The sequence below is a fragment of the Ursus arctos genome, unplaced genomic scaffold, assembly GCF_023065955.2.
Source record: "Ursus arctos isolate Adak ecotype North America unplaced genomic scaffold, UrsArc2.0 scaffold_30, whole genome shotgun sequence".
Lineage (NCBI taxonomy): Eukaryota > Metazoa > Chordata > Mammalia > Carnivora > Ursidae > Ursus > Ursus arctos.
In genome coordinates this window covers 14343563-14414996 of record NW_026622986.1, presented here as the reverse complement: position 1 = coordinate 14414996, position 71434 = coordinate 14343563, and the positions used below count along the sequence as shown (strand labels likewise).

At 50.7% G+C, this 71434-nt stretch overlaps 1 protein-coding gene and 1 long non-coding RNA gene across 2 annotated transcripts; both read right to left on the bottom strand.

Annotated features, from left to right (window-relative positions):
* Window positions 1-40374: 40374 nt before the first annotated feature.
* LOC130542153 (copine-1-like) lies at window positions 40375-44089 on the bottom strand. The gene is made up of 3 exons (XM_057304648.1): window positions 44078-44089; window positions 43644-43773; window positions 40375-42905 (listed from the first exon to the last, which is right to left on the bottom strand). The coding sequence occupies exons 1-3, from the start codon at window positions 44087-44089 to the stop codon at window positions 42193-42195; spliced, it is 855 nt and encodes a 284-aa protein (XP_057160631.1). The 3' UTR covers window positions 40375-42192.
* Window positions 44090-58841: 14752 nt separating this feature from the next.
* On the bottom strand, window positions 58842-70118 carry LOC130542188 (uncharacterized). The gene is made up of 2 exons (XR_008956550.1): window positions 69792-70118; window positions 58842-68656 (listed from the first exon to the last, which is right to left on the bottom strand). It is a non-coding gene; the product is annotated as an uncharacterized LOC130542188 (long non-coding RNA).
* Between the last annotated feature and the right edge of the window lie 1316 nt (window positions 70119-71434).

Sequence of the window (71434 nt, the reverse complement as noted above, 5' to 3'; positions counted from 1 at the left end):
CCTTACTGTTTATGACAGCCCGGATGGGCCCGGAGGGCATGACGCCCAGTGGAGTAAGTCAGGCTGAGAAAGACAACTACTGTGTGATCTCACTTGTATATGGAGCTAAACCAAAAATCCACAGACAAGTCTGCAGGTAACAGACAAATAATTCCTGCGGACATAACACACAACGTGCTGAGCGCACGTGATGCCGCGGTAGCTCAGAAGCGGATGCGTGAAGGGAGTAGGTCACGAGTTCTCATTACAAGGGAATTTTTTTCCTTTTCTTTCTTCTTCCCTTTTTTTCTCTGTATTGTGTCTGTAGGAGGAGACGGGCGTTCGCTGGACGTGGGGTGGTGATCGGGAGGATGGGGACGAAGCCTGCTCCTGTCCCTTCTACGTCGTGCTGGGGATCCTAGGCTGTTCTGTAAGGAAGCAACCGTGAGGACAGGGGTAAGAATCACTCCAGCCACTTGCAGACGACGTAACTCTACTCAGGAGATATGGAGGGAGTAGAGCTAATACAACGTGTGAGACGTCTACAGAGAAAACATCCAAATGGCGCGGAGGTCAAGAGAGCCAAACAATCGCAGGTGTGGCGGGAGTCTCGCGTCACGGACCACGGGACAGGGTCCCAGAGATGACCCCTGGGCTCTGGCTCTGCACAGCCGCGGGAAAGGGGGCGCTCTGTCCTGTGCTGCTGCACAACAAAGCACCCCGAAACTGAGGGCTGAAAGCGGGAGCAATCTGGTCTGCCTTCCTGGAGACGGCTCCGCTGCGCAAGGCCCGGCCCCACGGGAAGAAGCAAGGTGGCCCAGTGCGGGGCGTTGACGCGGGGTTGCTCACGGCCTGCAGAGGAGCGAGAGCCCTCCACGTGGGACAGCAGACGCCACTCTGCTCTCAGGGAGCACCTCAGATCACCGGCTGTCCCCGAGCACCGTTCTGCGGGTGGGAGCCAGTGATCCGGCCGCGTGTGTTGAACACTTCTGTGCAAGTCCGGTGGAAATAACTTAAGCAGCAAAGTTTTTAAAAAGATTTTTATGTATTTATTTGAGAGCAAGCAAGAGAGCGCATGAGGCGGGGAGGGGCAAGGGAGAAGCAGGCTCCCCGCTGAGCAAGGAGCCTGACGTGGGGCTGATCCCAGGACCCCGAGATCATGACCTGAGCCCAAGGCAGACGCTTCACCGACTGAGCCACCCACTCGCCCTGCAACAAAGTTTGTTGTGGTTATTTACCAATCTTTGATTTCTTTGTCTTTTGAGGTTAAGAAGGACTTTCTAGTAATATAATACCATGTTAACTGTACTGGAATGAAATAACAAAATAAAATAAAATAAATAAAATAAAAATCATTCAATCTCCTCAAGCCTTGGTTTCTCCATCATTAAAATACAGATAATTGTACACCGAGAAAGAGAGAGAGAGAGGGAGAGAATGAGGGAGGCCTTTCCACCCCTGACAACCAAAACCCCAGTCATTTATTTTCATTCATTAGTTTTAGAATTGTTCTCACAACACTCAATTTCTCACCTGAAAATTACTTTTGCAAATAATGCAAATTGGGATCTTCCCCCCCCCAAAATAAATGATTGTCCCAATACCATTTATTAAGTAATCTACAATTTCCCTCACTAACAGATCTGAAGCTGGGGTCTCCATTCTGCGTCATTACAATGTGTTGTGACTTCCGATTCACATAACCTCGTACTGCGTTTGGATGTCTCATGGGGTCAGGTTTCCCACTTAGTTTCTTTTCTTGGGAATTCTTGCCATGTCAGGGCACCTTGTTAGTCTCCGGTTTTGGTGATCTTAAACTTGTATTCCGCAATAACACAATACAGCAGCTTCCCACCATGATGACCTCCCTACAGTTGACATAGAGCAGTTCCTGGGAAGGGTTTTAGCGTCCACGACCTTGCTGACTGTTCACAGGCCGGGCGTCATTACAGTCCCCGTCTACAAGGGGCAAGACACGCAGAGAGGCTGCCCAGATTGCCTACGGACGGAGAAGCAAGACCGTCCGCTGGGAGAGGAAAACAAGAACTAGGGGCTGTGGCCGCCGGCCGTGCTCAGGCCACTCCAGCCCCCCCCCCCCATCGGCCCGTGCTGGGCCACGTGACTGAGCTCTGCCTCTGCGGCCCTTTATCTGAGAACCGTAGTTTACTGAGGGTTCGGCTGTTCTCCGCTGGGGGTGGCCTAGAGCAGACTCGAGGCCCCAAGCCCTCGTTGTCACCTGCGCGGCTCCGTGAGGGACGGTCCAGGGCTGTGAACGGAGCGAGGCGAGCCCCCGGCAGCCTTTTCCCAGAGCCCCACGTAGCAGAGACGCTGTGCGCGCAGCTTCCCCGGCCGCCAGGGCCTATCTGTTCGCGGCGCTGGGGACTGAGCCAAAAGTTGCTCCACCGTGAAAATCTGTCTGTCTCCATAGGAAATGCAAAGAGAAAATCCAGGATGATTGGCGGAGCAAATTGGGGCCCTGCTTGGCAATTCTCTTCTCATTTGCAAATATATTAGTGAAAAGCCCGAGGCAGGCTGGGCCCCTTTCGTGAACCCAGCCTTGCGAAGACAGACCCTCATCTTAGAGCAGAAATGGGAGATTCCAGATTTCACAGCTGCTTGTTTGGCTAGAATTCACCATGAGTTCAAAAAAAATGTCACCCCGGGCTGAGGAAAGGTGATTTTACAGGACAACTTTCCAGTTATGAGGAGAAGGGGCTTCTTTGGCCTGATGATGTCAAACACCCAGATACTGTTCGAGGCTAACAGAGCTTGGCCTGGGGCGGGGCCTAGTTAGGGTGGCGGGACTGAAAACTACCCTCGGATCTTCTGTAAGTCTGTGGTGTTGGGAGCCTTCAAGTATCAATACTGACGCCCAGAACGCGTGTTTAAATGGGGCCGGGCTATCAATCAGCACAGAGCCCGAGTCGGCGGCCATGCGGGGATGACATTCGGAAGTTCCCGCAGGCTGCATTCCGGCCCTGGCGGCAGGATGTGGGGAGGCCCGGAGAGGCCGACACGGACGCAGAAAGGACCCCTCCCCTTCCTATCTCTGCCTCACTGTCCTGTTTCAAAGACGCAGGGACGCAGAAAACATTCAAAGATGTTGCTTGTAAAGTTCATGTGCGTAATAAACAGCCACGAGCTCCAGTCGCCGTGGACGCTGCCGTGGCCCTGGAGACACAGCGCCTCCAGTGTGGGAGGGAGCTGACGATCGCCAAGACGGCAGCGGGGCAGGTGCCCCATCCTCAGACCCCGCGCCCTCCCGCGGGCCCCCTCGCGGACACTCTGCTTCCCCCCGGGCTCACTGCCCATCCTTACCCTTCATGCAGCCCTTGGGACCATCAGAGATCTCAGGTGGGTCACTAGCCCGGTCTCTTCATGGGCATCGCCCCACAGACACACTTCCTAGCTGGACCATCCTCACCCGCCCCGAGTCATCTCAGATCGCACAGGGCAGGGTTGCGCGTCGCCTCCCTGACCCCCCCATGATCCCCTCCCATGCACACAGCTGGAACCAGAAACCTGGGACTCACTCTCCCCTCTCTCCGACCCCAGCAGCCTCGATTCTGTCATTCTATATCCTAATACAATCCTGGCTCACTCCCTCCCCTTCCTCCCACAGCCACCTGCCCGGAGACAATCCACCATCTTCCTTGTGCCACCTGGGCCGCCTGTCACCTGCAAGGCCAGCCTCCCGGATGTGGTCCCCAGCAGGAAACCCGGGTGCGCACAGTCCCTCCACGGGTTGGCAACTCGCGGGACACTCTCCTGGGCACGAGCTGCAGGTGCACAGACCAGATGGCTGGGCGGGAGGGCAGTGTGCGCTCAAGAGATCCCCTGGGCCTCCGACCCCAGTGCAGCCCCCTCGGACCTCAGAGAGGCTGATGCTGATTAAGGAAGTGTTCGCCAGCCTGGAGCTTCTGACCCCCCTCTTGCTGATTCCCTCTGTGGACCCCCACCCCTCTCCCAGTGTTTGGACAAGTGTGGGGCTTCTGACCAAACAGTTGATTTAAACAATGGCCTAAATTCATTCCTGGGAGACGATTTTCCACCTTTCTGAACTCCGTTGTGCCCTGGGATCCGGGTTAGGCACTGTGCCACTTCCTGCAGGAACGTGCCATCCCCCGGAGGGAGAGGTTCCAGGCCAGGCAGGACCATAAGCCACAGCAAACCTGACTTCTCGGTGCCCCGAGCCTGAACTCCCCACACCCCTGGGCCATTTGGGGTTAATGACAGCCTTTTCAAAGACTGCTTCCCAGCCAGCCTCTGACTGCAAAGGCTTCTCCCCCCCACCCGACCCCCCCCCCCCAGCACAACTCCGATCCCCGGGGACATGAACCAAGTGGGTACGAAGGGTGCGCCCGGGAGCCCTCACAGCAGTCTGGGGGACCGGGGCTCCGTGTGCAGCTGGGATAGGATGAAGGCGGTCCTCCTGGGACCTGAACTACAGTGAGCCCTGCACACGCCCTGGCTGCTGGGCTGGGAGGGGCCCCAGCACAGGGGTTCCCAGCCACCCACCGTCGTCGGAGGGAGGCTGGGGGTCTCCCGTGAAGCAGCCCCTGACCTGGATCCCAGGGAGAGGGGCAGGACCAGACCTCCCACCAGCAGCGGCTCTGTGTGCATGCAAACAATTCCAAAGTTGGTCCTTGTGTGGTCAGGTCATTTATGCCTGACTGAGCCTTTCATAAGTGCCTACTGTATACCAGTCACTGTGGTAAGTGCCAGACACCGAGGGGTAAAGAGAAAGTTCTCCCTGAGGGAGTTTATTTAGCTGGAGCTAAGAGTGAGTTTCAGGTCAGTGCAGGGGGTAACATGCGGGCCCCAGGGCACAGGAGGGCTCTGTCCCCAGGGCAGACACCTTCTGTTCACCGGGCACCTCCGACCTTCTCCACTGGGCACATGTCCTTGAGAAGCTGGCAACATTACATGTCCCCATTTTACAGATGAGGACGTGAAGCCTGGAGAGTTTCCATGATTCCCAGTGAGAGGGACCCCAGGGGGTGCTCAGAGTCCTGCCACAGGGAGCTTGCCCCCACCCCAGCCCACCACCTCCCCTGCCATCTGGGGTCCCCAAGGGATAGTGGGAAACAGCAGGAAGCCCCACAGGCCCAGCTCTGAGATGGCAGCTCTGCTTGTCCCAAGGGGCACCCCACCCCCACCATCTTCCCTGAACCTCGAGTTAACCGGCCTGCCTGGGGGATGTATTTCATGCCCTTTCCCCTTTGTGGTCACACACAGTCCTGGAATCCATGTCTGTTCGCTACGATACTCAGGACACCTCTTCCTTGACCCTGAAAGTTTTGCCCATGATGGAGGTACCCTGTGACCCTGCCGTGGGGACGGACGGACAGGCTGCAGTGACCTGGATCCTGATGTGGCTTTGCGGGCTCCGAAGCCTGCATAACAAGGCCGCGCACTCTTGCGGTGCTAACGATTGTTCCTGTACCAGGGGGGTCAGCCAGGCTCGAGGCTGAGCCAGCGTTCGTCCCTCCCGCCTCGGCCTCCTGACGCTCTTCAGAAAGCCGCGCTCTGCAGTTGTAAGAGCCATTTCTGTTTACGGTGCTGCTCCACGTGCTTCACGGAAAGACCTGAACCCCCATCTCAGCAAAAGGACAGACGTTTCCAGAAGAGCTTGCCAGTGATTAGAAAACTCTCACCAAGATATCCCTTCCCAGCTAAACGACCTTTCAACTTTCACGGTGCAAAAAAAAAAAAAAAAGAAAAAGCCACACTGTGGATACCGTCTTCTCTTCCAACACGGGTGACCCCAGCGTTGAGTGAGCTCCTGGACACCACGGCCTCACTGAGCACTGCCCCGTCCGCGAGGCAGGAAACACAGAAGGACCCACCACGTTCCAGACGCTCACGACGGTCCCTGTGCCTCTTCGCAGCGGTTGAGGGATGCAAATGCTTCTCTGTGCTGAGGGAAAGCGGCGGAGCCGCAGAGGGCTGAGCTCTCTGCCCAACCGGAGCGCAAGGTCCTGGCACAAGCCACAGGTTCCCAGATGCCGGGCTCCGCCTGGAGCCTGTGCCTCGCCCCCGCTCAGGCCTTCCCTACGATTCTCGAGGACCCGCCGTGAGTGTGAGGAGCACGCTCCCGTGGAGAGGAGCTAGTGCGCAGTCTGTCAGCCGCGAAGAGACTGTTCCCCGGGCAGGCGCTCCCCAGGCGGGGGCTGGTGCAGGACTGCCGTCCTCCCTGACTCCACGTGCACACTCCCTGGAACGGACAGAGGACTGTCCGGAGAGAGGGAGGCTCAGAGGGTCAGCAGCCCCGCTACTGATCCCCGCCTGCAGCCCTGGCCGGACCCTGCAGCCCAGCCCGGCCCCCACAATCCCACCCGTGATCCCACCCACTGCCACCACGGCTGTCTGCCCAGTGCTGTCCCATGAAGTCTATGCAGAGAGTGCCGCTTCCGTCCTGGGCGGGGGCACCGCGTTCCACACACAATGGAAACAGGGAGAGGCCCCCCAGGCCTCCCGCAGGACAGGATGCCAAGCAGCAAGACTGGCAGTGCGGAAACACAGTCAGAGCTGTCTCCACCCGCAGCTGGAGGGCCTCTGTGGGGACCTCCTGTCCTCCCTGCGGCCTGTGGCCGGCCACCTGCCCTGCGCCTGTGCCCGCACTGACCGCTCCCTAAGGAAAGCGTGCACAACCTCAGAGCGGGACAGAAAGGGAGTTGGCCTCTGCTTCCTTGGGCCCCGGCAGTGCTCCCCGCGGACACGGAGTCAGCCCAGCACCCTCATGTCTCAGCAGCCCCCCTGCTTTGAGCCTCCCACCCTGCTCCCTCCTGCGTCCCGCAGTCCTTAGTGAGCCACACCAGCCGGTGAGGGCTGAAAACCGCCCCTGCGGGGGCACACAGACTCCCTCCCACCTACCTTTCTGGGAAGGACACCAAGCCGTAGTTAAAATCTGTCTTGCAAGACTGTAATCAGTCGCACGGGGAATTTCGTTCTGCTCTACGTTAAATGGAAGAGTGCCGACACGGTGTGCACGATGTAATCAGAATTTTTAGGGGAAGCTCTGTGCCTTGTAAAGGGTCTAGAAACTCCTACAGTGGCAGCTGGGCTGTCTCAGGGCTCAGGGACCCCTCCAGGTGCTCACTTTCGTCTCTGAGTTTCCTTCAACGATGATTGTGTGCCCTTCAAAGACTGGAGAAGGTCTATGAAACGAGAGGGAGACTTCACTGTCTGGCCGTCTGTCAGGACGTGCTTTGGAATGTGGGCCACATCTTCACACCCTGGGGTCCGTGGGCCCAACATGTGCTGCCCCAGGACAGCTTCCAAATGTGTCCGCGAAATAGGAACAGAGGGGGGGGTCTCAACCCAGTTAACACCGGAGGAAAGCCTGGTTCCAAAATCCTTGCCCAAAGTCACAGGGAGCAGAGCTAGCAGGTTCCAGAGCCTGGGCCCAGGGTCCCTCCCCGACGGGACAGGTGAGCCACTCAAGGGGGAGGGAGGGTCAGTGCAAGGAGGGGCAGGAGCTAAAGCACAAACGCGTTTTCTCTCTTTGTGCGCATAAATGAAACACTGGCCTTCTATGCTCGGTGTGTGTTCACACGGTCTTGCCCCCACATGCACACAAAGCACGACCTGGAGCACGACCTCCGTCCCCCTGGAGAGTTCCCTTCTGCGCCTTTCTGACCAAATGCCCGATTCTATCCCTGCAGACCAGCGTTGCTTGTTCGGACCTGGCGCCCGGGGATCAACAGGCCGCAGTCCTCCACGTTTGGCTTCTTAACCGCTGTGCTCCAGACGCCGAGGTGCTGTGGCGGGAGTCGTCGCTCTGAGCAGCGTCCTGGTGGGTGCGCGCATCTCTGTTTCTCAGCTACAGGAACTTGGGTTCCGGTTTGAGCTGTTTTGCTCACCCAACAAAGTCTTTTGAGAGACACATATTCTCATTCACTTGGGTAAATGCCCAGATCATAGGAAAGATGTGTTTAACTCACGCGGAAACTGCAAAGGGTTTTCAACGCGGCTGTCCCAGCTCCCACGGCCGCGATACACCATCCGTGCCAGTGGGTGTGAAGCGCATTCCACCGCGTTTGATTGGACTCTCTGTGAGGATTCATGATGTGGACATTTCCATGCTCACTACCGATGTGCCCAGTTCAAGTCTTGTGTTCATTTTACATTGGTTTATTCATCTTTTACTCTTGATTCATTGGAGAGCTTTATATATTCTGCATATAAGCTCTCTATCAGCTACATGGGCCACAAATGTTTTCTCCCAGTTTCTGACTTGCCCATCCTTTTTCTTAAAGGTATTTTTTGATGAACAGAAAATTTTAATTTTCCTGAAGTTCAATCTGTCATGTTTTTCTTTCTAGTTAGTGCTTTTAGCCTCTTGTGTAAGAAATCTTTGCTTTCCTCAGAATCATGTGGATTTTCTCCTGTATTTCCTTCTAGAAGCCTTATGGTTCTGAAACTTATATTTAGGTCTGTGCTCCATTTAAATTAATTTATGTGTATACAGAAAGAAAGAGGTCAAGGTTCTTTTTTATTTCCATACAGATGTGGAGTTGTTCCAACAACATTTGTTTAAAGGGATTTTGCTTTCTCCATTTGATTCATTTGGCACTAGTTGAAAATCAATCCACCGCATAATGTATGGATTTATTTCTGCACTTTATTTTGTTGCATGATCTGCATGTCCATCTTTTTGCCAATATCAAACTGTCTTGACAACTGTAGCTCTGTAGTAAGTCATGATTCAGGCAGTGTAAATCTTCCAAATGTGTTCTTTTTCAAAATTGTTTTGGCTATTCTGGGTCCTTGGAGTCTTCAAATAACATATAGAATCATGCTGCTAATTACTACATTAAAAAAAAAAACAAACCCTGCTGGAACATTGATAGAGATTGCGTTGAATCTCTTTCAGTTTGGGGAAATTAACATCTGAACGATACCGAGTATCCCAATCCATGAACGTGGTACATCTCTCCTTTATTTAGACCTTTTTTGATGTCTGTCAGCAATATATTCTATTCTTCAGTGGGAAGGACTTACATATATTCCACTAGATTTATCCCTAGGCATTTCATGTTTTTGATGCTATTCTCAATAGTAGGATTGGTTTTTTTCGTTAATTTTCCAATTGCTCATTGCTAGTTTAAGGAAATGCAATTGATTCTCATTATTCACCTTATATCTTGTGACTTTCTAAATTCATCTATTCTCGAAATGCTTTTTGTATATTCGGTAGGGTTTTCTATATGTGCCATCAGTGTCATTTGTGAATAACAAGTTTTATTTCACTTTTGGCTTTATGTCATTTGCTGTTTATTGCCTTATTGAGCTATCTGAAACCTCTAACAAAATGTTGAATAGTAGTGATAAGGACATCTTTGTTCCCTATCTCAAGAGAGAATAACTATTATTTTACAAGAAACAGGATGTTTGTTATAGATTTTTCATTTATTCTCTTTATCAACTTGAGGACATTCTCTACTATTCCAAGATGACCAAACATTTTTATCATGAAGTTTGTCGAGTGCTTTTCCACATCTATGAGATCATATGGTTTGTCTCTTTTCTTTGTTAATGTATTTTCTTTATTCCAAGGAGAAATGTATCATTCTGGTTCTCAAGGAGCCAAGATAAGTTTTGGGAAACTTCTCAAATCTAAAGTTCTTGTCATGTTCCTTAAGGAGAAAGGCTAACACACGCCTCCAGTGAAATATTATCATCATCATGCTCTGGCTTGCCCTCCACTGGTGACCGCATTGTCTTCCAAATGGAAGCAACTTGAGGCATGGCTAAGTGCAGGTGGAGATCAAAGTTTCTAATCCTTTCGCTGTAAGCTCTGGGGATCAGGAGCTTAGGAGTTACTTCCTTAAAATGCACTTGATTGCAAACTCTCTGAGGGCAAAAATATTCATATTGTCTTCACAGGGGCATGCCCTGCACCTAGAACCAAGCTTGGCACATTGTTTTATTCAATAAATGTTTATTGAATAAATGAATGAGTAAATGAATGAATGTATGGGTGAATGAGTAAGTGAATAAGTGAATGAAATATTAAGTGAGTGAAATGCAAATGACCCAGTTGGGATACAGACACTTCACTGAATAGATTTGAGTGCCATATGTATATGTGGCTGGAAATAGGATGGAGCCGCTCTCACTGTTCAATACAGAAGGAAGAAAGCAGACATCCAAAGGACTCTGGTTACTTTTTTTGGTTTTGGAATGCCCACGTATTTACTATTTTTGGTAAATTCTGTCTGTTTCTTGCCTTCAAAAGAAAAGTTCAAATGTGTTTATCTTCATCAACAGCAAGAAAAAGAGGAAATTGCCCTATTTCACACCCTAGCGACCCACTGCCAAATGTTTGCTTTCCATCCCCACACTTTTAGGGTCTACTAGTCTAGAGGTCTTAGTTCCAGAGGGAGGAATGCTTCCACCAGGAGACACAACAATGGTTTCATTGAACTGGAAGTTTAAGCCGCCATCCGGCCACTTTGAGCCCCTCCTGCCTTGACTCCACAGGCATAGAGGGGGGTCCTGTCTTGCTGGGGTAAGTGATCCTGACCACTAAGGGATACTGAGCCACCACTTCAAATGGGGGTGAGGAGGGATGTGTCTAGAATGCAAGAGATACCTAAAGGTGTCTCTTGGGACTACCATGTCCTGAAAATCATACCTTCAGATGGGTGGCAAACCACAACAACTCAATTCGAGGAGGACTAGGAATGGCCAAGACCCTTCAGGAATGAACCAGGTAAGAACCACCACCAGCTGAGATGCTTGCCAGGAGTGAAGGGAGTGCTTATGGGTAGAGGAAGAAGGCAGTTGCAAGCACCAGCTACGACTTGGCGACTGGCTGCAGAAGAGGACTGTAATTGTTGTATTTGTTCCGTATTTTGTTATGAATATGTTTGTATATATATTGACCAGATATTTTTGTGTTCTTGCTTACTTCCTCTTTTACCATCTGACACAGATGAACTGATCATAACTAACTTTCTGTCACAGTATAAATACAGGGTATCAACAGAAGCGTAAACATCACACGAGGACTTTCCCTCCGCTTCTGGAGAAAGGGTGAGTACGCAGGAGAGCTGTGTCATGTTAGGCATTTGGAGATTAACTACGGGCTAAGGAGACTAGATGGGTCCAAGCTCATGAAGGATGGACTGGGATGGTCAGTTTCATTGTCAAGCAGGCTAAGCTACAGTCGTCAGTGACTCAAACATCCATCTAGGTGTCGCTGAGAATGTAAATGTGATCAAGGTCCCCAAGCTTGTGTGACTCTGCATAAGGAATGTAACTTCGAGTCAGGAAGATCGTCCTAAGTAATCTGGGGGGGCCTGACCCAACCTGTTGAAAATCCGGAAGAGAAGAGCTAAGGCCTCCCAGACAAGGAAGAAACCCCCTGTAGACAAGGCCTCAGGCTGTGCCGAGGGTCCCTCTCCCCCACCACCAATGGCCTGCCCCAGATTCAAACTTTCCTCCTCCCGCAACCACACAGGCCATCTCCTTTGCACTGAATCTTCCATGTTTCCCACTGACCTGTTTCTCTGCACCCTGACTGACACAGATCTCAGAACCAGAAGTGTGGCGAAACACACACTGACCAGAAAGCTGAGAACCGGGACAGAGAAGAGAGGGCGCTCCATCGCACATCCGAGAAATATCTGGGACCCTAGAGCAGAAGGGGCAGTGAGGTTCTCCCGTCGCAGAATGATTTTATAATAATTGTACATACACCTGTTTTTGAGTAGTGTGTGGTCAACAGCTTTGGCATCAGGTGGGTCTGAGGACTGAGGACACCGTTAATGGTGGTTGTCACGGTCACTGTCATTGCTGTTCTTCTGTACTTCTGTAAACGGGGGCCCCCGCAGACCAGGATTTCAGAACGTATGCCAGTCCAAGGACAGTGGCAGGAAGATCTCCAGCCGGCCTGTCAATTGGCCATAATTACACCCACATCTCCAGGAGAAGAGGTTTGCTGAGCACACACAACTTCTCAGTAACCTCCCCCTCTGCCCTGCTCCCCAGGCAGCCTCCCAGCGGCTCTGACACCTCCTACTTAGGAAGACATTCCAAAGCCACCCATACCCGGGGAGGGTTTCCCCAAGTCCACGAAACCTCCGGGTTTGAATGCAGAATTTAGTATGTAAATGCATATGTGCCTTTTTCTGGGGACAGGTTAGACAGCTTCTACCAACTCCTCAAACCAGTCTATCAAGGTGCTCCTGCCCTCAGAGGAAAAAAAAAGTTCAGAACCATTGTTGTTGTTTGTTCTTAGAGGAAACATGATTCACACGACCTCTCCGTCAGACTGTGAGCACTCCACACGAGAACATGGTTGCCACTTTAGGACACCGAAGTTTCCAGGCAGGTTCAGAGCTTCGTGGGCATTGCAACATCCCCAATCCTATGCACCCTGATTCCTGTGTTAGATCATAGACTGACTCCGCAAGCGGGTTCTTACTTGGGGCAAGCACTGTGTTCAACAAAATACCTTTGGGGGGTGTGGGGAGTCCATGGGAAGCATGGCCACGTCATCTCAATGAATCGTAAGTGACGTGGCTCACAGACAAGAAAATCAAAGCCCAGAAAAGTCACAGAATGTTCACAAGGTCACATGGCAGGCCGTGGGTCTGGGATTGGAAAAGACTAGAGAAAGAACAGCCCAGCCTTCCTATTTTAGAAATAAGAAAAGCTGAGGGCCAGAGCTGCCTTGGCCACGGACAGCCACGCAGAATGACAGCCCCCAGGCTAGCGCGCCCCCCTACCTAGGCTGCCTCCCCACCGGGCAGGTCTGAGCCTTTGGATAGCACAGGCTCAGCGGACAGCGAATTCGAGGCATTCTGCGGGATTCCACTGACCTCCTTATCAGAGGGTGTGTGAGTTTACCTTATCTCTTTGAGAAGTATCAGTGAGAGAAGTCTTCCATCACCCCTGCTTTAAACCGTTTGGAAGGAATCCCATGAACATCTGGTGACATCTTCAAGGAGAGGGTGGAAGGGACCAGAACCTCTGGGGTACTCCTGTCCCCTCACACAGCCAGGTGTAAGGCAGTATAATATTTGTGTGTGCGTGTGAATATATATTTTGTCACATATATAAAAACCCATACTTAAATACCCTTTATATTTAAGCTTTAAGGCAATGGGCATTGGGGGCGGGGCTCTGGCAATGCCGTGGGCTGGTCAGTTAGCAACTCCCCTCCCAGGATCTTGTGTCTCCACAGGCAGAGAGAATCCCGGGCTAATCACCGGGACATTGGCATTCTGACCCCAGCCCCCCATCACTAACAGCCTGCGGGACCTTGAGCAGGTCATTCCACTGCCTGTGGCCTGGGGCTGGCATCTGTGAGATGAGCGCTGGGCTCCAGGTGCAAGCTAGGAATTCTATCCCACAGGCCTACTGGCTCCACAGTACCTTAAAAATAGGATATTTCATTGTAAAACTTAAATATCTGACTTCTCTTAAAAAAAAAAAAAACGAAGAAGGTGCTTTGGCACATAAGTGCTTCCTTCCTGCTCCGTGGGCTGTGGAGCCCAGCCCCCAACACCCTCCCGGGCCCCACATTTGTACCCTCCCTGGGGGCTCCTGCAGGCAGCACAGGCCTGGACACGTGCCCGGGCGGTGTCCCTGACCGCGGCCAGAGCTGCCGTCTGGCGACTCTTGATTCCCAACCAGACTGCATGGGCCCCACGCAACGTTGACCCTCTGCTGAAGAAAATGTGCCCTTGGCTTTGGGGAAGCAGAGCTGCTCAGATCCAGCCCAAAGGAGAAAGTCCACTTTCAGAGAAAATATGTGTCCTATCTGTTCCTCAAGGAATTCAACCATCAGAACGTCTGGCTGTGCCACTAACACCATGGGAACGAAACCAGGAATTTCTCACACGGCCCGGCCAGGAGGGCTATCACGGACGAGCTCGGCACGCCTCCAGGCCTTTCGCTGCCAGACACCCCCATCCCGATATCTCCTCGTGGGGCTTCGGGGTGCGCCCGGAGCCCTGATGTCTGCTGCACGAGGCCGCCCGGCGTCCCGGACGCGGTGGCCTGCTGGGGCGGTGGCTCTGCTGAGCACGCTCTGGGCTCCGGGCCGCCGTCCCCCACGGGCCCCGACGGCTGGGGTCGGAAAGATGACACAGCTGTTTGAACCCGACACTGCGAAGGGACTCTTGGTTGTTTAGAATATGTTCACGATTGCATTTTCCAGGACTCGTGCGCTGGGGCTTTTTTATTGAAGAACAACAATTTGAAGCTGAACGTTCGAAACCTCCATATGGAAAGAAAAGAGCGAGCTCTGGGAGTGCATGACTCTTCCATCCGCTTGCCACCCAGTTGGGCTGGTGTGCTTTCTCCTCCAGTAGAATTCCCTGAGAGCACATGATAATATATTCATCCAGAGAAGATCGTAATCCCTTTTGAGATGGCTCTGCTAGCTTGAAACCTTCAAGAGCTGAGTCTTTGATGTGTCTTGTTTACCGCGGATGGGGCCTGTGGGACACGGGGAACCCTCGGGGAGCCACGGCTGTTGTGGGGGGGTCGCGGGGAGTGCTGTGTTGGTTCCATGCAGCGACTGACCTGCCCTCATGTCTCGGGGTGGGTTCTGGGAGCATCCTGATTGCCCAGCGTAGGGTAGAGGAAGGTGAGTGTAAGTGGGTTTTGGTGCCTGGCGTAAAGTGAAATAATGTTCCCCAGTTGCATGCATTATTGATGGCATGTTCTAAATTTTTAAACAAAATAAATAATGTATTTAGAACAGTGTCGTATTATGACTGTTTACCAGTTGGATGGTTTAAAGGTACCAGAACAATGTGAAAGTACTTTTTTTTAGAAATTAGCATTCTAAAGAGACAACAGCATTTTGACTTTTAAACCCCTCTCGCTGTGTCTGGTGACCTGTGTCCTAGCTCTGGAGGAAGGGGTGGGGAGGGAGGAGACGGGACCTCCTGCACTTCGTGTCCACATCTGACTTGGTGGGGATGTGTGTGTGCTTGTGCACGTGTTGGGAGGAACGGGACGTGGGCATGAAAGAGGGGGCACGTGATCCCGTCCCCCGGAAGGCGCCCATCCACGGCAACCCCGCGCCCATGCCTGCTCGGGAAAGACCCCGACGCCAGGAGGGTCGATCTTCTCTGCCTAGTTTCATCCTCTGCATCCAGAGCCCCACCAATGAAGCTGGACTCACAGCACACATTTCACAAGGTCTCAGAATCATTTTCCAGACTTGCTGATGTCATTTGATTTGATTCGGCTCACTGACCATCGACTATGTAGGCAGCAGGACGCTGGGCTCTGGGGATACAGGACGCCAGACAGGAGGTCTCCTGCTCCAGGGTAGAGGGCCGGGCAGTGGAGAAGACAGCTGTGCACTTCAAACCACATCAGCTCGGGGGTCCCCGTGGAGTCCCCAGGCTGGGCTGGAGGCTGGGATGGCAATGAGAAGGGTGCCCTGGCATTTCTGACCCAAAGTCCCCCTGCATTCAGAGGCCTCGGACCTGGCAGATTGCCCCGGCATGAGGATGCAGTCAGATCCCCACGTTCTGGACACAGAATGGTGCCCTAAGCCACTGCGTCACCACTGACTGTGCCCAACTGCAGTCGATTCCCATGTCCTGGGGCAAATGCCTTCTCTCTGTCCTCATTTCAGAGCATCAGTCACCCAGAAAACGCGGGTGCAGAGCAAGGGCACCACTGGAGCTTTGGCACTGAGGGGACAGAGGTGGGCCTCCACCAGGCCCCCAGGGTGTGGGTGCTGCAGCCAACTGTGGCCGATCGCCCCCCAGGACAGTCCTTCCTGCACCCAGAGAGAGAGACGCTTATAGGGCCGCGGAGAAGGAAGTGCTGGGGGAGGCTGGGCTCCAGCCCCAGGAAGGTCAGACCCTGTAGAAGACTTGATAAATGGGACGCAGACACCTGTTAAGAGAAGGGGTCTTGGATGGCTTCCAAAGTTTACTATTCACCTCCTGAAATTTTATGCAAAATTATGTGTTTTTGTGTTTGTGTGTGTGTGTTTCTGGGGAAAGGATCTGTGGCTTTTCATATTTTCAAAGAGCTTTGCTATCCCACAGTTATGGGATATTTTCTTACACTTTATACAACGGGGACCATTTTAGAAATGTACAAGATTTCTGCTCTTCATCCTAAAATCACTTCCATGGGCCCTTCTAACACGTGTCCAGAGCAAGAGTGAGCCCAGCAGAGAGCTTCTGGGAAGCAGAGGGTTATTTTTAAAAATTGGTCCCATCTTCTAAGATTTGAAGGGAAAAGCTCACATTTTAATTGTCTTTAAAGGAAAAAAAAAGAATCAGTGGTATCGATGACCAAGTGGTTTAATTTTTACCACCTTGGGATACCAAATTCATTAAAAGTTTCTATTTAGAACCGTGATCCCGTCCGTCTTACAAATCACAGCAGCTCCCCAGTTTCCAGACACCCACAAATCAGCTCCCTTGTAGATAATTTGTACATTTCGTGACATTTAAGTGAAATGCCATTTGGATGACCTGCAAAGTCTATCTTAGTGCCGTTTCTATTAGGGATGCCACATGATCCAGATACACACATCACACCACCTGGGGACCCACGGCTTCACCTCATAGGTGTGTCTCCCTGCACGCGTGCCAAGAGTGGGGGGTGCTATCTGCCCCAGGCGTGGTTTTGAGACTAGATTTGGTGAGGTCAGTGCAGGTGCGTAACACAGGGCCCAGGACTGCCAGGTTTTCTTCGTGGTTCTGGTTGTCTGCAGCTGCTCTTCAGGCTCTGAGACCGCAAACCGCCAGCCAGCCTCACGTTTCCGTCTGGCGCCTGCGGGAGTTGCAAACTCCCATGTTTGAGTAGCCCCGTATGAAGGACCAGGCCCCTGTGGCCTCTTGCTCTTGGTTTCCCGGCTGGGGAGACGCTCAGGGCAGGGAGCCGGTCCTGCCACCCAGCACGGGGGCGTGGGGCCCCAGGGTGCTCCCCGACTGGCTCTCCTGGAAGCGCTTGGACAGAAAGGTCACACCTCCTTCATTGAGTGTTGAGTTCACCAAATCCCGTGGAAATGCTGCCTAACCTGTGTGTCCGCCTCCGGGCTGTGCTGTGGGGAGGCAGGGATGTGTGTTATTTCAGGAGCAAGTCACATAAGCCCGAGGCTGGTTGGAGCTGTGCAGTCCCTCCAGCACCCCAGATGCATTCTGGGACCTTAGCCCCCCAACTTTGGGGAGGATCTGTGAATCCTTCACGGGAAGGGAAGACACAAAGATTTGCTGCAAAGTGCGCAGACACCCGCTGCATGAGCGAGGTGCTCCCCACAGGGCAGAACCCGCGGCATGTCATCTGCATCCTCGGTGGCCAGAGCCCCCTCCACGCGCTCGTCCCCTCCTCGAGTGTCCCATCCTGAACACCACTGCTGCCCAGTCTGCCCTCTCCCCTCCAGGGCACCTCCATGAAGAGCCTCACAGCCGGCTCGAGCGTGCGTGATGGAAATGAGCTCGATGGGGCACATCCAGTGTCCCTGGCGGACCCTCCAGTTTCAGATCTGAGCTGCTGTGCCGTGCTCCTGGAGCACCGCTGTGCTGAGGACAGCTCCTTCCCCTGGGAAGGAAGCTTGGAGAGTCCGTTCAGAGTCTGAAATCAGACAGGATGCTCAGAATCATGTGTTTCCATGGTTTCTGCGCGTTCCTGCTTCCCAGAGTTCTCCTCTGCGGTTCTGATAAAAGCTGGATGGGTACTCCCCAGGGAGAGGAGCCACAGATGCCCAGGCCCAGCCCCTCCTCGGGCTCACGGACCCCACAAGGTGTGTGGCCCCCTGCGGACGGGGCAGGCACGGGAAGGTGTGAGCGCCTCGTGGGGCCGGCATCTCTCTGTCATCAGCCAGGCGGTGACCTCGGGCCTGCCCCTTTCCGGGACCTGTGCCTCATCCTTAAACAGGGGAAGGTCGCAGCCGTCTCCAGCTGCGTGTGAGAGGCCCTGCAGGGGGGGCAAGGTTGGGACACCGCCAGGCCCAGGCTTATGGATGTGAGGACTGAAGGCATGACCTCCCCCTCCCCCTCCTCAACCCAGTGAGCTCTCCTCCGATGTAAACAGAGATTTGCACGTTCCAGGCAGTTATTACAAAACTTTCCAAACTTTTCAGGTCACGTTAAGACAGTAGTAGGTAAACTCAATGAACACAATCATCAAAAAGCAAGGTTTGAAAGCATCCGTTGTTTCTGAAGCGAAAGATTAAAAAACCAGCCTGGATTCAAACACCTGATCGTGGCTTCCATGAATGCAAAGGTCCGGTGCCCCACGGAGACTGTGACACACGCTCTCGACCCCGAGACGCTGCCCGTACCCACCCCCAGCCCCGGGAGAGCGCCCTGAAGCTCAGGAGTCAGACGGGCCAGGGGCGTGGTTCGACTCTCCGCACCTCAGCCAGTTCCTCGGCCTTGCTCTCGGTGTGCGGCCACCCTGCCTGTGTCCTAGTCACCAGACTGCTGGCCCCACTGAAGCTCAGGCTGACCCACAGCCCCACAGCAGACCCTACATCCAATCCCAGGGAGCTTTGTCAAATGCCAAGCCCCAGGTCCACGGTAGCACGCTCCTCGGGCACAGCCCACCCTCGGCCCAGCCGGCCCAAGCGTCTGGGTTTATTTCCACTTCCCCCAAAGCCGTGCTGCTGAATAAACAATAGACTTCCCTCTAAATCGTGATTGAGGGAAAGTACAAATAAGATCCAAACCCATCTCAAGAACTCATTAACAAAAGGAGAATACCGAGGGGCCAGGGCTGGAGCTCGGGCTGGGCGTCGGCCACCGTCCAAGGAGAAGCACCCCGCCAGCAACTATGCAGCAGATAAACCGCCCAGCCTGGCTTCGCCGGCCCCAGAACCTCAAAGAGAGCATGAATCATACAACTTCAAGGCCTGGGAAGAGACCTCAGAAATTGAGACCCTATCTCAGAGCAGGACCTCTCAACAGCAGAGTGCCGGGCCCAGGGGACCGCGAGGTCGCCGAGTCCGAGTCCGCGGGTGAGGCCTGAGACTACGCGTCCCCAACCAGAAGCCCGTGATGCTGGCGCCGAGCTCCTGAGAACAGCAACACGCTTGGGAACAGTGTGGCCCGAGTGTGGGCTGGCGGTTCCCACCCTGGGACGGGAAGGTGTGGGAACTCAGGGGGCTGTGCCTTCCGGAGGCCCAGGACACGCTGCACGCGGCTTGAGTTGTCACAGAGAGCTTCCACCCCGGGCAGGCATCAGCCCTGCAAACTCTCGGACTCATGGTGGTCGAAAGTGTTGAGTTTTTAAAAATGACTTTAGGGTTTTTATTTACTATTATTATTATTTTACAACTTTAGAGCAAAACTCAGGTGTGTAATCAGAAGTGGTTTTTCTCCCTCTGAAAAATGTTAACAAAAGGCTTCGGATAAATAAAACATTTCGTTGGGGTCAGCCCACTAGTGGAAGAGACTTGTGGTCTGTCCACATAGGCGCTGGGTGGCCTTGGGCCAAGTAGCACCCTTTCTGTGTGTCATGTGCTCACCTGCGAGCTGCAGGTGGCAGTGGGGTCTTCTGGAAGGACTCGGTGAGTCATACACACTGTCACACACTTAGTGTGTGTAACGCCCAGAAAGCTCTCATCAAACATTAGTTGATAATATTCCTGTTATTATTTCCTCCTTCATTGGCGCCTGGGTGGGGAGATTTATACAAACGTGCTGAAATCCTCAGCACGGATTATAGACTTGTGAGGTTGGAAACTAGGTTGTTCCCTTAACTGGAATGCTGGTGAGTTCAAGATGCGTGGCAGACAAGGAGAAACGGAGCTTACACGACACCTAAGTGTTAGAAAACGCCCCTCCGCTCAAGCCGCTGTGACTTCTCGGCTCCATGGGCCCCCAACCTTGGCCCCCACGCGTGAAGGGCACCATGCTAGGACCTAGAAAACCCCTTCCTGCTTTGGAAGATCAGAATTTCATGACGCATTGGGGGCAAAGTTGTTACCACTAAAGCTGCCTTCAATCTCACCTGCAACGGACTGGTTTTATGGGACCACACCTCCCCACTTATGGGGCCGAGGAGACAGGAAGGTGACCTCAAGCTTGGGATCTCAGGATGAAAAGCAGAGTCGGAAGGCTGAGTAACACTCCTGCAAGGTCACGGCATCTTCTAGAAATAGCACTTAGCACAAGCCACCCCTGGGATTAACCCTTCCATTCCCAGCAGGCCTGGGCTCCTCCGCCGAAGGGCCTGCCCCTTGGCCCCTCAGCATCTGTCGTAGGAAGGCCTCAGTGCTCCCGGGCGCAGGAGACATTCATCAAGTTCATCCAGTTTCGATCGAGTCAAGTATCTCATTAATTATTATTATCACTGCTTATTTTCACTGGTGGAACATTACTTTTTCTTTCATTGGTGAGGCTGTCCTATTGTTTGGCGTCGTGCAGACACACCCGTGCGGGCTGACAAAACGAGCGCAGGAAGGGGCTTTGCCTTCGAGCTGGGCAACAGCCCTGCCTTCCCCTGACGGCGGACGCGGCTGATGCAGGGAGCCGGGCCCGTCCACGGCTCCCTGAGCTTGCGCAGCACGTGGCTGGGGGAGGCCTGGGGCTTTCCATGGCCTTCCGTGGTCAACCTGGAGGCTGGCGTTTGCTCCCACACCCCAGTCCCTCCGAGGGAGACCCTCACCACCAACCACGTCTCAGAACCACCCGACGGAGGCGTGAGCCTTCCTGGGGATCCCCTGAAGCACCCTGTCATCAGCTAACTCTGTGCGACGTGCTGTGATGAGTAACACACGGCTCCCTCCCTCCGGAGAGACATCATTCCGGGGAGACAGGCAGGTTAATTACTAACTGACACAAGGCCGAGTAAAACGAGCGCTTTAACAACCATGTGGATGGCGCGCTCTGGAGATGCCGGGCGCAGCGATCTAACCTGAGTGGCGGCGTCGGGGCTGAGCTGGCGTGCCAGTGGCTCAAAGGGCACCGTGGGCACTGACGGCCACAGGAGCGTGACCCAGATTGGGAGTGGCGCTCAGTCTCCCAGTTTCTGTTCAGGCGGACGACCGCTGACGTCACTCAAACGCTAAAGTGAGATGCGGGGATGCGTGCGCAGCGAGTCGGCCGCCAACGCCCCCTCGATCCGGCCCCTGGCCCCTCACGACACGTTTGCGCCCGGTGTGTGCTCTGTCTGAGTGTCTGTGAATGGAAGCAAACGCTCACGTGTGTTCTGATCCCCTCTGCAGACCCGGTTCTGCACGGCAGCGTGTTCTGAAGATCCTTCTGTCCCGGTACCTGGAGACCTTCCTCGTCCTCCGGGTCCTGTCCAACCTTCTGCTCTCTCGAACCGCCGCGATGAGCGACACTGTGCGTGAGTCACGTCGCAGGTGTGCTGGCACTGATCAGATTGATAGAGTTGGCTCCTGGCCAAGCTCCGTGCGTCTGTAACTTTGGCAGACAGTACGGATTCCCATCCGCAGGTGTCACGCCGTTGTGTGTGGCCACGGGCGGCACGTGGCGCGGGACAGCACCTGCTTCCACAGCCCTGCGGCGAAGTGTGCTCTCCAGCCTTCGCCTCCTGGCCGGCCCACGCGGAGAGAAAGGGAGTCTCCATTCAGCATTCCTGGTATCGGAAATGATGAATAGCCATTTCGGGGCTTGTTCTTAGTAGAAAGATCATTCGTTCTGTCCACATGCATCTAAATATCCAGTATCAACGTTAGAAAGTCAGAAGGGAGACCAGCTTCACACATCCCATCCTGCGGCACTAGCTCATTTCCTCTCGGATACAAATGAAACTGGCGAGCGTGAGAAGCGCCGCTCTGAGGCCGCGGGGCTCAGTCTACGGTGCAGTTGACATTTAGCACAGAGAAGCAGGAGGGCCTTGCCAATGCTACCGTGAGCTACAGTCAGCCGCTAGCGAAGACTTTCGGCCGAAGCCTGCTGGGAACGGAAGGCTTAATCCCAGGGGTGGTTTGTGCTAGGTGCTGTTTCTAGAAGCAAAAAAGCAAAACATAGAGGACAGTGTGGGAGCCTGTCGTGGCACAGCAGGGCCTCGGGATCTCTCTCCTCTGAGGCCGGGGCCCTCGTAGGCGTCTGGGCCCCCAGTCGTGTGCGGCTGCCAGTGCCTGTGAGGAAAGGACCCCTCTCGCCCCATGTATGGACCCCGAAGCCTCAGCCCTCTGTGCTCAGGATGCCTCCACTGCAGACAGAGGCTCAGGCCTCAGGCCTCCTCAGGTCTGACCCATGGCGAGGGAAGGAAGAGCCAGAGGCTGTCTCCGATGCAGGAGCCCGTGGCTGGGTTGGAAGTCCACCATTATTTTTAATTGAATCAAAATAGTGCAATGGAACGTGGCGGTGGGGACTTGACCTCAGGTAAAGCATGGTCTGGTGGCGGGCCACATGCCAGGCCGGCCACGGAATTCCTGCACTGGCCTTGGCAGTTGGCCCGTGACTGTCTACTGCCTCTGACATGGCCAAGTGAGTCCGGTGAGGAGCTGAGGTCATGGCTGAGTCCCCAGGCCAAGGCCACAGCCTGCCCCGGACCCCAGCGCCCACCTGCCCAGGGGGACACCCCAAGGGCAGAGCACATGGCAGGGTTCCGCAGAGACTGATTACTTAATTACACACCCGGTGAGGGAGCCCACAGCAGGATCCCAGGAGTCCCTGGCTTCACTGGCCGCCTCTCTCCCATTTCCCCTTCCTGCCGTTCCAGAACATTCCTCCTAGCCTGGGACAAAATGCTCCCCAGAAAAGTAACATTTGGCTTGAATGAGTGGGCAAGCTAGTCTCCCTCCGAGCTGCTGCCCCGCTCTGGAACCAAGCAGCCGACCAGGGGAGCGATTCCACCTGCGACGGGGGTCCCTACCACAGTCTCTGCACCCCCACTCACACAGACGCTGGGCTTGGGATGCATCACCGTGAAACAGCCCTTCTTCCCATCTCCCTGTCTGAGCCATCAGGAGGCTGGACACACCATGCCTCAAGCACGGGCTGCCACTTACTGGCCCCCGACCTTGGCCCAGTTAGGCCTCCCCAGCCTCTTACTTCATCTGTAAAATTGAGGAAATATCCCCAGGATCTTGCAAAGATTAAATGCAATCATCACTACAGAGACTGGCCTTCGGATGGGCTGTGAAGTAAGCTGAGCATTCGGGTGGACTTGGGGTGGAAGCAGAGTGTGCAGGCCGAGCGCCCCTCACCCCCCGAGAGGCAGGTTTAGGGGAGCGGTTCTCAGCCCAGGTCTAAGCGGAGAGGCCCGGGAGGCAGGTGAGAGTCTGGGGTTTGGCAGAGGGGGCTGCATGGAGCTGGGCACCAAGCTGATGGTGCTGGGAGAGGTCAGTGCAGGGATGAGGAGCAGAGACTGAGCTCAGCCCTCCGACGGTAAGAGGTCAGGGAAGGAGCCAGAAGGGGAGGCCAGAGGGAGCAGCCCAGGGAGGCGGCAGGGAAGCAGGAGAGGGCTCTGGAGGAAGGGCAAGGAGCTGGGCCGAGGGCCTGCGGTTTGAAGAGAGACCGAGGCAGCAGCAGGAGTGCAGGCAGACCGAGCAGTCAGGTCTAAGTCTAAGGAGGACCAGAGAGAGGCAGCTCGTCAAGTTTGCTGCAGGGGTGAAGGAAAGCAGCGTTCCCACAGGGTAAAGCATGTGCTCTCCGGAGATGCTCACAGCCATCCCCTCCCGGCCCGGCCCTGCCCTGCAGCAAGACACCGACAGTCGGGACTGTGGGGCGGCCAGGAGGTAGCTGGGCCTTGAGGGCGCTCGGAGGACAGTGTGTGTGGGGATGCTGTTCCAGGCTCAGGTAGCGAAGGAGCAGACGCGGGGCCGCTGGGCACTGAGACCGCGTAGAAGCTGTCGTCACCACTCATTACACACAAGGCTCTGCTCTGTTCATTAAGTACAATTTTATAGATTATTTTCCATTTTAATGTGCAATTTATCTTTCCTATGCCCAAGCCTGTGGGAATATTTCACTGTTGTCCCCGTGGACCCCTCTCCACCTTTACTGCTCTCATCTGCTCTGGGGAGAGAAATCACATCAGGCACCACCGAGAAACAAAGCTCTCCAGGTCAAGAAGGCCCTCCCCGTGGAGAGAGCCTGCCGCTCTGCTCGAGACCCTTGCAGGGTCACGCCTGTAGCAAGAGCTCCAGCAGAGACGCTGAGTGGCGCAAACAAGCCCACGCCGCTCACTCCTGTGTCCCACGGCCCACTGACAACTAAAAGAGCAGGAGAGCCCCCTCCCTGACTCTCACCCCTGTTCACTGGGGCCTCAGTGGGACGTCGAGTCTCCCTTCTGGAACCTTATCTGTCCCATATCCCTCCTTACATCCTGCAGAGGAGAGTTCACCCAGATCTGGGCTTAAGGGGCCCCCGGTGCAGGGGAAGAAACCGAGACTCCGTTTGAGGAAGAAAGGAGAAGGAGGGAAAGAGACCCACCTCCCACCCGCTTCTGGCAGGAGAGGCTTTCAGACTCACACCTGCCAACCCAACCCTGAGCCCCTGGCAGGCATCAAAACCACAGAGTGCAGGGCAGGAAGAGGAGGACTTTATGGAAAAAGTCCTGATGCTTGGAGGGGGTGGAGGGCAGGTGAAGGCGAGAGACCCCGAACTGCACACTTGCACACAGTAGGCACTTAACAAACATCTGGGAGTGGCCTGGATGGACAAAGGGAGGAACTAAGCAGGAACCAAGTGAGCAGAATCGGACTCTGCTGACCTGAAACCTCAGGCCCTGGTGGAATGGAGCCACAGGTGTCCGCTGTGGATAGGGCCGCTGGAGCGTCTCTCCAAGACTCACTCGGGCTCCACCAAGAGCACAGCGCTGCAGGCTTCCCGTTGGCCTGGAAGGGCCGAGGTCGAAGGTGAGGATGATTTTGAAACTATGGGAGGTTTTGGCCCCGTCCCTGGTTTCTCAAGCCTCTGTCCAGATCCGTGTGATTTGTACCCTGAACGGGGCTTGCGGCAGCTGCCTCCAGCCCAGCCGGGGCAAGGGAGCCAAGGAGCTGGGAAACTCTGCCCCTTGGTTAATCACGGCAATCCTGATATCATAAATAAACAAGCAGCAGACACTGTTCCAAGCACTTTCCATGTGCTAACCGGTCGATCCTCACAACGGCCTTGTTTTCAGCCACATTTTACAGTTGAGAAGACCGGGCAGTTACCGAGCCCCCAAGGCCATGGGCGAATCGAGGCCTGGGCTGCAGCCCCGGGGAGCGTGACCGCACAGACAGCTCGCGGCCAGCACGCTACACCACCTCTCCCAGCCTAGGGCGTGAGGTCGCAGCCACCCACTCCTGTCTAGCCGTCCGTCCATCCGTCTGCCCATCCCTCCCGCCATCTGTCCTTCCACCTGACTGTAGATCTGTCACCGACAAACTTAGCAGCCCAAACAACTGGCAAGAGATAGAAGACCCGCATTACTGCACGTGTGACGCACGTACGCGTGTCAGCCAGCCTCAAGTCGGGCTGACATCCCTCTCCTGTCCGTGTGTCAGGTTGAGCTCACTATCGACCCCTCCTCTGGCCGTCCTGGTCCTCACCCTACCGGCCATCCCCATGCCGCACACCACCCTTTCATTCCCCCAGGAAAGCCTTTCTTCTCTTCCCCCAACTTCACCTGATTCCAGCAATGCTGCATTTCGCCAAGGCACCAACTTCACTACGGAAGGAAACTAACTGGATTTTCTGTGATGAATTACCCAAACCAGAGTGACGTAAGGAGAGGATTGTATTGATTCGTGAAATGATAACCCAGCACGTCCAGTCTTCCACCGCGTGGCAGCCGACCCTGTGGCCAGTGACACACCCCTGGCTCTAGTGTGAATACAGGATGAGCTAGGAGCTCTTGCTCGCTTGTGTTACACCGGCGTAAATTCAAATGTCAGCACGCAAACTACCGCCGGGAGATAGTGTGAGCGCCAGTCCGTAATGGAGTCTTTGTGTTTCCATCTGGAGCGAAGAAAGGAAAACGGCTTTGATCGATAGGTAATGTGCACGGTTGCTGGGGTTTTCAAATACATAAACACAACCTTTAAATGGAGTTCTGTAGAGCTACACTCACCGCTGCTTTCTTCTTACTGGACTCCGTCTACTTCAAGCTTCTGTAAGGTTACTACCATAGGACAGGGTTGCAGACCAAAAATAGAATGAAGGGAATAAAGAGTCATCTTGGTTTCCATCCAGATTTTTAAATAACGACACCACTGACGGCATCTGTGTGACGTTTCACGCCTCATCATCTTCCTTCCCATTCTGGGCGAGCGCCGGCTCCGCCGCGTGTCCCGCGGAAGACTGGCAGCCGATGTTTACGAAGTGTGTGATGGCGATGCGTGCTGCTCGCGGACATCCGCGGTCTTCTCGTCGCCTTCTAGCACCTGGGAGACTGGCCTTCCTGTCTCCTCAAGGTGGTGGTGGCGGCCACAGGGCAGGATCGGGGCCGTGGGTGTGTGTACAGTCTGTACGGGGCATCGAGTGGCCCGTGTGGGTGCTGCCAGGCCTCGGCTTTCCCTCGGCTCCGGGATTTGCCAGTCCTGGATTCAGAGGAGACCGATCCAGAGGACCCACTGTCGATGCCCAGTGGACACGCAGACAGCACCCTAATAGAAGTGTCTTCGATGTGCTGGACAGGGTTCAAAACCTTCAGCTGAAGCAACCCACGCTGCACCCAGAGCAATGGTTTGAGGTTGGTCTCCCTTCCTCCTGGGCGACAGACGTAGAAACGGGCGCACAAGGAGAGTAACACCAAATGGAACCAAAGTTTAGGATGCCCTACACCGTGATGCTTTTATTGACTAAGTCATTTTATGGAGATCAGGTTATGGTTTTATGGCCAGAAATATTCAGTTTTGTATTCACAGTTGTGGAGAACAGCAGCAAGATGACCTCCCCTGCTTCTTGGTCGCGCAGGGATGTGGCGCTTGAAGAAAGGCTACAGACCAGGCAGGCTCACCGGTAGGGGTGGTAAACCGCGTGTGCGCGGAGTAGGCAGAGACGGTCGGCAGGTCACTCCTCGCCGTTGTGGGCTTACAGCGGCGTCGTCCCCATGCACCAGGTTCGGAAGGTGCTGTGCACAGAGCGCGTCTCCGCTCTCCCCACCCACAGCCGCCAGCTTGCTACGAACCAGGGCGTCCGGCTGTGCTTCTGGAAGTCCAAGGGTTCCACGGGGGGAAACACAAAGGAAGAAAAGCGGGGGGCGTGCTCCAAACCCAGCTCCCCAGAGCACCCGTGTTTCCTGAATTCAGGGACTGGATTTCTTTTCTCTGTCTGGTTTGAAGAAACATTTGCACGGCCTTGGGAAGGCTGGAAGCTGCAGGTGTAAATGGAGCCCGAGCCTTCGAATCACCCCAAGCAGGGCTGTGTTCCCACTTCACTCTCCCACCCTGCGCGACGGAATTCTGAAGACTGGTCCGTAGGTAGCTCACATCACCTTTCCGTGTGCAAAGGAAGCAAATACGAGTGGCTTTCTGTGTCACATCACTAGAAAAGACTTGCCCGCTTAACGTCTCCTGTTTTTCTCACTCAGCTTCGGGCAGAGCGGCCGGGAGTGTGCTACTGACACACGGATTTCTAGTACGATACACTTTCCATCTGGCAGAAGTCCTGGTTGGTTTTTTGCTGCATCCCAATGGACTTCGAATTCTGTATTAGTTACCTCAAATGTAGTCATCTTCAAAGAAATTCACCGGCCCCCGATATCTGAATTAATCATAAACTCAGTCTCTCGGAGAAAGTCTCGTGTCCCGGGCTCTCCCTCCAGGCTCCAAACCACTGTAGGAGCACCTGGGACCGAAAACAAGATCTAAAAATACGCCTTGGCTTCAATTAAGAAGAACAGCTCATGCAAGGAAACCGAGCCAAACGGGATCGGGAGCTCCTGCTGGCCTTTTCACGGGGGCAGCAGGGTCCGCACCGGACAGGGCTTGGGGACAAATAGGGTTCCGAGAGTAACGAGCTGCTCGGGTCAGAGCTTCGAGCCTTCCAGAACTCAGCCCGGGGCTCCATCGCTTTGGACGGGCCAGTGAGAGCGGGTTCATTTCTCACCAAAGCAGAAGGGGAGCGTCGGGAGCAGCAAGAACCCTAAGACGCACAGTGAGGGGTTCTGTTGCCCCTCAGCCCTCCCCCAGCCACGGTGGCCGGGGGCGCAGCTCAGAACGTGCTCCCGTGTCCCGTCACCCAAAGGCAGAGCCGGTCAGAAACCAGACAAGCTACTCCACAAAGCAGCCTGAAATCCCCCCGAATCTGACCCAAATCGTGTCACTCACTCCTCCCTGGGCCTGGGCCCGGCTGCAGGGCACAAGCTCCCAGGCGCGTGCAGGCGCCACCCACCGCGGAATGGGCTGGTGGGAGTCGACTTTTCACCGATGTAACCGAGTCGTTCCTGGAGACCTGGGCCCGTTTCTCCAGCAGCGGACCCACCTGACAGCCCACAGACCAGGATCCGCCAGTCCCTCTGCAGGAGCTCTCCCTGCGCCGCCACCGCTGACCTCCACCCGCCGCGATGCATGGGTTTAGACCCGAACACGCCGCTCGCTTTCCCGCGAGGCCCGTGTCAAGGTCATTGCGCCCACACCCTGAGAGCTGGGCAGCCTGTTCTTTGAAGTCAGGGGACCAACCTGCAGCAGCGGCGTGAGCCCCCGGGACCTCAAGCCTTCACCCTCGAACTGTGAACTGGAAACAGCACCCCCCTCCGTACAGTGTTGTGACCATGTTTCCATGTGAAGTGGCATGTGCTACCCGTAGGCATTGTATTTATTACTACTACTTGGATTTTTCTGACTGATGGACCAGCATTTTTCCCACATGTATTTCGGAGGATCTGTAAGGCTGCAGGTGTGCGACGGGCCCCGATTGTTGGTACCCAGCGGTTATCGTGATGGTCGGTGGGAACGGAAGGCAGCTCAGGAAGCCTGTCCTGCCTGTTGGTCTCCCTGCCAGGGCTGGGGTGCGCCCCGGGCCATGGAGAGACCAGCACACGCGGGACTAGCCTGCAGGAGAGGGGTCCATTCCCTCTAGGGGCTAGTGCTCCGTGTTCCCAGACCAGATCCGATTGGGTCATTTTGTCACTAGCCAGCTCAGTTCCCAGCATGTCACCCAAGACAGACGGCCTCCCCGGGCCACTCTAACCCTCTTCAACATTCAACAGAGCATGTGGGGCTGGGGGAGGGCTGGATGGAACCGTCCTGGGGGTGCTTTGCCCTGCCCCACGCACACAGCCCGCACCTGATGGATGTGGCTTCATTCCGTTCCTGTACCCGGAGTCCCACCTCGTGACCAGGTCCTGACCTGCTCCTGCAGCGCCTGCTCCCGCCTACCTAGTGGGTTAAAACGGCTGAAAAGGCACCTACTGTTTTTCCCGATTCCTTTCTTCTCCTCCTCAGGTTAAGTTATGACTCAATGGTGAGTACTTGGGCGTATTTGAAATGATCCTAGGGAGATTCCGTTGCTCTCCTTTTCTGTAAAATAGTCCTGCTTCTCAAGAGATAACATCTCTCTGTACTCCACACCCTCTATGAAATTAAAAATAACATGCCAAGGTTTTATTTAATTTTGTACAGGGACCAAGTTACAGCTGAATAAACAGAACGAGTGACCAAAGGCAGCCTAGACAAATACAGAATCGGGCTCATGTTTTTAAAGATGTATTTATTTATTTACTTACTGCGGGAGGGGCAGAGGGAGAGACTCTCCAACAGACTCCCCGCTGAGCACAGAGCCTGCCCATGACCCCGAGATCATGACCTGAGCCGAAATCAAGAGTCAGGCGCTCAGCCGACTGCGCCCCCCGGGCGTCCCACAGAATCAGGCTCTTTTTTAACAACTGGGTTGTAAGTAAGAGAGAAGTCTGGTGTGGCTCCCTGCACAGCATTATTCCTAAACATACTTGTGACTTGTTGTCCTCCATTTCAATGAAACATTTACCCTAAAACAGCCAGCTCAATGTTTTTCTCCCGGTGATGTCACCAAAGACCCCCACAGACAGCCTCCCCAAGCCTCACGGGAAGTGCCTGTGGGACAAAGAAGGAGAAGGAAAGACCAGGCTCGGTGAGAACAGAGGCAAGGAGGCTGGCCGGGAATGGGACTCAGGTGCAAACAGCCAGGAATAGAGAAGCAGGTCCTCACGAACCTCACCAGGCAGCCCTGCTTCAAAGGAAGGAGCTGGGGAGGCTGGAGTCTCCCCTCCCTTCCTCGCCCCCCAACCACCCTCCACGGAAATCTAACAGGAAACCAGCAAAGGGTCTGGAAGTCCTCCCGCCCGGGGCAGTGTTTCCAGTGGGAAGTGGAATTCTCCAGAGGAGGTCTCCGGAGCTGGGGGCCTTTCCATCCCGTTAACAAGAATACCTGACTCCTGGCACCTTTTCTGAAACATAGGGATCACTGCCCAGTCAAGACATGGGGTGGCAGAGGGGGACATCAGCACCAGTCTTGGTTGGAACGGAGCTTCGTGGGGGGACAACAAGGAAGGCCTGCGGCCACGCGTCTGTCCCAGCCTGTCCTTGCACCGGCAGGTGAGGGCTGAGGGGCGCCCGTCCCTCCCACTGCAGCGGTACCTTCAAGATTTTCTAGACTTGGGCACCAGAATTTTGTCGTGTTTTCTTATGGCCGTTTCTCGTAGAAGCTTCTCCACATTTTGTTTTCCTCGGTGTCACCTCTCACCTCCAGGCATTGAATCACGCGCCTAATCCCCGACATCTGCCAACTGCCCACAGGACGCACCTGCCAACACACTGTACCCCCACCAGGCACGCCGTGGGTAGTGAACACGGTCCTGAGTCCCGCACACTCTGCCAGCTTTGTGACACAGCCCGCTGCTTCCTTCTTGACTCCACCACTCTCTGTGGCTTCGAAGACCTTTCCTCCTCCACGCGACCCTGTTCCCACCCATCCAGGACGGCCCAAACTCCGAGTTTCCTGCTGAGCTCTCCGCCCCAGCCCACCCACTGTCCTTTTATACTCGTCACCCCAAACTGCCCGTGAGACCAAATCCAAGCCCCCAGCTTAGGATGCAAAGCCTTCCAAGAATTCATCCTTCTTTGCCAACCCAACCTTGTAGAGCCCATCATGCCTCGGATGAAGGCCCCCACCATCCCTTGAGCCTTGTACGTGGGCGCCTCCTCCATGCCGTTGCACACGCGGCCCCAGCTTCCCCAGCAGCTCCCAGATGATCAGGACAAGCCTCTGCTCTTCTTGCTGGTCCCCATGAAACTGACGCCACGCCAGCTCACACTGCACTCGGCCTCAAGGCTTTGAGCATCTCAGACCCAAGTCCCTCCTCCCTCCTCATACTCCTGGTGCCGTTTCTGGGCTATGTATTCACTCGGCAGCCCTTGCAGGCATGAACCATATACATGAGGACATGAGCGTCTTCAGGAAAGAGGACGACCTGCCCTATAAATCGTTGTAAACCATTCTGCTTGTCCCTGTCGATGTAGGCACTCGATGCAGTGGGGAAGACAAAATAGTTAACAACTGCACAAACAAATTAACATATAAATATATGCATAAATGATAAAATATATCCCCCTTGTTCTCTAAACTATGAAATTATTCCATCAACATGTGTTCATACATAATCATTTACCCAGAGAGACAAATTCCAGCACAAATTGCTTATCCAATCATTCTAATAATTTCTAAATCATCGACAGACCTCGGAACACATTGGCATGACTTCCTGTTGACATGGGTGTTCCCGGAAGATGCCCCAGCCTGAGCCACGGCACGACATGGGGACTCCACAGTGTTTGCACCAACACCCTTGCTAATTACAGAGTCCGTCAGGCGACCTCGGCCTCTGTGGAGTTCCTTTGCCGTCACTGACATTGCTCGTGGCACAGAAGCCTCTGTCAGCGTTTGCTATGCTAGCATCAATTGTTCCAGGCAAAAATTCCAGCGCAGTAACACTGTCTGACACTTTGCACGTCCGGTGTCTCCACCATTAAACTGAATCATGAACACTGACTGTTGGATTGTCATGTTCAATTAGCTGGCTGCTTTTTCTCTGTCTACAGAGCCTCACGTGTCCTTTGACCTCGTTTCAGAATGCCAAAAATGTGAAAACCCTAACACTTCATTTTATTTTCTTCGTTTTCCACATTAGACCACAAGCATGTTTTTACATAATATATTAGACAAGCTGGTTGTGTCTGCTCTTGGATGAGGTATTCATGTTTCTTTTCAAATTTCATATCTGATTTCTTCCTTTGAGTATCAGCTTCCACTGTCCCTTCACAGTCCCTTTGTTGACTTTTTTTTTTGTTGAGATTTTATTTATTTACTTGACAGAGAGAGACAGCGAGAGAGGGAACACAAGTAGGGGGAGTGGGAGAGGAAGAAGCGGGCCCCCAGCGGAGGAGCCCGATATAGGGCTCGATCCCAGGACCCCGGGATCACGCCCTGAGCCGAAGGCAGACGCTTAACGACTGAGCCACCCAGGCGTCCCTGTTGATTTTATATATTCGCTGACTCACAACATACAGCATCCAGCCGGTGTGAGGTACCGTTCTAGGTGTGCGGGACACACCAGCCACCATCGGCAGCAAGAATCGCAGAGCTCTCTGCCCTGGGGGTGCTGACAGTGTAGGGGAAAGAAAATAAATACCAAACAGAGCAAGGAAGAAAGTGCTGTGCGTGTCAAGGAGGTGAGTGCTGTGGGAAAGCACCTCGAGCCGGGACGGGGAATCTGGGCAGGTGTCGCCTGCGAGAGTACAGATGGGAGAGCTTTCTTCGTCCTCGCTGTAATGCCTGAATCGAGTCTTTCCTCTAATGCTAGGGAAGTACTGACTCCTCTGGCGGAGCGTTGTGTATCTGAAAGCCCATCTTCTCATGTCTAACCACCCCATTACACGGTTGTTCTTAGAGACAGCACGAACCTGGACACAGCTGTGCCGGCTACCCACCAAGGTCCACAAATTCTTTCAATTTACATTATGCATAGTATTTAGTTCTCGCTGCTGTTTTCTTGATATATGAAAAAAATATGAAGCGTTTTTGGGAAAAGATATAAGGTGATCAACTTACACATTTAATCATACCATCCAGATGTAATCAAATGTGGTCATTGTAGACAAACTGAATGAAAACATCCCAAAATTTTAATGAAAATTTAGTAGTGACGATATACTTGCTCTCTATAATGAATTACAATTAAGTTACAATTTCAGTGTCATTATCATGACGTGGGCACTGTTTATACATACCTGATGTGTTTTATTTGGGAGGGTTTCCCACTGACATGGCTCAAGCACCAATAGTAACGATCGACATGTAGCCACGTGTACCCCTTCTGGACACAGGAAATCATGAAACCATCCAACTGTCTCCCAAGTCCCTGCGTTTTGCCCTTCAAATACATTATTACAATATTCTTAAGTGAAGGAAATGAACTGGGACCAGTCATAGCTGAAATTTTGCTGCCTGAGTTTGTAAGCTTTCCCAAAAGTCGTTTTCACGTTTCAATAGCTGCATGTCCTCCCGCGACGTCTAGACCACAATGATCTACGTCAGTGTTATTCCTTTTGTTAAAGTTCTGGTAAGTGTTTCATGTCTGAAATGCCTGATTACGTTTAGGCACAGAGGTGATATTAAAGATGCTGATAGTACTGTCTAAATGGTTTTCATTTGCTTTATCAATATCTCCTCATAAAAAATTCCCTGTTTTTATTATTTTAAATGTTTGCTATATGAAACTGAATTATGACATTCTTTTAAATTTTTCCCATTAATTACTGCAAGTGTTCTTTATGGAAACCAGAAGCCTCTAGTAGAACACGATTATCTTTGTGCTGAAATACATAGATGATTAACATTTTCAATTTTTACCATTACAAATGTTGGCAACATCTGCATCTGCCTTTATACCAACACCAATAAGCCACTCGTGTTTTGTTGAAATACTCAAATTGTTTTTAATTCAGGAATGCAGCTTTTCTGATTCATTCTTGCATAACATCAAATCCTGTTCCAAGCTGGTCTGGTATTTACATGATATCAGAAGACACTCCCAGCCGCAGATGTTATTTCTTCTTCCTTGTTCCCCAAGATTTGGAAGATGAGTGACCATGAGATTTAAAGGGACCATTAACCCACTTATCCAGAGTGGTGTTTGCTTATAGTATTTTATTATAAATCCTGCAGTTACTACTTACGTAAGAAACACAGCACAGCACAAAAGTAAAACTATAAGTTTCTCAGGAAACAGTAAGACAGGAGGCCCGTGTATCTGTAGTTGTCATGATGGCCTATCACAATCAGCATGACCTATGTTAGAATTCCTATCATTATGAAATCGTGCCCCTCTCCTGGCTTCTATTTTGCTACTTTCCAGCCCCTGTGGAGACACTGCAGTATCTTCATGCACGGTTCTTCCTGACAGCATGCTGTTGCCTGGCGGCTTCTGGATGGGCCACTGGGTCTCTGCCTCACTTGCTGCGTGCAGAGCTGAACTGAACAGAATTATATTACCATCACCAAGGGCTATCCTTTCAACACGTGGATGGCTTTTGCATCTAACTAAAGGAGCAAAGAGTTGGCTATCCCCATTTATTGCCCGCACCACCTCTCCCGATGCCAGCACAAGCCGGGTTCACCCCCAGTGTTCTGGGGCCAGGGGGCATTGGCATCAATGAGCTTTGATGGACCTTGCTCTGCTGTGAGTCTCCAGGCTGGGACCAGACTGCTTATATTGTTTTATGTCAGGATCTGCTGGCCTCTCCCACGGAGCTCGGAGCTGTGTTCGTCACCCTGGCATCTTAGGCCAATGTGTTTCTGTACGGGACCGACGAAAATCCTCATTGCTTTACCCAGTTTCCTTCTCTCAATGTTGTGAGATAAATGAGAAATGTGCACAGAGGGCCTGATTCATCTTAAGCACCAGGTACACGTCAGCTGCTCTCACCATACTGTGCTTGAACCATACTGTGCTTGAACTCTGGATATTATCTGGGCTTTCCCCCAGCTGCTGTTGTCATCGGTGCAGACACGAGATCCTGCCCCTGCCCGGGCACTTCCTGTGTGCATGCTTTAGGGTTAGCTGCAAACGTGCTCATGTCACCCCTTTGATTTGTTCTTTCAAGGCCTGGATTCCATCATTTTCTACTAACTGGGGGTCTGATCAGCCCATTTAGGTATTTTTCAATCAATGTTCTGTTTGTCTTCTTTGTTTTGCTGCTTTCATGTGGAGGATTTCCCAACAACCATACAGAAGAATAAACAGTAAAGCTCTGACCAGTTAAGTTTATAATTTGCTGACTAATCCTGCCATAGGATTGGTGAACACTGCAATTCCTACACAGATTTGAAATTTCTTGCAGCCTCTCTCAACTGTCTAAATATTTAGACACATGGTATCTAAGCCATACTATGTCTCTCCCCAAGTACTCAGCTCCCAGCTTGGCCCATGAATAGAGAATGAAATAGTTTTGTTTACGGTAGAGTGGGTACAGAGAATTAGGGTTTCCAAGCTGGGAGCGATTCTTTAGAGAAGTGGGAGAGTTGCTATAACCAGTGAGGTTCGTGGCAGCAAGTGGGGAGCAAAGGTTTTATCAGCGGGAGACCTGTTTCTGCAGATCACGTGGACAGCGGTCTGGGAGCACCGTCCCCCCTCCTGCAAGGGGCCAGCCCCTCAGCACTCTGCCGCGTGCCCACGGAGGAGGGAGAGAGGGCAGCTGGGCACCAACGCTGGGAGCCCAGGGCAAGGGAAGTCATGGCTGGGGAAACGGAAACAGGCAAACTTTAGCTTCAGGTCAAGACTTTAAAAGCGTCTACCCCAAATATGCGCACATGAACGCTGTCGTGAGCTGTGAGACTAACCTCCCGCCCGCCACCTGTACGTGTCCGCTGAGGTTCTGGGCTGGGAGGAACCTGGCCCAGTCGGAAGTGTTAGCTGAACCATCTCGGTCAGATAAACCTGAGTCTCACCGGCGGCCTTCTCTGTGGCTGGTCTGCCTCCCCACATCAGGGCCTCCCCGAATCCTTTGGCTTTGAGCTTTTCCCTGCAACCTCACTTTGTGTGCCGATCCATAAAACCTGAATTTGCAGACCCAAAACAAGCAAACCGAGAAGTACCCGCTCGTTTGTCTAAACTAAGCTTCACCATCATCTACGGCACAAACGAAGCTCGAGCTGGGGATGAGGTGACACTAGGCGCAGGTGAGAAGCTCACACGCATCCACATGGCCACGTGGGAGTTAACGGGACTGCCTCTGATTCTGTTCAAAGTAAGGTCAACCAGATTCCGGGGCCTCGTGGTCCGCTGCTTCGGAGTGGGGGGGGTGGTGCTCCTACCGCTTGTACTGCTCACCACTACGGTCATGTCCCCTGCACGGGGCCTTTCGTCTCGGGCCCCCTCAGCACCGGGCAAGTGGGGGTTATGTTTAGAGGGCTGCGTGCCGTGTCGCCACCCACGGATGGCCGACAGATAAGACTCTTCGAACGTCAGTGCCAGCCCGGTGAGACTGTCCTCCCCTGGCCCCCAAGGCTGAGCTCGGCGCTGGAAACAGTGCAGTCCGCACTATCTGTCACCACCCCAGGCACCGCGGCTGCAGCCGGCTGCCTACCCCAACCAGGTCTCCAGCCACAGCTGGGCTCCCGCAGCCTTCTCCTCTCCCTGCTCTCGCTGCCCCTCCGTCCGGGCGGGTTCACAGCAGTACCTCCCCGCCCTGCCAGCCGGCACCAGGGTCTCCCCCTCGCCGTGTTCCTCCCCAGACGCCCCTGCTCAGGCCTCCAGCGCTCAGGAATGGCAGAAGCTCCAAATCACGCCACACCAGGCCACAGACTGGCTTGTCTGGTTCCGGACACTTTCCTCCCACCTGGTCCAAGCACTCAGATGACGCTTGGCTCCTGGCGCCTCCCGTCCCCTCCTCCAGCCGCGGCTCCAGCCACTTCCTCAGCCTCCATCGTGCCGCCTCTCCAGGCAAAGTCTGCCATTCTCTGTGACACATGCTGTGTCTGCAGCGCCGTCCTGCCTTCCCCTCACCCCGTCACACTCCCCACACCGCCAGCCAGGGGAGAGCTGGTGGCCCCGTTCTGCAGATCGGGACAGACCTCAGAACGGTGGGACCCCCTGGCTGAGCAGGGCCAGAGCAGGGCTCCCAGGCTGGCCCCCTAGCTGGAGGCTCAGATTCTTCAGCCTGCGAGTCCTCGCCACACGCACCCCCCCATCTTCCCAGGCCAGCTGTCCAGACCCCTGACGTGCAGGAAGCAGTTCTGGACAGGGAGGCGGGTACCTGGCTGAAGAAAGCTTGTACCGTCCTCCAGGCATGAACATGCCCAGTGCTCATCACCACACGCGCTCTCCTTAGTCTACGGCAGTGTTTTCTGAATTATTCGTTTTTAAGTGAGTCCTCTACTTATTCCGTATTTCACAAGTGTATCTTCTACCTACAGCTAAAGTCGAAGCTTCCAAAAGACAGATTATTTAAAAGATCATATAGCTCCTTTGCCTTGGTGACATATTCCTGCATAACAGATCAGCCCACAATGCAGTGGCTTAAAAGCCACAGTGATGGCTGCCGTCTCTCTTGTTGCTGTGGGTCTGGAATACCGAGGGGGCACGGCAGGATGTCTGCTCCGTGATGTCTGGGGCTACAATCACCCCCATGTCTGCCAGTGGACGCTGGCGTCAGCTGGGAGCCCAGCTGGTCCATCAGCCCGTACACCCACATGTGGTCTCTTCACGTGGCCTGGGCTTCCTCAGGACATGGCAGCCAGGGCCCCAGGGAGAGGGTCCTGACAGAGAGAGAGAGCCAGGCAAGAGCGTTCTCCTTTGGTGACTGAGCCTCTGAACTTACAGAGCCTCACTTCCACCAAAATTCACGGCTTACCAAGTAACAAGATCCCACAGGTGTTCAAAGGGAGGAAACACTGACCCCACCCCCTGGGGTAGTAACGCCATTCATGGAAAGTTCTAGCAAGAGTATGTGATGGGAGCAAAAGAGACAGGTGTGGCGGCCTTTGCAAAATGGCATCCGTCACACGCTCTGAAATCCTCACTGAATGAACGCAAGCACGCCACAGGAATGAGCGAATGGAGAGGGTTTTCTCACCTGTGGAATGGATCGTGGCGTAGCCTAGACCGTCACGTGAGCCGTACTCTCTGCTTCATTCATCTGAGTCTCCCCCACGAACGGTAAGTTCCTTGAAGGCAGAAACTGAGTCTTGGGTCCTCAGAGTTTCCCCAGTGCCTGGTCGTTGCTCAGCAGCACCAGCTGGAGGAAGGGAGGACGGAGGAAGGAAGGAGGGAAAGAGGGGAGGGTCTTCAGACCGCCGTGAACTCCAAGAGCCAGTGATACGGGAGGTTCTAGCTTCAAGACCCCCGCTCTCAGCGGGGAAAGAACCAAAACACGCTCTGCGGTGGAAGAGAATGAAACGTGAATTAATCCACTGCACTATTCTCTCTCCAAGGCCAAGAGCCATCTCTGCCTGAGTGGTGGAAAGAGTCGGTCTTTCAAAAAGCTCCTCTTTGGACACACTTTGTAAATTCGGAAGGATGCCCCAGAATGCTCTGATTCAAATCAAATTAAAGCTGGTGTACCAAATAGCCATTTCACCTCTGTTCTCCTTTTATATATCAGGGACTTTTTGCCCTTTAAAAGAAATAATTCATTTAAATGTCTAATGAACATTTCCTTTGAAAGCATAATGAAGAGAACAGTTTAGATAGTCAGTATTTTTTAATGTTAGTGCTGGGTCAGAAAGGGGAGCTTTCTGATTTTGAAAATTAATGTTACTGCGCCTGGGGCTCAGTCGGTAAAGCGTCTGCCTTCGGCTCGGGTCATGCTGTCTGGATCCTTGGTCGGAGCCCGGCGTCAGCATCGTTCATCAGCAGGCTCCCTGCTCAGAGGGCCGTCTGCTTCTCCCTCTCCCACGGCCTTCCCCTGCTCATGTGGTCTCTCTCTCTCTCTCAAATAGATAAATAAAATCTTTTAAAAAAATAAAATAGTTGATGGAAAATAAGAGTTAAATCCACCAAGTCTGGACGTTTACATAGAATCTAATAATGAAAATCTACTCAAAGATTATGCAAATGGAGAATATTTTCAAATCAGTCCTGAGCTGGGCAGTCTACCAAATTACTCTCTTGATATTTCTATATGACATCACAGTCATTTTTAAATGAATCTGTTCCTGCTTTCCAGTTCTGAGCAGCATCTTATGAAACCAGGGTGTGTTTTGCAGCACGCCTGGTTTACCTTCCTCCTAATTTCCAGCCCCCAGGACAGAACAGAGCTTCAGCATGAACTTTGACCTCTTAGATTTTCCACCAGCCACTGATCTGAGAGCTTTTGAAATTATTCTAATCAGTGTTTTTAATATTTCATTGCTGAATGTTTAAAAATATTAATTTTCATTTAATTTCAGAATAGGTCATGTGTTCATGTGATCAGACAGCACCCCCTGACTTCCCAACTCCCAGCACGTAACCGTGGTTAATAGTTAATAGAGTCGACCCCACACAGTGTCCCCAGCAAAGCCCCTTGGCTATCCTCGGACCTAAAGGGCAAATAAGTCAAAACTCTGGGCTTGCACAACAAAGAGGAAAGAAAAAAAACCCTTCTCTTCCTTAAAAACAAAGGGTGATTTGGGGTGAATTTTTCCGATAACCGCCTGCATGGCCCCATGCCATGGAGCTCAGGGTCGCCTCCGCCACAGCGGCGGCCACTGTGAGCTGACAATACTGCCTGGCAGACGACCTTCCTCCAGACCACAGCCAGTCAGATCTTCTGTGGAATGTCAATTTATAGTGCAGAGATCATCTAATTACTTCCCACCTTGAAGAGATCCAGTCAAGTGGCTAAAATGGAAACTTTTAAAAGAAGAATTATTTTTGCAAAATATTTGCAGGCGCTTAACTTTCAGTATGCCTGTGCTAGGCACATTATTAACATTAAGAGTTAATGCGAGTCCTGGACGATATTCCTCCAAAACCCTGTTTGCCTCAGTTTCACTACTCAAATCAGTTACTCAAAGACCATCTAAGAAAGAACATCATTTCATTAATAACGGTGAAAAGATTGTATATAAATGTATTATATAATCACTATATACTACCCGATAATGTTATATATAATAATCGTAATGTATAAATACTATTATAATATATCAAATATATTTATATGTAATAAAGGAGTCAGATATAAAAAACAAAATGTCAGTGGATATTTGTGTGGTCTTTTGGTGGAAAAAGCCTATCTTTTTAACAGACAAAAGCAAAGAAATAACCCACAAGCAAACCAGTTACAGATTTTATACCTGAAATGATAAAATGTCTAGATGTCAAAATTTCAATCAATGAAGTTAAAAGTAAATGAAAAAATTAGAAGGAAACATTCACATTATACATGAAACACAAAGCATTAATTCATCTAATGATTTTGATTTCAAAAATCAGTAACAGATAAACCCCGTGAGAAAAATGGGCAAGGGCATTAATTGGCAATTCCTTAAAAGTACAAAACAAACGTCAAATAATGTTTCACTTCTCTAGAATTCAAAGTCGACATCAAAAAATGAGAAATCAATTTTATCAATGAAAAGGTTATATTTATTTCTTTTTTATTATGTTTTGATAAGCATCTTCTTTGGACAGGATCTGTTAAACTGGACACTCTCCAACACCAGCGGAAGAAGATAAATTTAGGCAACTTTTCTGGACGGAGTTTTGGCAATACTTACCAGGAGGCTTAACAATTTCAAATGTTATGACCCATTTATTCCGGTACTGTGAGCCTATGGGAAAATCAGGAATGAGCAAAGTTGCGGATATAAAGATATTTGTTGTAGTATTATTAATAACCATGAAATAGTAGGTCCCAAATGTTCAAGAAAAAGAGAAGAGAGAAATTAATTGTGGAGTTTTTTCCTGTGATGGAAAACTACACAGCCATTTAGACAAAATGATCTGAAGAATATTTACTGACCTTGGGAAATATTTAAGTCAATATTAAGGGAAAGCAGCAAGCTGGACACGTGTGACTCACCGGCGGTGTGTGGCCATGACCCACATCTCTGCATCGGTGACAAGCTCTACCTGTGCGTTCGTTCTAAGGTACGCCCTCCACTCAGGGTCACCAATATGCTGTAGTATTCCCATTCTGGTGCACGGAAAAAAGATCGAAACAAAATTCACAGAGTACTGTGGTTTCTCTCGCCCTAAATGGTGGCATCGACAGGCAATTTTATTTTGGCTCAAGACATTGTTTTTCTAAAATCTCCAGAATGTGTATTTATTACATTTATAATTTGAAAAGGGAGCTATTTTTAAATGTAAAATACAGTCTTTAATCTGGGATGAGATGGGCTGCTGCTTTGAGGGGGGGAGTTTATTTTAGATCTCCTTTCTTAAATCAGATTTTCCTTAGGTAATTTATCTAATGCCCAAGCACAGAGCCATTTTGGTAACGCATCGAGACCATACAATGTTTATATGTTTATTGATGATTTTCATCATTTTTTAAATTGATAAAAATCTTCCAAGTGAAAATTGAAAGTTAAATTCAATTTCTAGTATTTTTCTTGCTAATGTAACATATCTTCGAGAAAATAAACACAGACTTATTTTTTAACTTAAGAAATATGTTTTTGTTGAAAAAAATCTTAAGCAGAAGGCCATTAACTAATTCCTAATTTCTTCTCTTCCTATCTCTACTCCAAGAGAGTAAATCAGCGAGTTGTGCCATAGACCACGTTACACTTGGAAAACGTGCACAGAGCTCGCTGCCCAGAGTAGGGACGATAATCAGACAGGCCTGGTTAACAGCACAAACAGCACATTTACAAAGAGCTACCAAGAGCTTATAATCAGTCAAGCTACAACTACTTTTAAATGATTCGTGCCCTTGTCTTTCTGTCAAAATCCAGCCCATCACGGGAAACATGAAGACTGACCCTGCCCTGAGTCCGGCCGTGGTAATGCGAGCTCTGCATTCTGGCCCCGCGCACGTCTTCGTGGCATCGATTCCCGCACCAGCTGTCTTGCTCCTGATCGAGCTCCTGGTAAAGCTCGAGCTCCCAGGGGCCAAGCCGTAGCCCGAGACGTCCCGTCTCACAGCTGGTGCCCAGAGGTCATGCAGCTCAAATCCCGGGCGGTAGCTTGCACTCAACACATGACGAGTCCTACAAGCCCCAGAGCTCCAGAGGCGCTCCTGCGCTCACCCCCCCACCCCAACCGATGTTGGGCTGTGCCAGAGGAACACGGCCTCGGCAGCGGCTCCAAGTCAGAACCTGCCCGTGCAGAGTCCCCCCCTCCCCCCCGCCCCCAGCTGCGCGTGTGTGCTGTGGCTTCGTGGGTCTCCATGGACCTTTATTAAATGAGGGACTCCAGGGGCAAGCAGGAGCAATCGAGAGCAACAGCAGGAGCAAATACAAAGTATAAAACGTGAAGTGCAGCGCGGGGGAATGTGTGCAGGGTTGAGCCGTGCCCACAGGGGCCTCGGGGACACAAGCCTGGGGACGCGCCGCAGCCCACCCTCCAGGGGAATCTAGGCCGGAGGAGCCTGTGCCGGGCTCTTGGCTGGGGGTAGAAGCGGTGGGAATGGGCCTTGAAGTAGGAGACCAGCTGTGTGGGCACTTCTGTGCCGGCGTCTCCCGAGGGCCCTTCTGGAAGTGGCCGTGGGGCACAAACTGCCCTACGACATGGAGTGTGCACCCACGCTCCGCCGGCAGCACCCAGCTGCTCCACGGCCTCCAAGTCGGCTCCACCCACACCCGCCAGGATCACGAACGTGCGCAGGTGGGAGGCGCACACCACGGCCTCACGTGCGGCCTCCACGCCTGTGACAGCACCGTCAGTCGGCAGCAACAGCACGAGGTGTTGCGAGCCACTCCCCTGATGTGCAGCCTGGGGTGCCAACATGGCTACGTGGTTGATGATGGGTGCAGAGTTGGTGGGGGCATAGAGGCAAACTTGGGGCAGGGCTTGGCGGTAAGCATCCACAATGCCCTGGATGCCTGTGCAGCAGGGGTTACTGGGGTTGAAGATCAAGGCAAATTCATGGGACACCTGCCAATCGGGGGTACCTGGGCCTCAAATCCAAATGCTGGGAATAGCTTATCCGAGTCATAGTCCGGAATCACACTGCGCACACCCCACAGTGCTGTCAGGTACTTGACCCCTGTTGGGCTCAGGTACAGCAGGGATTCCGGGGAGGAAGGATCTCCACTGGAGCCCGAGAACTCGACGCCACAGGGAAGTTGATTTGACAGTGTCCCATCACAGAGTCTGGGAATGAATACCGTGTTTCTACCTGGCAGGCTGTAGGAGCTTGCATCGCACACCCCAGCCTCATGGCCCGTGACTGCCTGTCCCCGTGAGTTCTGCCCTCTGTGCTGTCCGCACGGGCCCTGTGGGCTTTGCTTTCATCCCCTCTCATCTCAGTAACAGGATCCCGTGCGGTCTGCCCGGCACGCCACACAGATGCCTAGGTCGCTTTGGAGTTCAGAGAAACCGCAGGAAGTTTCTTAAATGATACTAGATGTGGATTCTTCTCTGCACTACCCACTACTGTGCTATGACTTACTAGATTACAGTAAATGTTGTCGGTGGTTTATCTGATGCTCAGACTGACCTGGGCTCGCTCTAGTTCTTCTGCTGCGTCTGGCAATGCGTTCCCTCTGGGACGTGTGCAATGAGCAGTCCGAGCTGGGACGCAGAGGTCACGTGCGGGAAGGAGACACTTGTGTAGACAGCCTGTCCCGCCTGTCCTGACGCCCAGGAGCATCTCCCATGGCCAATGTCACTCCGTCCTTGGCTCACACCGAGCCCCTTCAGGAACCGTGCAGGTGCCTGGAACACAGACGAACAGTGGTCTTTGTCCTCAGGGAGCTTCTGGGAGAAGTTTCCCTCCACAGCACAGCCCAAGGGGCACACGCTCTGATAGCAGCAGCCCTGGGAGCCAAGAGACACCTGTTCTCACAGAGGTTGACTCTGACCTGCTGACATTGAAAGGGGAACAGCCGCTATCTCGCCCTCGTCCCCTCACCCACCCCCCGCCCCCACCCCCCCCACCTCTGCTATCCTGCCCTTGCCCCCCTCCCGCCATCCTGTCCTCACCCCCCTTCAGCTGTTTCTTGGTTACCAAGGAGACTTCACTTCAATTGGGTCCTTCCTGTCTGTCTTGGGGTCTCAGGTTTTAAGGCTGAACCGTTACAATATGATTCCTCTGGCACTTCCCATAATGACATGTACTCACCTGACAATACATCGTGTCTTCATCTCCACTTCCAAACAAACATAATGCATTATCTCCAGTGCATTTTATAGTAACTTAGTATAGGGAGAAATGCAATGAAAATGTCACACAAAACCCATTTGCATAAAGTCCAAAAATAGTAAAACAAAACAGCCTTCCGAAGGCAGCACCGTGGGGGGGGCGCGGAGAGGCTTCTGGGGTCCCCCATGTTCCGGTTTTGATCCGGACTCTGATGACAAAGCTGTGCTCAGTTGGTGGAAATCCACCAAGCTGACCCGTTCAGTGCACTTTCCTGTGTGTACATTACATTCCACAAAGAGCGAAAGTTGAACAAGATATTAACGGGAAGCGGGGCTGGGTTACAAGGCAGGAAGGTGTGCAGGTGTCAGCGTGTGGTGTGTCTCGGCCTCCAGGTGCTTCTGGGGGCACGCAGGGTGGGGACGTTGCCCGGCTGTGGGTCCCCTGCCCTTGTCAGAAAGCCTCTGTTGCATAAAACCCAGACCCCCGCACGGTCGTGGGCGCTGTGGCCGCCCTGCCACCTTCTTGGGGCAGCAGCGCTTGGGGCCCGGACAGTGGGCAAGCTGTCCCTTTGACACGGTTTCCTGGAGCGCTCTGACAACAAGTGTGTCAGGCAGGAGGGCGCGTGCAAAGCTCCCAGCAACGCATGGTGCTGGAACAATGTCCTTTCCAGGCAGCGGCTGCATTTTTCAGGTTCATGTTCCTTTAACTCTGAAGCCCGGCAACACCGGCAGTGTTTTCAACAAAAAGTTGTCTTAGGGACCAGGACTCTGTGATGGGCTTGGGAGGCGCTGAGCGGGTGGGCTAGGTGTGGCGGCACTCACGCACGGGACGGCGTGACACCCAGGGACCGTGCTGCGCGGAGCAGGTGCCAGTACCACAGAGGAAGCAAACCCGCGAGCGCCCGGGTGGTCTTACGGGAGGCTAACGCTGCCACGTTTCCGCTCGGCTGGGGTGTTTTAAAGCGTAGCACCAGAGCAGACCGATGAGAAAGCCGATCAGTGAATCAGTGCTCCGAGTCTCCCCACTTACAACATGTTCAAGCTGAATGCCGTGTTCACAATATCTAAGTGTGGGCTGCAGGGTCTGTTTCTGCTGTGCTTTGGGGCTGATCTTCTAAGCTGTGGCCAGTCTATGCACGCCTGTCGTTCCTTCCAGAACAGCGTCGGGGCCTGTGGCCTGTTGGGGTCATTCCCTTTCATCCATCCTCTGTCACGGGGCCTCCAGCACGGGTGTCGCTAACCAGCCCCTGGGAACGCACACTCGCAGGGACACACAGGGCTGCTGCATGAAGATTCTGGAGCCGCAAATGAAGCAGATGGGGCAGCAGGTGCATGAAGCGCCCCCCCCCCCGCCCCGGAGCGAGCCAGCGGCGCATCTCCACCCTGATGTCTGTGTTTTACTGCCGTTCCTTTTATGACAAGTACCTACAGTAGTTCCCGATAAGAGCTTAAAATCCAAAGTCCACCTCACTTTCAACGTCTTGGGATTTCAAAAGGTCAGTGCTGTTGAGGTTTGGTTCAAACTCTGAAAGTAGGGTTTGGTGCTACTGTCACCAGCACGGTTCTGGGGGCTTCCCTGGGGACACGCAGCAGAATGGACCCTCCGCCCAGATTCACTCCTTCACCTCCGTCCACCTCCGACAACTCCCGGATGTACACACTGGTCCAGGATCCTTGAAGGCACTCTCAAGGAGGCGCTCCCTGTCCTTCTCCATCACGGCACCCTTTCACTTTCCCCACTGCACGTAGTAGGACATGCCATTTCACATTTACCTGGGACCTTCATCTCCCTCATCAACACGGACATGCCAGGAGGCAGGAATTGGGTTTCCCCATTGGGAAAAATCACGTGCACTGCCGGATGCAGGTGCCGCTCGCCAACACCTGCTGGTGAGTGAGCTTAGTTACAAATTCGTGCAGGGAAAGCAAAACCCGTCTGCACCCTTCTGCAGCCCAGGATCCGGAGCAAAACCACTCTGCTGAGCCCTCGGCCAGCACAACCTCTGCAGGAGTCCACACTCAGGGATCCTACCAGGCCTGCAGGTGCAGAGCCCGCCCCACCCCTGCCCCGTAACCTGGAGGATGCTGTCATGTGTATGGGGGGCCTGCCCTCATCCCCGGCCACATGAGGAGGCGGCCCGTGGGAATAGCTGTCACGGAGCAGCCCTGTGATAGGGAAGGCGCCCACAGGTTCACGTGCCTGAGGTCCTTCGGGGCAGGCCCCTTGCAGCCGTAGTGTTTCCTGCCACACTCGGCAAACGGTGTTTATGCCCGTGTTCGCTCACGCAGTCACTGCGTTCACTGTAACCGTAGCCCTGAACAGGCAGACAATTGCTCAGGACTGGATGCCAGCGTAAGGATTCTCAGAGTCAGGCAGACAGATGATGGGCGGATGGATAGATGACAGACAGACAGACGAGAGACACAGATTGAGAGGCGGTGCCTGGCTCTGAGAGACATGTATCATCATCATGGAGACAAGTCGGAGACTTGAGCGCGGGGAGAGCGTTTGGTGGTGTGCGCACGTTCATGCGTCTGTATGTTCTTGCGGAGGAGAGAGGAAGGGAGAGGAGGGAGGAGAGCAGAGGCTCACCCGTCCTTCTCTCAAACAGGCAGTCATGCGGAGAGCTGCAGCGGACACTTCCCCCCGCTTTCCCCAGGCCCAGAGCGAAACGGGCAGGCCCAGATCCGGGAATGGTCGACTGGGGGACAGACCGCTCCTGCGCTGCCCTCCCTGGCTTCGAGTCCCTTCTCCGGGCCATCTCCAGTCTCCAGCTGTGGCCCTGCACACATCCCACCACAGGGCCGCCTGCATCTCTCCATTTTTCTGTGCCCGGGCTGCTCAGACGCTGGGGGAGCTCATTGCACAAGCGCAGAGACAACCCAGAATGACAGGGTGTGGGGAGGGAGCAGCTGGGCTCTGCCCCAGGCACCCAGGGCCTGCAGCAGTGACCTCAGTTAGGCTTGGTTGCCATCCTTGGTCCTCTTTCCCCTGCCCTGTTCCCCATTCCCACTCCCCGGGTCACTGCTCCAATTGACCTTTCAGAAGGACCGAGACAAGACCCCACTTAGCCGTCGTCCTCAGAACCACCAGGCCCACACTTCCTTATCTACCATATTTGATGATCCCAATAGTGCTGCTTGTTGGAGGCCTGAACTCCCTCCCTGAGGGCATCATGCGCCCGTTTGAGGTCAAAAGGACTACTCAGGACAAAGACGGCCCAAGTCTGCAGCTGGTGCTCAGAAACCGCACAGCTACTCCAGCCAGAGGTCAGCCACGCAGCCTGCGGGAGCTGAGCCTGGAGGCAGGGGGGGATGGGTCTCTGCACACCAGGCGCCCATCTGAGCGGGGGGGGGGGGGGGGGGGGGGGGCGCCTGTGGTCTTCCCAGGACAAAGGCAGCAGCCAAGCCAGCTTGGCCCAGCTCCTAAGGCCCGATGCAGCAGGGCATTCAGAACCAAGACCAGGGGTCAGAGCCCCATCTGGCACTCCTGGCTGGCTGCTCTGTGGGCGTGCGCCCGCCTGGCAAGCCGGAGCTGGTCCAGGTCTGCATGCAGCCTAGCCCCGTGCAGGCAACTGGCAGATGGAGGTCAGCTGGCTCCGGTCGGCAGCACAATGGAAGGATGCGGGCACTTCCAGGCACTGAGGCCTGGTGGCCGGGAGCGCCATCCCGCATGGGCATACAATACTTGAGCATTCCAGGCTGGGGCAGGAATGAGCCCCCACAGAAGGCAGGAGAGACACGTGGCCGGGAGCAGCCTCAGCGGGGCAGCAGCAGGTGCGTCTGCTGGGACGGCTCCTGTTCTCTGAGGCCCTTCCGTCTCCTGACTTCTCATCCCCTCCGCGTCATTCCTGCTGCCTCCCCCACCCCCCAAAGCCAAGGATGGGGCTGCTGAAGAGAGCCCGCTGCCCACCATCAGGGAGGCTTCCGGCAGGAGCCGGCGAACGGTCCGCGGTGAGGTCGGCGGACGCGGGTCCACAGTCAGCAGGTGGGGCCCCAGGTTCGGGAATCCAGAGAGAACAGTCCTACAGCGAGCACGCACGTTGCAGGTCAGTGCGTGTCCGGTTATCGAGGGAACAGAAGATGCGTTCTGTAGCAGCCCTGCTGTTCCGCTGCCTGAGGAAGACAGTGACAAAGGGGAAGATGGTTAATTCGTCCATTCTGGAAGATTCCAGGAACTCCTGAGGAACACAGACCCCGGCTGACTGAAGATCCAGAGCCTCTTCGGTCTCCAGAGACTGCGATATGTTGGGGACAAGCCCATGGGACGGTGTTCAGGGTTGGCTTGAGTGCACAGGAACGATTCGGACCCACACAGATCAGCCTGCACCACTCACAGCGGCTCGGGACACTTGGCTTGTCCAAAGAAGCTGTAGCGAAGTGAGCTGCTGGTGCTTTTTCAGAGGAATTACCCCAACTGTCGTTGTTACTTCGGCAGTGGAATGGGGGTGGGGGGCAGACATGGTCTCCGAGGTCTTCTAAGCTGTGCTGCTCTGAACTTGGTGAAGAGATTCTGGAATATTCCTCAATGACAAGCCATGACGTGCTTGCAGTCCTATCAACTAGAAACAACCCTGCCTCACCGTCACGGCGTTCGCACGCTGCTCACGCGTGGCCTCGGTTTTAGGCGCAGAGCATGTGGGACCAGGTCCCGGGGCCGGCTGAGAGCCTCACAGGCCCCGGCCGGGGCCGGCTGAGAGCCTCACAGGCCCCGGCCAGCTGCGCCAGCGTCTCTGAGTAACGTGGACACAGCGACAGAGCCTCAGCCTGGCATCGAAGGTCGTGAGAAACAGAAAGGTGCTTTGTAAAGTGCCAAGTGCTGGATGCTGGGTCCTTCCCCTCTCCGTAGAAAGTTATAGAAGAACGTGGGATTGACTAACAAGCAAAATGATCGTATGAATTGGTAAAAAGGGGAAACTCTCTGAGATTCAACGAAATGTCCAAGGTTAAGGGATTTTTAACAACCAAGTGAAGTAGAATCAAACCTCGAGTTCGTGGCTCCGCTAGGAACGAGTTTATTTAAGTCGTTCTGAGCGAGCAGCTGCTGGTGCACAATTGTTTCATCTTTACCCTTCATGTGACCGAACCAGTCAGCACGTGGGTTTGCTTGGTGACTAGGCTTTCTCCATCTTGGGAGTGTGCCACCTGAAATCCTGCCCTGGGCCCTAATGGTGACCTTTGCTCTTAAGAAACTTCCTTGTACGGGGCGCCTGGGTGGCACAGCAGTTAAACGTCTGCCTTCGGCTCAGGGCGTGATCCCGGCGTTCTGGGATCGAGCCCCACATCAGGCTCCTCCGCTATGAGCCTGCTTCTTCCTCTCCCACTCCCCCTGCTTGTGTTCCCTCTCTCGCTGGCTGTCTCTATCTCTGTCAAATAAATAAATAAAATCTTAAAAAAAAAAAAAAAAGAAACTTCCTTGTACGGCGGGCCTGAGAGTGTCCTACCCGTTCAGAAGGGAACCACAAGGATGGCGGAGTCTCCATGGGCGTGGGCCCACACTTCCTGACACCTGCCAGCGGCCCAGAGAAGCCGACCACATGTGGTTTCTACAGCCGGCCGCTGGCCGGCGGCCTCCGACCAGGGAAGGGTCACCCATGTTCATGCTCAGAGCCTTGCTGAGTGGCCAGGTGTCTTCCTCGGCTCGTGGAAGGGTTCTCAGCCCTCCGGGGAGCAGTGAAACAGGGAGGACAGGCAGTGTGCTCCAGGCCAGGAAGCATGTGGTAGCCCAAACTAGGCCAGCCCAGCCCCACGCAGCTCGATCAACTCAGTCCTGCGGGTATTAATCAGACAGCCGAGGTGTGCTTAGCACTGCGTGAGGGGCTGTGAGGACTGAGCAAAGGAGGTGTGGGTGCGGGCCTTGAAACATGGAACTTACCGACCAGAAAATAAGCCTGCCAGAAATGGGAGCCAGAAACATCAGAGCAGAGGGGACAGCGAGGGGACAGCCAGACATCAGCCCCTGGGGAAGGCAGGGCTTCCATCCCTGCTGGAAGCCCCTGGTGTCTGGTTCCACGCTCGGACCTCCTGGCTCCCGGAGGCAGAACTACCAAGATCGCCTACGTTTGCCATTAGCACAGTGGCCTGCGTTATTCATAGTCACGAACCGAACCAAGCGGGAAGTTCTTCAAGTTGGCCGTCGTCGTACCAACCCGGCTTCCTAGCTGAAAACAGTGAATATTCTAGTCCATTCCAAAACAGAAACAGTTTTAAAAAAAAGGCGGTTGGGTAGCCCAGGGAACCCCGGCCAGGGGCGCAGGCAGAGGGCGGCTTCTGGGTGTGGGCCCTGCACCCCGCAGCACCCAGGCTCCCACCTCTGCTGCCCCCCGCGAGCGTTGAGCCCGGACCTCTGCAAAGATGTCATTCCTTTCACGCCGTCCTGGCACTGTACTGGTTGACAGTATTGGAGAGTGAACTGTTTCATACAATTTATTTTTCTAAAGGCCGACATTTGTAAAACCACTTGGGATGGTTTGTAATATGTGAAACTTTCTGTTTTTGCATTTTTGAACAGATGACAGTTTAACCTTCCTCTGATGTGTGTGATTCAGCGCCTTTGTGAAGAAAGGAAGTTTGGGGGCCATCGTATCACCTCGAGCCACTGACCTGAGAGGGGCTCCAGGCTCCCGTGGCTGAAGTCTTTTGTGGTTTCGGCTTTCTGGAGTCTTTGCTTCTTCCTCCTCACACTTCTTGCTGTATTTTCCTTTAATAGATTTCAAATCTTATCTTGTGGACTATGAAACATGCTGGGTAAGCAATGAGAGAAAGTGAAAACAACTTCGGGACCAGGAGAGAGCCCAGGGAAGGGCAGACTGGGAACATCAGGCTGTGGCCCCTGTGCTGTCCCATCCACTGCCCGCCCACCAGCTCTGTACCCCACACCCACCTGCTCCACACCCCCACCCCCAGGCTCCACACTGAGGCTTCAGGCTCCGCACCGGGCTCCAGGCAGCCACGGCGAAGAGGAGAAGCAGAGCAGCACCGTGGTAAATCTGGCCTCCTCATCCTAGCCCTCCTCTCCCCTGCCCGGTCTCCATCCCCAACACCAGTGTGATTCATCTGTCCCTGCACCCCGAGTTCCCCGCTCCGCCGCCTTCACCAGCAAACCTCCAGAGACGTGACACTTCCTGTTTCTATTTCCTCCCTTTCATTCAGACTTCGGACAGCTAACATGGGCCTCCCGGTCCCCCCAGTAGACCCTTGCTTCCTGACTGACGAGTGCGGCCAATAGCACAGCCTGGCCTCCCCGAGCGACCCCACCCGCCCCAGCCTCCTCCCTCTCATCCCTGGAAGCTGTGCTGTCTGGACCGTGTTCTCCCTCTCTGCCACTGTCACCCTCCTCTGTGGGCTTCTCTTCTCCCACCTACCTCTTAGATGCGGGCCCCAGGGATCACGCACTCTCCTCTCACCTCCGCACCCACGGGGAACGCTGTAATGCAGGGTGGCCCTGGCCTGCGGAGGGTCCTGCCTTTATCCACCTCTTGTGCACCTTGACTTCTCTCTCTGCAAACCCGATTCTGGAGCTTATGAGACCAGAGCCGGCCTCGGCAGTGATGAATGCCCAAGGCTACAGGGCTGGGAAGGGCATTGGAAGAGCCTGCAGATGGAGGGAAAAGCATGGGGGAAGTGAGGGAGGCAGGCGAGGAGGGGCTCGCAGAGGCTCTGGGGGGTGTTGGGGGTCTCACATCACTCAAGAAGGGCGAGGAAAGAAATGCGGCTCCTGGAGTTTCTCCTCGGGCCTGGGACTGAGCCACAGGGTCACCCACGTTCCTGCACTGTGGTATCATTCTCTGCTTGCCTGGTATCGCTGATGGGAGCGTGGCCTGCTCATGTCGGCCAGGCCTGCCTCCGCTTTGCTGTCTGTGTGAACGGCGTTTCCCCCTCTTCAGAGCCAGAGCGGGAGACTTCTTCCTGCTCCGAACCACTGTGGTTCCCACTGGAAAAGGAGGCAGACGCAGGAGTTGAACCTAGGAGTCCTACGGAGGGACCGTTTGCACGGGTGTGGGCAGGGTTCGAGAACACAGAAGCGGGTGGGACGTTGCAGGATCTTGTTTCCGTGAGATTTCTCTGTGGAGACAGAAAGCGGATCTGTGGCTGTCTAGGGCTCGAGGGACCCGGCACGGTGCGAGGGCTGCTAAGGTGCAGGTGCCTTTCCAGGCTGGAGACAGTGCTCGCGTGGCCTGTGCTGCCAGCCGCCCGAACGGACCAAGCCTTGGGTGGTGCACTTTGTATGGTGTGCGAATTATGTCTCAACAAAGCTCTTGTGTGTGTTTTAGTAGGGTGCGGGGTGGGTGCGGGGTGGGTGGGGGAAGCATCCAGACATCTAGGAACTAAGTGCTGGCAGGAGGCCATCGCCACAGACACAGGGTGGGGGCAGGGACGGGCCCTGACTGAGGTGGACACACACAGCTGTGTGTCCTTCACTCCTACTTCCCTCCCGGATCTCGGCCGCCCCCACGGTGTCGATCCAGTCCCTCCCTGGCCTCGATGATCAGCTGCTCATCCCCAGCAGAGTGAGGATGGGGTCCTGGGACGTGCTGCGGCTGCTCCTTCCTGCAGGCCTGCGGGGGAGCGGTGACACGGAAGGCCGTGGCTTCTGGTGGCGCCCACTCCCAGAGCCACTCTCGCAGTCCCAAATACATCAGCCCCAAAACATGACGTGCTCAGACGCTGGCCCTGGAAGGGGACCCCAGGCCTCCACCCCTCTGGATGCTGGCTCAGCTAAGTTCCCGCTCAGTGACAAAAGCACAGTCGGTCAAGGGAGGGGAGGAACGTAAGCAGAGCTCCTTAAACGTGGCCTCCTCCTGCTTCGGCACGGCACCCACTGTGCCCAGACGTTCTTGTGAGGCTAGGAAGGCGCAGGGCTCAGAAGAGGGGCAGAAAACAAAGCTTTGGCGGCCACCAATGCTGTCCGTCTGCTTGGTTCTCACGCTATCATAGGGAGCAGGGTTAACAGCCCCGTTACAGGTGAGGACACTGTCCGAGGTGTGGAGAAAATGACCAGGTGACCAGCCCACGTCAAGCCATGGGAAGTGGCAACAGCAGGATGACCTGTCCTGACTTATTTGCAAAGTAAGCAACGTTCATACAGGATCTCAACTCAGGGCAGGTGTGGAAGTCATCGCTGCCTGCCTCCATCAGGCACTTCTCATCTGTTATGGCCAGACAGCATCGGCATCCGCTCTTCCTAGCCAACAAATATGCCTTACATTTTGAGTTCCTGTTGTTTATTCCCCAGCAAGAAACCATAACCATCGTTAAGCATAAACAGGGATGGGGCAGCGAGTTTCGTTGGGGCAATTTGTCACAAACTGAACCGAACTCAAGTCTTTGCCAACAAACTGAAAATCACATCTGAGGACACATCTTCTGGGAGCAGGGCTTGCAAGAAAATCTCCAGAAACACACTCTAGAACCATTTTTCAGTGAAACTAAACAGTAAGGAGAAGTTGGTTTGGAGGCTTTCCTTAAACAGAAGTTACTAGAAGATGTTTTGACAAAGAAGAAGTGCTATTCCACGTGGTTTCATATTTCATAATTTCCCTGTGAAATTTTTATAAAAAGCTCTGGTAAGAATGTTTAAACACTGTAAACTCTCGTAGGGGTAGTAACGTTACCACACATCATCAGTATGCGATATTGGCAGACATCCAGTAAGTGAGGGAGAGAATATAAAAGTTAAGGGGATTCTGCCCTTTTTTCAAATAGGAACTGGAAACACAAGAGAAAACAACAGTATTAGTGTGTCTCGGCAGAATTTGTTATTGAAAAATAATGCATCATCACTACTACCGTGTCCTAGCTCCGTAACTCGGTGAGCCTGAGAAGCCCGTTTCTATCTCTTGTTTTCTTTTCATAATCCGGTCATAGTTGGGTGTTCTATTTCCTGCAAACTACAGTATGAAAACACCATAAGGGGCACCTGGGTGGCTCCGTCGGGTAAGCATCTTACTCTTGGTGTTCAGCTCAGGTCCTGATCTCAGGGTCATGAGATCGAGCCCTGTGTCAGGCTCCACGCTCAGTGTACATTCTGCTTGAGATTTTCTCTCCCTCTCCGTCTGCCCCTCCCCCCTACTCATGCGAACACACTCTGTCTCTCTCTCTCAAATAAATAAATCTTTTAAAAAAAACACAGTAAAACAGAATTATGAGCAATGGACATTCTTTGGTATCATCTTTTTTCTTAAAAACATTTGCTATCCTGTACAAAGTGTGCTTTTGATGGATAAGATTTTAAATACAAACCGATGCCAGAGACTGGGGCGACCTACACAGACGTGTAAGTTTTAGTCTATCATTTGGAAGTATCTAAATAGTTGACTTGAAAAGAGAAAAATGCAAAAAACTGCATTTACTTTTCATCTGGCTGTTTGTCCTGTAGACAGCTTCAGAATGTGTTATTTAGATATAATTACAAGTACCAACTGACCAAAAAAAAAGTAGTGATTGGTTGACAAATACTTACAATTTTTAGATGTCAGGAAGAACACATACTTTTGAGGGACTAGCATTTGCCAAGGCGATCTAGCACCTCTTCTAGTCCTCATGATAATAACACCGACAGCAAGTGGGCGACCGGAAGCATGTGAGGGCTCACCCTTCTTGCAAGTAACAGGTTAGCCTGGCACAGTGCCCAAAGATGCCGGCAGAAGACACAAGCCTCTTGGCTCAGAGACAGAGGGCTTGTTGCTCCCTGCAAAGCAGGACGTGAGTTTCACGTCCACCTCCACCCCCTGTTCTCCCAGGCCCCCGGGGTGCTGTGGGATCTTGGGAGATGCTGCAAATGCAGTAGGTCTGTGCCACAGCTGACCAGCTCCAAGCCTAGGAACTCTCAATCTTTTATAACCTACTCTTTGCCCCCCAGGAGATATTATCTTTATTGCACAGGCCAGTGAAAAAAATCCGCCCCTTACAGATAAGATAGAGGAGGACACTCCTGTCTCCCAAGGCTGTTTCCTCTATCACCATCCTGGGAAAGGTGGTCCTAACAAAAGCTGTCAGTGCCACCGCCCACAAAACATGCAGAAAGCCAGAGAGCCATGAAGGATTGTCTCCGAACAGTGGATAATATTCCACTTATCACAAATTCATAAATGCAACACTTAAATGGCAACCAACTTGATCAAGGTCATAAAGCTTATCCAGTTGAAGAATCAGGACTCACATCTGGGTGGGTCTGACTCTAAGCTAATCTCTCTACCATACAGCTGGATAGCAGTCTCCCACATAAGAGCATAGTTAATCCATAGATAAAAGGCGCTATTACCACAAATTCCTGAATTTATCATGCCTATACCTGGGATGTTTAACATTGACAGACCTATTATCATCGATCCTTTTAACCATGTCTAGCATTATCATCCTGCATTTTTCAGATGAAGCACACAAAACACAGAAGTAAACCAGCAGTAGAATCAGAATTGTGGCGTGTTTAAGAGACATCCTTCGAGTATTCAGTCCCAGCTCTGGAATGCAAGGCAAAGCAGGAACCACCTCTGTCCCCTTGATCCATCACCTCTTCAGATCACGTGACGTTTAACACTCCAGTGGTGGCACTTGAATTTGGGCACACTGTACAGGTTTCTTTCTTGTAAAGCCAATAATATTATATTCATACATTTTGATAATTTGGTAATCTAACATTAAAAATTAATCTGGGTCTGAAAAAATTTTATAAGTCATTGTTATATGTGCATTCCTGAGGGATTTTTTTTTTAACCAGGAAATACTTTTTTTAAAGTTGTATTTAAACTTAAAAGAATTATAGTTTATTTTTAGACACGAAGAAAGATTTTACACAATTGAAATGCATGGTTTTATTCCCAGTGTTGATTATTCTGATTTACTTCTAAAATGTTTATGCTGTACATGCCCTTTTTTTAAAAAAAGAAGCAAAATTGCCAAAATTAAATGTCTTAAAAAGGATCAGAAAGAAAAAAGTAGCCAGATTTTTCCTGAATTCAGCCACCTCAAGAAGTGAAAACCACAACAGGAAACCACTCTGACCAAGGACACGACATTTGCTATATATATAACATGATTTGGGCTGCAGATAAGTAGAATCTTTTTCTCTAACTTTATTGAGGTATAATTAACATACAATGAACCACACATATCCATTTAATCCTTTTTTCTCCCCTCCCAGATGTATGTTTTGTAAATGTTTCCTTCCAGACTTGAATAGAATCCTGGCGTCTCAATAAAACTCAAACATAAATGTTTCCAAATTAAAGCTTCTTAAATTAGCTGTGAAGTTTTACATTTTTAATTTGTATAGAAAAGCAAGATATGAAAACAAGGAAAAGCAAGATATGTTACATTCTACTTTTAACTAAAACTTTTCAATTTAATAATTATGTCCAACAAAAATGTTATCTGATTTTAAAAATTATATTTAATAATTTAGGAATAACTTTTTCATTGGCTGAGAGTATATTTTGAAATATTAATTGTACAACATTATCCTTGATTTTTTTTCCTGTCAGCCAAATGAACTAAGATGAGAATGTTTTAATCTATAAAATTCATTTTAATCTGCACTCTATTAAGCATATAAGGTAGTGATAAATAAGTCTATATTGTGCAACAGTCATAGTTATATTTTGATCATATAGAACTTGTGTGCTAATTTTTATCATTTAGAAAAAAAGCTGTTCCACAACGTAGATAAACCTTGAAAATATTATATAAAGTGCAAAAAGCTGTCACAAAAGACCACATATGGTATGATTCTTTTTATATAAAATGTCCAGAACGGGCATAAAAGTAGAAACAGAAAGATGACTGGTTAATAGGGTTGCAGAGTTTGGGACAAAATGAAGAGTGACACCTAATGGGTATAGAGTTTGTCCTCGGGGTGAAGAAGATGTTCTGAAATTGATAGGGTGATGGTTACCCAACTCGGAATATACTAAAATCCACTGGCTGCACACCTTGAAGGATGAATTTTATGGTATATGAATTATATCTCAACAGAGCTGTTACTAGAAAAAGCTGTTGGACTTCCTGCAGTAGTATAGAAGAGCCCACTTTCCATTCTCACAGTGCTCAACCAGACACCTGCCTTTCCCATAATTCCATGGCTTTCACATGGTCCACCCAGATCAGTAAAACCAAGACTTGGTCCTTTGAAAAGATTAATGAAACTGAAAGACCTCAAGGCACAAATAATCAATGTCAATCATGAAGTGAGAGACATCACTACAGGTCTCATACATATCTCTCACTTCATGAGCACATCATGCAAATAAATTTGAAAATTTAGATGAACTGAATGTAATTTCAGAAAAAGGAAGCTTGCCAATGCTGACACAAGAAGAAATGGAAAATTTGAATGCTCTATAACACTTAGAGAACTTCTACACTTAAAACTCCCCCACTCTTACCACTCACACCCAAAATGAAACTCTCGGCCCTAGAAATTCTATCAGATTGGGGGGGGGGGGTTGGGAAAATCAGAGAATAGAAAAAGGGAAACACTCCCCAATAATTTTTATGAGACTGGCATAGCTTTGACCTCAGAATCTAACAAGACAGTATAAGAGACAAAAATGATAGGCCAATCTTCCTCATGCATATGGATGCAAGATTTATACATAAAATATTATCAAATCAAATATAGGAATGTATAAAAAGGGTAACACATCTCAAAATTTGGGGCTCATTCCTGGGGGTAGAATAGTAATAATATTTTTAAAAAGAAGAAAATTATATGATCATAGAATTAATGAAGAAAAAGCATTTGAAAGAACTTAAACCCATTTATGATTAAAAAAAAAAAAAAGCTCTTAGCAACCAGGAATGGAGTGGTACTCCTTTGTTATGGTGAAGGGTATTTTTTTAAAAAGTAGGAATAGAGTCGAACATCACTATTTTGACAAAGGTATTAAAAAAAAACATTTAATAGTGAAATGTTGAAACCTTTCGGTCCCAGATAAGGAAGTAAACAAGGTTTGGATATCACCACCTTTATTCATCACAGCCAATTCAATAAAGATATAAGGGTCAGAAAAAAGGAAATAAACCTGCCATTATATGCAGTTGAAATGACTGTGTACGTAGAAAACAAAAGTTATTAGCATGAATAAGTGAGTTTAGCAATGTTGTTAAACACAAGTCACTGGGGGCCTGGGTGGCTCAGTCATTAAGCGTCTGCCTTCAGCTCAGGGCGTGGTCCCAGCATTCTGGAATCGAGCCCTGCATCGGGCTCCCTGCTCAGTGGGGTGTCTGCTTCTTCCTCTCCCACTCCCCCTGCTTGTGTTCCCTCTCTCGCTGGCTGTCTCTGTCAAATAAATAAATAAAATCTATAAAAAAAATAAAAATAAAAATGGAAAAAATAAACACAAGTCACTATTTTAAAATCGTATCTATGCACTAGCAATAAATGGCTGGAAAATGAAATAGTAAAACATATACTATTTACAATAGCATAAAAAATCAAATATTTAAGATTAAATCTAAAAAGAAGATTCACAAGGGCTACATAGAGAAACCTATATGACATTATTAAGAAAAGTTAAAGATGGTGGTGGGGGGATATACCATGTGCATGGATTAGAAATGCTTTTATTATAAATATATCAATTCTCTCCAAATTGATCTATAAATCCAATGCCATGCCAATAAAAATCCCTGCAATTTTTTGTGGTAACAGACAATCTGATTGTAAAATTTACATGGAAAGCGAAAGGATCAAGAAAAGCCAAGATGACCTTTAAATAAAAAGAACACAGTACAAGGGCTTAGTCTACCAGCTATCAAACATTTATTACAACATTTTGGTAATTAGGGCATTTTCTTGTGCAGCAATAGACAAGCAGACCAAAGAAACAGAATAATTAGTTTAGAGACAGACTCACACACATGTGGACACAAGGTTTATGGCAAAGCTGGCTCCGCTTCGGAGCAGTGGCAGGAACTTTTTAATAGTGACGCTCAGAAAAACTGGATAATCAGCATGGAAAAATATAAAACATAACTCCTACCCTGAACAGTACATGACAATTAATGCCAAGCCTACCATTTATCTAATGCGAAGGGCAAAACATTGAGAGAAGATGATAGAAGAGGAAACCTCTGCGGCAACAGGATAGAGACAATTTCCCGGATGAGACATAAAAGAGCGCTTACCCTGGAAGGAAGGGGCATACAGCAGACTACATTCAAGCTGGAAACTACTCGAAAGTGAAGAATACAGGATGCTATTGAGAGAGTACAGAGGTGAGTCGCAGAGCGGTCACGCACCAGATAGGAAGTTTACACCCCGGACGTGTCACTAGTTGCCACAAACCGATCAAGAAAAGACAGATGACCGAGCAGGAAAAAAAGCAAAAGACTTCAAGAGGCACTTCACAAAATAGGACATCCACACGGTCCGTAAATATGTGACGAGACGGTCATTCTCACAAAAACAAGAATTAAAATAATAAAACATCACTACTTGGACACCAGAATGGCTCCAGACAGAACCAAGGGCAGTCCTGACCCCGGGCTGGTGGCGCTGAACACGTCCGCTCGTGTCCCAACGACCCAGCAAGCCGCTCCAAGGCACACACCCCACCAGCATGCTTACTCACGGTGTGCGTAAAGACGCCCACAAAACTATCCAGGGCAGCGCTGTTCCCCACAGTCAGAAGTCGGCAATCATCCACAGGCTTCCTAGCCGCAGAAATTACCTCACGATCATAGGATGGGATGGTGTCCAGCAGTTGCGATGAAAAAGCCACCACACACAGCTAAGCTGAAGGATCCTGACCACCCCCCCGCCCGGACTTTGATTTATACGGTTCAAAAACAAGACAAATTAACCTGGGATATGAGGAAATAGTGTTTAACTTTGACAAGGAATGAAGGGGACTCATTGAGAAGAGACCTAAGTGGGGCCACTGGGGTGTTAGGAATATTCCATTGTTTTGTTTTATTCTATAAACTGGTGTGTTTGTGTTGCATTAACTGAGCTGGTACACTTAGGTGACTTAAACATAAAAGTTACAAAGATTAGAAGGGTCCCATACGAAGAGAAACATCAATGACGGAGCAAGCATATGTGCATTCAGAGGAGAGAGTATTACCAAGCACAGTAGTCGGCTGGGTTCCCGGCAAGGAAGGGGCAGGGAAACAGAGGGTACCAACCAGGATTCCTAATACTGTTGTACTTCTCACCTGAATTTCTTACCTGAAGCCAGAATGCCCAGGAAAGCGTGGTCCGGGCTTTCGCTTTTATGTGGCGAAATTCCTGGTCTGTGCTCTGTGCCCTTCTCCCAGGACCAGCTGAGGACGCTCATTAATTCATCATTGTGCTTTCCCCAAAAACACATGGAACTGATACATAGCTAAGTAAATGCAGTTGAAAACTAAAACAATAATTCCGCTTTTGTCCCTACAGCTGTCTCCTCAGGGACCTAGTCTGGGGTTGATTCTGGACTCCAACACCTTGTTTATAAAATGCGCCAAATATGTCAGGTGATTTCATGTAGAGCCATGTTACTGGATCTGTCGGAAGGTGCTCTGATTACAAATATCTCCAAATACTGAGTTCTCATTTTGGACTAGAACACTTTCTTCTGGACTAATTATCATTGCCCTCCCAGAAAAGCTGTGAAATCTCACAACTTCCTGTTTTCAACAAGGCAAGTAGAGTGAAGTCAAGTCTTAACTGATGAGAAGTGGACACCTCCTCTTCTTTTACTTCTGTAACTTTGTCCCTGTTTGTTAGCGAATACTGTCTATATCAGGGCTTTAAAATGAGCTTTTTGCCATGGGTCACCTCTCATTTTGATTGACAGAAGGCAGGCTGGATCTGGCCCACAGGCTGTAGTTTGCTGATCCCTGGCTTAAATTATTAACCTTTGTTCATATTAATCCATAGACCACATGACCTTGGAAATAAAGGTCACTTGTGAAAATGTGGATTTATGGTGTAGAAAATCATACAAGACTAGAAGTATTTAGAATGTGCTTTTTTAAAGATGGAACTCACCCTGTTTTGCCACTCCCTATAATTGCCTTGCAACAAATAACCACATTATTAAACTAAAAAAAAAAATACCATTTGTCATTAGTCTTTGAATGGACATCTCTTTGTGAATTTCTATATTTAAAGAAATTGTTTTTAGCTAGGACAGGATTACCTCACCCATAACTGGGCATACATCTGTTGGATACTTTGTTATGTATACTCTTGGCTACAGGCTCTTTAAACATTTAATTTTTTACTCTATTGCCACTTCACTATACTCATAAATTGAAATTCAAATGGTAATCTTGTCTTCTGTATTTAATAACTGTGGGGAAAATAAGAGTTAAAAATTCCTCCTTGAAAAAAAATCTTATTATTGAACCAAAAGGGTCAATTTCTGGCATCCCAATCCAAATGAAAGGATAAAATCATAGAAAATTCTCTCAAAACTCGCTGCTGAGATTAACGTTTTAAAAGATGCTAATGATGTCTTAAGTTTCTCATGGAAATTGCAACCATGACTTATTGAAATTATATAGTACCTAATACTGTTCTGCTAATAGTGTATTTCTAACCATATTAAGGCTTTATGCTACTCTAGTGAAAGCATCGCGGTCTCAGTACGTATTAATATGTAATTATTTTAAAGAATTTAGTATCTAAACAACAAACTGCTTTCATCTAGTCTACAATGTAAGTTACTCTATAATGATGGTATATTTATTCATTTTGTCCTTAATACTTAAGCAAATCTGTATTAAACAAACAAAAACCCCTGAAATCAAAAATAGTCATATATTTCAAAATAGATACTTAGGTCTAGGGTAATTGGAGACATTTGAATAACAAAAATTTTTTATTTTATTTTTTTTACTTTTCTGAGAATTGTTTTTAAATAGACTTCTCTTGTGAAAATTCCACCTAAAATCTGTTCTAGAAAGACAAGAATATTACTACATAATAATTTAACCAAATTAATTAGACAGTTATGTTTTGCCTTGTTAACTACCTGAAAAAGACATATGTATCTGTGCTTTACTTTAAAAGAGATTGGGGGCACCCAGCTGGCTCAGTCAGTAGACCAGGCTACTCTTGATCTCTGGGTTGTGAGTTCGAGCCCCATGTTGGATGTAGAGATTACTTAAAAATCTTTAAAAAGGTTAAAAAAAGAGAGATGATACTTTGGTGAAAATATTGGACAGAGAAATTTGTCTGTGTAGTCTTGTAAGTGCCCTACAAATAGTAGGAAAAATAAATCTTATTCTCTGAAATTACTTTAAGGTTTGTGCATTTGCAGTACTAGGGAGAGAGAGAGATCTCATTAAGGGCAGAGCTCATAGGACTGCAGCTCGCTTAACCTTTCAGGATCCTCAGCAGCCTGCCAATTCCTTAGATAAGACAATTGGGGTTTAGAAAGATACTTGGCCACTAATGGCCAATGATAGTGTGGCTTTCAAACTTGGGTCTATGTGACCCTCAGTCCACGCTCTTCCATCATGCTGGGGTGTGACTGCAAACAGAGGGATGGGGTGACATGGGGGTCCTGGAGTGCCCCCCCAGTTGTGGTTAGCAGGGGAGCACTTCCGTGGTGGGGCAAGTTGTCCCCTGGTAGTAAGCAGCCCCCACTTTCCAGTGCTTCACACCCGCTGTGGGACCCAGTGACCCTGCAGGGTTGTGGCTGAGACTGGGCTGCTTCTGAGACTGGGACTTTTCCAGGCACTGTGGCAAGGGAAAACAGGGCTGGCCGGTCACTCACTGGCTCTTATGTGACACACTGCTTCTGCACCATTTCATTAATCGAAACAAGTCACACGGCCATGCCTAACATCACAGGGGTGGAAGGTGAAATTCTCTGTGCTTAGCACAGGAAAACCAAAACCAGCAAACAGCACGGATGTCTAGGGAGATGGTTAGGATTTCAACTGTTGGCTAAAAGAGGGGATATTCCCAGTGGAGGAAAGATGTGGGAAGCGGAAGCACGTTTGTGAGATGGAGAGGTGAAAGATTTGTTTGGCATTCACCTGTGAAATAGTAGGGAACTATGCTAACAAAGTGAGCCGGGCTGAACTGACTGCATGCGAGGGTGTAATTAGGGTGATCGCAGCTATGATATGATTTATAGTGTGTTAGGAGGTTCGCGTGGGTTTGAGATAGGAGGGACGGTGCAGCAAAATCACAGGAGGGTACTGAGGGTAAAGAGAAGTGCCAGGGTTAGGAACGCATAGGACATGCAAAATGAGAAAGGAGGGAGTGAGGACAATCCTGAAATCAGAGCGAGGAGCCCCCTGGTCCAGCGTTTGGAGAAGGCATGTGATGGGGTGGGGGGGGGGATGGCAGGCTGGAGAAAGAGGGGAAAGGAGGGGATTGGCAGTAAGACACACTTGAGTCTTGGAGATGGAAACAACTGGAAAGGTGGCTTAGTAATTTGGGAAGGATAGATGAGCACTTGTTTTCTCCCACATACAGAATTATAGTTTAAAAATTCACGGTACGTAATGTACCAAATTCGTTACAGACATTGCGTTGTGATGAAAACAATTGTAATAATACATAGCAAAACACAAGCACCCGGTCAGATATTCATTAGAGCGTTCTAATGCTCAAAACCCTCCCAAGGCTTTAGAGGCTCACTGCAATGTTCTGAACAAACGGAATTTCTAACATAGTGCATTTTAATAATTAAAAATATGCATAAAAAGTTACGATTTTACAATTTTTCTTTTTTCCACATCCATAAGCACCAATACTTCTGTGCTGTCTCGCTCACTTTCAAGTCTATTAGAAAAACCTTGCCTGCACTCCCGTTTTGTCATGTACGTTTTTAACCCTGCGATGCCAATGTTCAGATTAGAATGACATCTCCACAGCCATAGACTCTTGGCGAGCACGTTCATGCGCCTTACTTGAATTTGAACTGTGTAACAGCTCTGTACGTTGGACAGTCAGGTAGTCACCACCATGATGTTTATTTTTCACCAGAGGAAACCGAGTCCTAGAGAGCTGCAAGGGTCCACTCACTGTCCTATAATTAGTGTTAAGAGACTCCCGATTCCCATGCTGGTTCTGTGACATAATGGAGACAGTCTCACTTAGGTGTGACTTCAGATGTGTGACCTTGGAAAAGTCACAGTCTCAAGGTCAGAAAGGATCTACAGGATCACCTAAGCCAGCGGTTATCAGACCTATCAGAATCACTCAGGAAGATTCTAGATCCTGACTCCATGTCTAGGATTGGGTTGAGGGAACGTGTAGGCTTAAAAAGTCCTCTGAAATGTGAACGTGGAGTTGAGGAGGATTTGTTTGTCTTCAAGTTATGATAATGCTATTTAGAAAAATATGCATTTTTGACAGGGCTTGTCTTTTTTCTTTGTTTTTTTAAAGATTTATTTGAGAGCGAGAGTACACACGCAGAGGCACGTGTGAGCAGGGGAAGGGGCAGAGGGAGAGAGAGAATCTCAAGCAGACTCCGGGCTGAGCGTGGAGCCCATCACGGGGGTCAATCTCACAAATCTGAGATCATGACCTGAGCTAAAACCAAGAGTCGGACGCTCAACCGACTGAGCCACCCAGGCCCCCAACAGTCCTTGTCTTCTAAGTATACATTGGAAACACTTAGGAATGAAATTAAATAATGTCTGACTTCCATTTAAAAATAATCCAGGGAGGAGGAAAGAGGGTAGAGGGTACGTAAAGCAGGCTTGTGATGACTGTGGGAGCGGTGGAGGGGCAGGGGAGCTCTCTATACTATTATGCCCATGGATAGCGCTGAAAGTTTTCTATCCTAACAAAGTTACAACACAGTCAAAACCTCCCTAGGAAACTCTGATGTCCATCAACTTTTGGAATCTCAGCTCTAATCCAGCCACATCACTACGATTACAGAGGTTCCTGTCTGCTGCGCCATTTGCACTCAGCTGTGTTATAGCGGCATTGCTGGAGAGAACTCACCCACTTGCCTTCCTGGCCAGCGGCAGCAATCAGGAAGTGGTTTTACTGAAATAGGGTGTTTAGAACACAGTTGACCCTTGATCCATGCAAGGGTTAGGGGCGCCAACCCCTCACAGTCAAAAATATGTGTGTAACTTTTGACTCCCCCAGAACTTAACTACTAATGGTCTACTGATGACCAGAAGCCTTCGATAACATAAACAGTTAACACATATTGTACGTTGTATGCATTACATTAGGTATTCTTATAATCAAGTATGCTAAAGTAAATGGTATTGAGAAAATCTTAAGGGAACTACCTTTATCGTACCGCACTGTAAAAAACCCCTATGTAAGCGGACCATCCCAGTTCAAACCTATGTTGTTCAAGGGTCAGGGGTGTGTGAAGTAGGCTGAGCAGGAATGGCTGGACGTGCGTGCCCCCGTGTGCGCCTGAGCTCTCTCACCTGCGGTCTGTCCCTCAAAAACAAGGGCATGTTTTCTAGGCCCTCTCTTGGATTCTATTCCTTTTCCTTCATTTCCAGTCCCTTCGCAGGTAACTACTAACGTTTCCATGTTGACCCTTACCCTGCAGGCTCCCAACTCTGTATCAGGGGTCGGTTTACTTTCCTTCATCCTGCTTGGATGATTTGGAAGCACTTTTAATTTACAGACTCATGTGTTTCTGACATTCTGGAACATTCCCACCTTCTATCGCTTTAATTACGCTTGTTTGTCATTTCCTTCATTCCTCCGGAATTCTAATTAGATTAGAGTGAATCCTTAGCCTATTGTCCTTGTCCCTCAAAGGACTCCTGTCTTTAAAAATCTCTTTCCATTCTACTTTCCAGATGCGCTTCTGAGCCCGTTTCTTCTATTGCATTTTTGTCAATCCCTACATTGATCGTCTCTAGGATTTCTAGTTGGTTCTTTTTAAATATACACTTGTTTTATTTCTGCCAGTTCTTTATTTCACAATTTCTTATCTCTTTTTATGAGTATTATCATATATTTCTTTAAGTTTCCTAGGTATTTATTTAAAACTCTTTTCAGAATGCTTCATTATTTTTGTCCGGAGTGAATTAATATTTAAAAAAAAATTTTTTTTAAAGATTTTATTTATTTATTCGACAGAGAGAGAGAGACAGCCAGCGAGAGAGGGAACACAAGCAGGGGGAGTGGGAGAGGAAGAAGCAGGCTCATAGCGGAAGAGCCTGATGTGGGGCTCGATCCCATAACGCCGGGATCACGCCCTGAGCCGAAGGCAGACGCCTAACCGCTGTGCCACCCAGGCGCCCCACCCTTTAAAAAAATTTTTATTTAAATTCAATTTAGTTAACATATAGTGAGTGTATTATTAGCTTCAGAGGTAGAGTTTAGTGACTCATTAGTTGCATATAACACCCAGTGCTCATTACATCACGTGCCCTCCTTATTGCCCATCACCCAGTTACTCCATCCTCTCACCTGCCTCCCCTCCAGCAACCCCCAGTTTGTTTCCTATGATTAAGAGTCTCCTGTGGTTTGGCTCCTTCTCTGATTTCATCTCATTTTATTTTTCCTTCCCTTCCCCTATGTTCACCTCTTTTGTGTCTTAAATTCCACATATTAGTGAGATCATACAATTGTCTTTCTCTGATTGATTCATTTCACTCAGGATAATACCCTCTAGTTCCATCCACGTCGTTGCAAATGGCAACATTTCATTCTTTTCGATGGCTGAGTACTATTCCATTGTGTATATATGCACCACATCTTCTTTATCCATTCATCTGTCGATGGACCTCATCTGGGCTTTGTCCATAGTTTGGCTACTGTGGACGTTGCTGCTGTAAACGTTGGGGTGCAGGTGCCCTTTGGATCACTATTTTTGAATCCTTTGCATAAGTACCTAGTAGTTCAACTGCTGGGTTGTAAGGTCGTTCTATTTTTAATTTTTTGAGGAACATCCATACCGTTTTCCAGAGTGGCTGTACCAGCTTGCATTCCCGCCAACAGTGTAAGAGTTCCCCTTTCTTCGCATCCTCGCCAATGTCTGTCGTTTCCTGAGTTGTTAATTTTAGCCTGGAGTCAATTTATCTTTCAATTGCTGCTTTTGATGGTCTGTTAACATTTGGTTTGTGCATGTGTTATGGAATTTTGGGTTTGTCAACTCATCCTAGGTGGCAATTCTCTCAATCTCTCTTTCTCTCCCCCTCCTTTGGTGCCTCTTTGCTCACACCTCCTTCTGGCTAACAAAGGCCTTGACCTGGTCCAAGTGGGGCCCTCATCCTGGAGCAAGGAGTGTCGCTCTGGCGGAGGCATCCACATATACCAAAGTGTGGCTTAGCTCAGTTCCTGGTCAGAAGGCTGGATCCGTGTTTCCTCCCCTCCCTGTGGGCACTGTGGTCCCCACCGCCCAACAGGACCCCACCTCCTTGTGGGATCTGCCTGCTCTCGGTCCTCAGTCCAGCAGGATGGCTTCTCCAGCTCCTTCTCACCCCTGTGCACTTGTGTCCAGTGCAGATCCTCAGGGATGTCTGGTTGTTTCAAGCACCTTCTAATTTTTACATTTTCTCCGTCTTTCATCTATCATTAGAGTATATTTAGAGCAGGGCCATATGTGTGGCACCCGGAACTCGAGCACAGACACCATCTTAACCAAAGCCTCAAGCCAAGATTTTCACTTCTCATGAGATTGTGCAAACATCAGCACTTTTAAAAATGTTTAATTGTACTGCATTTCCAAAAGCAAACACCTATAATTTGGTATTTTTGATTTCCAGAGATGCTAGTGGATAAAGCAGATGCCTGGGGGAAAGTCCAGAGATTTTCCACTTTCAGGTTTCCCACGAACAACACATTTCTCAACATTTACTTCTCTTGGTTTCTCTAGTTCTTACTGCTTGCAAAGCATTTAACAGTCCACGTTGCCTGCATTTGGTCTGTGTTTTCATTTATTCAAATAAAATGCAATGGGAGGTTGCATTTAAAAATGTTTTCTAGCAAAATTACATATATTCTATATATCAGCCTACATTATATATATTTTATATTATTTATGTAAATAATTACATGACACATTTTATTTATATTTTATTTTTATAATATATAATTATATTATAAAATATATATGTTTGTATACATATATATCATACCCACTGTCTGGCAGAAAGGGGCATGAGACATAGGAAGTAAAGGTTGATATATCTGTATATTTGTTTCTTCCTAGGTCTATTAAATTCCTGATCTTTTTCCTGACACTTTCTATTTTCCAGAACCTATGAAAATTGGGGCAGGAGTCAGGTTTATTACACTCAGTTCACCTTAGAATCTGGCTTTCACATTGTCTCCTGCATTCTCTTTGTTTCTGTTGAATCAAGGGCACCAGTGGCAAGAGTCATGTGCACGCCACTCCAGAGACCAAGACCTCTGTTGTAGGGATGAGGCGAACACGCCCTCTTCCAGCCCCGCTGTCTGGAACTATACCTTTTGTTACCTAGAGAAAAGGTGAAAGGCTGCGTGGAAACCATCTGTGGCCTCCGTGCTGTGGCGTCCAGCCTTGTAAAGATTACTCACTTGAGAGACGGCCCTTCCACAAGGGGGCTGGTGGCGTTGGAGTGTGTGCCGTGCCCCACGGTGGCCTCCACGCCAGTCAACGAATATTCATCCGATATCCATTACACGCAACACACGGTGCTGTGCTCAGTGCGGGGAGCAGGGACAGAAGCAGAGTCAGAAAGACAGGTCCAAGGGGCTTTGGGTAAACTAAGGTAACATGAAGCAATTCTCCAACACATTAAGGGTAAGTGACCAGTGTCGCAAACTGTAATTCCCCTCTAACCCCTTACACACACACACACACACACACACACACACACACAGAGTATTTCCTTTGCATTCAGTGTAAATACCTTCTTTATCTATTTAAGATTTGGCATGTTTTCTTAAGTATTATCTTAATTTATAAAATGCTAATAAACGCGTTTAACCACTGATGTCGGAGTTGGTAAGATTAAATTCCTATTTTAAGGGCTTTTTGTATCTCTGCTTTCCCTTGTTTCCTGAAAATTCTAACAGGTAACCTAAAATTTAACTATCAAGAACATGGCAATATAATGCAGGAAGAACTTAAAGGTACATTCCTCCATTTATCAGTAAAGTAGCACATACCCTCCTTACTCCTGGAGACTTAATCCTTTGGAATTTCTCTCTTTTTAAAACTTAAATTTACAACACTGACCTTCCTAGCCATGGGTTAGGCAGAAGAGGAAGAGTCTGGTTATCTAACTTTCTGTAACTAACTAGATTAACTTCCACTTGTGGAGACTACCTGGAAGGTTGTCTACCTGAGAACGTTTGCTCTTTGTAACTTATTATACCCCTTTACTTGAAATTTTACTTAAAGACCATCCTCTGAATTGAGAGATCTAGCAAAAGGACTCTTAAAATGATCTGTACAATCTTAGGATTAAAAGATTTCAAAATTAATTTACTGAAGTATGACATTTATTGGTGGCTAGAAAACTAAATGACCTCTAGATCCCTAAACATGGTTGATATGTTTGTACCATTTGTTCTTCTGAGAGGGATTAAGCTCCTAATCTTTCTCTTGGCATTTTCTACTTTCCAAAGCTTGGGAAAATTGGGGCAGGAATAGTTTTATCACATTTGGTTGGTCTTAGAACGGGGTTTTCATAATATTAAAACAATTTTTTTAAGTTCAGAGTTTAACCAGAATTTTAAAATATCATTACTTATTTGTTCCCATTATATTATACTTTAAGGTTTTAAGTAGATTAAAGTTTAAGTTGGATACCAGCAATCTACTCACCAGCTTTGCAGACCGCGTCACTGTTCAGGAGCGAAGTGGTTCCTGGTGACAGCATCGTCAGGAATCAAGCTCTTATGGTGAGAACTCCGCTGGCACGGTGGCTGATGACTCGCATGGCGCGTGGAATCTAGCGAGACAGTTGACACCAAGACGTGCACTGCAAACACAAAACAAAACAAAAAGAAAAACCAGCTTGGGTCTATAAAGAAGCGTAGGAACTAAAGGTATAAAGGAAGAGAATGTCAGAACATGAAGATAGCGTTTATACATATTTGCTTTTCTGCAAGTCACCACCCTTTAATTTTGAGAAAGCAGACCACAGAACTCCTGAAGGATCCCTGCCCCCGCCCCCCCCCACCCACCACCAAGGCCCTGGCTTGGTGCCTCTGGCTCCTGGGCTGAAGAGCCTCCTTCTGCAGCTGCACTGTAGGAGTGCCCTGGAAAAGAAGTGTCAGACAAAGCCCAGCAGGGCTGATGGGGGGTGGGGGTGAATCTCTTCTTTCCTACAAAAGAAAAGATCCGATTGGTGGAGAGAGAAATTATCTCCACACTGTAAGACAGAGTAATGACAAAAATAAAGAGGCTTTGTCAAATATAACTCACTATTTTCATTCCTTAGCTCTGGCGTTTCAAAGATGAGGGCTTATGGTTACAGCGCGTCACAGATATTATAAGAAACCAACTTCACCTGAGTGAGCACTGCAAGGAGGAAAGAGTCTGTTGGAATGTGTTCCGGGGCCAAAAATAATTTTTTTGGGGGGGGACGTAGGGGGCAATTAAAGAAAGCACCTAATTCAACAAACCTCCCTAAAATTTGGAAAACTTGCTAGTGAAATTAATCTGAGGCCTGCACACCTACTGGGGCACTCAGGGCTTTAACATGGGGTGAGGTGCCATTGCCGCGCCCCTCGCTTGTTCTCCTAACTCTGCAGAGCCTGAGCCATGTCTGCAGGCACAACTAGTCTGGGAGAAGAGGTATTCTCCGAGTAGACGCACACAAAGGGAGCTGGGCACTCCAGCTCCACACCGCCCCGCGGGACACACCGGGACAACAGCAAAGACTCAAAGACGCAGGAGCGCAGACACCGGGAGCAGTTCACAGACCTCGTCTTTGGAACACACGCGGAGCATACTAATGCATCCTCCTCCGAGGACAGCAGCTCCACACGGTTTGCTCTGATTGGACCCCAACAAAAAGGGAATCACCCAGGAAGGGACACATTAGCGATCTACAGACCCCCGCGGAACCCGGCCGCGGTGAGAAGGGAGCAGAGCACACACAGGCCCTGCTGCAGAGGTCAGTACCCGCAGCACCCCGCGCTCGCCAACACGCCCACGGGGCTTTCTGCCGGCACTCTGCTGGCCCTCCACCCTTGACTGCCCACACCCACCCAGCCCTGCCAGCCCAGCCCCGCGCGCCCGAACCCAGCACCAGCCCTCGGAGCCCGGCCCCGCCCGTCGGAACCCGGCCCTGCCCGGCCGAACCCAGCACCCTGCAGACCCAACACCTTCGGAACCCAGCCCCACCCGGCCGAACCCAGCACCCTGCTCACCCAGCACGGTCGAAACCCTGCCCCGCGGGTCCGAACCCAGCACCCTGCAGACCCAACACCTTCGGAACCCAGCCCCACGCAGTCGAACCC

Bases quoted from the DNA above. Each gene is read 5' to 3' on its own strand.
- LOC130542153 (XM_057304648.1), bottom strand. The intron at 42,906-43,643 runs GTGTGAGCCAAG...TTTGAGGCCCAG, and splicing joins ACGGTTCCTGAAGGGGCTCG to GTACCCCCGATTGGCAGGTG.